The following is a 71,140-nucleotide window of genomic DNA, read 5'->3' as shown; positions in this document are numbered from 1 at the left end:
ACCCCAAAGAAGTAGCAAATCAATGGAAGCGACGATCAATTCAATCCAACTGCATTGCCAGCCTTGCCGAGTTAAAATTGTGTTGCTCCTACGGGAAATGGAAGCAAATTCCCTTTCATGTGAGTTGCAAACATATTTCGATTCTTTGAACACGGACTATTTGGACTCCGAAGGATTCATGTTTTCATTTTCAAACACGAACACACATCTTCAACGCATCATCTGCGAAAAAAATATTTTTGGGCTTACAGAAAGCTTTATGTGTGTTACTGATCTGCAGCCCATGGGCCAGGCTAAAAATACCCGAGAATTCGATATTAATGGGCAAAAGTTTGCGATCCATGTCAAACAGTTTAATTCGCTGCCGTAAACAGAATTGTTACCATCGTACTATATACGTAGTATTGGATAATGCCGAGTGGGCCATTTTTTTTGGCATGTTCAAAAAATCACCGTTTGACCGTTTAGCCAATTCTTTTTCGGTGTTTTCAAATCGTGACTACCCGTACATGGTTTCGGGCTTTTTTTTGTCGGTCCCGGGAATTCACCGTTTCAGCCGCCCACATTTTTGGGGTTTCGACCGATTTTTTGATATCGTTGCCCCGAGACACAGATTTGGACTGTTTTGTGGACCTTTCGAGAAGAATCACCATTTTTAGCAATATGGCTTGTGTAATATCATCTCCTAGCCAGAGTCAACCAAGCAGTAGGCTGCTACCGACTCCCCCGGAGTTGCCACCAGCCGAGGCGGCTTACACATGATCCCGTGCCCGGTGGTGAAGCACGCGGCGTACGTGTACCTGGAGCTTTCGACAAGCTCTGCCGCCCACTCTGCCGCCTCATCGCTGGATGCCTCGGCTTCATCACCGTGCTCTTCGCGGCAAGTTGAGAGGTGACAGACTTCGCTGGCGAGCCTCCAGTGGCACGGGCAGTTACTTACAAGTTCATTATCAATTGTCTTCTTTTACCTTTACTTGTCTTTTCCGGAGCTTCTGCTCACAGCGGAAAAAATTTCGTGTAAATATTTCGTAAGGATTTTAAAATTGTTTTTTTAGGAGATTGTAAGGATTTGGTTAGGAGCAAGAGACTGGTAGAAACAGTACATCCATGCATGGCAGCGACACATGAGTAATTGCATTCACTTGCTCAATGACTGGTCGCCATCATGTTTTTTTGTTGATTTCGATGTTTGAGTACGGAGAGCGAAAGAGGCTAGGCTGGTTGCACCATCTGCACTTGGGGAATTCCTTGTTAGGCACCATACAAACCAAACGCACCGATGGCACTCACAGAGGATACAAACATCGCGCGATTGACTACCATCCGATGACCCGCCGGTGCCCTTGCCTACATCTTCCTTCACTGCCTTTGCCGGTGGCGGCTCCATCAGAGGCCATAATATCAGCTCCACCGTAGGCTCCACCTTCCTCCCTCCATTTTGGCCACCTCCACCATTACCACCACCGTTGTTGCCGTTGATTGGGTTGTCCATAGTATGCACTATACAAGCACGATTGACAAAAAGAATCAGATTGAAATACATAGAAAGAAATATTTCAAGAAGAAGAACAATTAACAAAATATGTATATACCGATTTTACCTCTTGGTCACCTAAATTCAAGTAGATCAGAAGGAGAAAAGGATCGAGGGTTCTGTTTGGTTTGGCCTTGAGGTCGTGGGGAAGAGGGTGCTATATAGTGGATAGACGGAGGTTCCGGTCAAACCTTCTTAATGTCCATGACTCAACAGTATTAATAATTTGAAATCAAAAAAGATTTAGAGGCAATCTTCTGTAGTAAATGCACCTTTGACCAGCACCACCGTCCTCCCATTCATGCCGCCATCATTGCAGCCTTCTGTGTCAACATCCACCGTGCAACAGGCTCCACAACATTTACAACAGAATAATTGTGTCATAGCAAGAGAGATGATGGCGATGGCGATATCATGTATTGCCACCGATGACCATAGTCAAAGGAGGCATTACTACAGAAGACTGCTCTATTTTCTTTGATCTCGAATACATAATAGGGATTTTTATTTCTGTGCCCCTCCTTCCTTAGTTGTACTAAGGAATACCCGAGGCCAGAAACAGTGCTCGCTATTACACTTGTTCATTTCGCAATTCCTCGCAAATGCCCTCACGGAGCACCTGCTAACGGTCAAGCCCCTTTGACCGTTTGGTTCTGATGGGTGGGCCGCAGGGATTGATGTCAGGTGGGGCCAGAACCGTGTTTTTGGCGTGTGGGGCTGCGAAGAGACAGTGCAAGCGGGCAGGTCTTAACGGGTCAGGTTACCTTACTTGCGGGCCACGTCTTGACAGGTGCGGGCGGTCGACTTAACTTACATGTGGGGCGACGCAACGAATGACATGCAGGCCAAATAGGCCTCTATGCTCGTTGGCGATATTGAACGAATGGAATCACTGGCAACGTCGCCGCTAGATACGCCTCCGTGGGCTCGCCGGCAAGACTTACGAAGGGAAGCGGCGTCTACATAGATTAATCGAAGAAAGCAAAACACACCTCACATGCAAAATTATGGAAGTGATCACATCACAGGCTGTTCAATATAGCGGTTATTACTAACCACAACAATTCATCATCATAGAACATCCAGTGAAAATTCTAACAATTAAGGACATTCATATAAACTTTACAATCACAACGACGCCGACTGATCACTCCTGGCCGCCAGCTTCCTCCTCCGCTGCCACGCCAGGCTCGGCAGGCCCCTCCACAGGCGCCACCTCCGGCACGACGTACGGGAGGCCGTGCATCTAGCCGGCATGGGGAATGTGTTCGCCGTGTTGGTGTACACATTGTACAGCGTGAATGCGATAAACTTGCATCCACACCAGTACACGTGGCCAAGGAGGTACTCGGCGTCGTGGCTGTTGGTGAGGTGCACTAGGATGGCCGTGTCGACGCCATCCTCTCGGAGCTGCTCCATGCGGTACATTGGAGGGCCTACGGCCTCCCGGTGTACCAAAGATCCAAAGATCCATCGATATGGTGCGGTGGTCTGGGAACTCCTTCCAGTGCTCCTCCATTGAAGCGGAGAATAGGGAGCTCGACGGAGATGAAGTCCGTAGTTGGTGGCGCTGCAATGGTCGCCGTGGTCGTGGACGTTGCAGGTCTCCACCACGACGTCGAACTCCGATGCCGCCTCTGCCTCTGCCAACGTCTGGCGTCAAGCGAGGCTATCGTAAAAGGAAGGCAATGTCTTCAACGCCGGCCCAGCCTCCTCCTCCGCCGGTGGTATGTCAACCGGCCCCACCACCTGCACCACCGCCAACGCCTCCTTCACCGTCGGCGCCTCGTCTATCTCCGTCTCCAGCTCCTACGGCACCGCCCGCGTGCCGTCCGTCGCCGCCGAAGGTACAAGTCTCCATGGAAGTGCTCCGATCGTTGATCGGTACACTGGAGAAATGTACCAAGGCCTTGGAGAAGATCACCAGGAGCGTGGACAAATAATTTTCCATATGTATCTTTTATATATTTCTATATGTAATGCTGCAGAGATGAACTATATATATATATGTATGTATGTATGTATGTATGTATGTATGTATGTATGTATGTATGTATGTATTTTCAAGATCCATTTGAGTTTTCTTTGGTTACATTAATTTTCGTACAGAAATGACCCGCAAATAATAATGCAAGAAACACTAAAAATAATAATGGAAGAAACACTGAAAATAATAATGCAAGAAACACTGAAAAAGTGAGTTTGAAGAAAAGTCACTGTGGGTCCCGCTTTGGATAAAGGAAGGCAAAAGAACCGGAAAAAATGAGCAGTAGCTTGTTAGATAGGCCTAGAACTTGCCATAACTATCAGTGTCGGGCGCCTCGGGGCCGACAGCGATACCAAAAAATTTAAAATCAAAATTTCAACGATATATGTTTGTAAATTTTTTGAGTTCTTGCTTCGAGAGTTGTTTTGCCATCCTCTTTCTTCCAGAGTTCATGTGAGGGTATATTCGGTTCTTGATTGATGGGAAGGAAGGCAAGATATAATTTTCATGTATTTGTGGCCAAAACAAACTTTGTGGCGACATATCAGTAGCGGGCACCCGTGGCCCAACACTGATGACTAGCATCAGTGGCGGGCTTTGCTTCCCCTGCCACTGATAGAGTTTCATCCAAATTTCAAGTGTTGGGTCCAAAATGTTACTAAATAAAGGTTTAGAACATATAAGAATTCTTGTTTGGTAACCTTACATGTTACTAGTTCTTCTCAAAGAATTTTAGAATTTCTGGAGCAAATTTACTATATTTCGTACATATTTTGGATTTTCAAAAATGAAAATGAAATATTTATACCTTGATTACTGTGATTTACACTTAACTCAAAAGCATAATAATGTTAATAATATGAAATAGTTGTCAGAAAATTATGATTTTCTGCAAGTGTCATTTTTTAGTGATACATTCATCACATAAAAAAAATCAGAGCATTATCTAAATTTCACAATGTACATCATGTACATTGCACCACATCTCGCTGAGGTGTTTCTGAAACACTTCAGGGAGATGTTGGAGCAATGAACTCATTTTGACATTTGGATTTAAAACTTTGTCCAAATCTTGTAAAATTTGGCACACTAAGCACATTTGGTATGTATTGCATGTATGCAAAAGCATTTTCATTTTGGACAAGTTTTCATTTTTTTTTTCAAATTCAGTTATATTTGATGTGTTGGGGCCCAAATGATACAAAATACATGATTTGAAGTTGTGGAACAGCTATTGGAAGTATGCAAACATTGTTAGTACTTGACTCCTCCAAGAAAAGTTCAAAAAAAAACTCTTTACTTTGAATGGATTTGACTGGATTTAAATCATGGTCAACGCGAAGTCAACTTTCTCAAATAGGTTCGCAATTCACCAGTGTTCTTAACTTTTGATGTACTTTCTTTTGGTGCAATCAGAAATTAATTTGCATAAGGTCGAATTTTGGGGGTTTCTTCCAAATGCAGCCATTTTTGTGTGCTGAAATTCCCTTTTTTCATACACAAATAGGTTTGAAATTGGACTGAACCGGATGGAATCCAATTTTGCTCGACTTGTATGGTCCAGACATAACTTTTCTTCATTGGTTGTCTAATCATTTCTGTTGAATTCCATGGGTTTATCTCTTTTTCATAAATAAACCCAGAAATTCAAAGAATGTACGAAAATATAGGATCTCAAGTCCAGAAAATCTCATACTTCTGAGTCCACTTTTGGTGCACTCACAAAGATGCCTAAATCTTTTGGGATGAGTATTGCACACGTTTGACATCAGAAATGTGAAAAACAAGCAAATTTAAGTGAATTTAAAATTCAAAAATTAGCAAACCATCTTAGTGTAACATCCCAAAATTTCAAATTCTTACATGTGCATTGCATTCATGAGCATCATGTCACAATTGCATATTTGAATTCAAATTTGAATCTCAAAAGGCTTTAAAAAAGATGTTATTTCAATTTAAACCCTAGGGTTTTCACCCATTTGAGCTTTGGATCTTCAAACCAATAGGGTTTATTTATAAAAGGGGTTTATTGCATAAATGAGCTATCCCATAATTTTTGGAAAATTATTTGGAGTTGAAAAACTATTTTTATTTAAATAATTATATAGCCCTAAAGGCATTTATAGGGCAAATGTATTTTTATATATTTTATTTTGAGGGGAAATTACTCCCAAAAGTTGAATCATGATAAAACATGATTTGAAAAAAATTCTGGAATTTATTTGGACCAATTTGGAGTTCAAAATCAAAAGATATCAAAGAAATGAGAAAAGGAGAAAAAGAAAAGGCTAAAAGAAAAAAAGAAGAAGAAAACTGGACCGGCCCGGCCGTTTTGGGCCGAACCGGACCGAGCCGGCCCAACCGCACCGCGTGCGCCCGAGCCACTGACGCGTGGGACCCACGCGTCAGGTTCTTCGTCCCCGCCAGAAAGCGCCCGCGTCCGCCGCCGCCTGCCTTTTTCGCCGCCGCGCCCCTTCTCAGCCACAATCTCCTCGCCCCGTCCTGTTTTCACAGCCCTGACCACGTCCATATAAAGGCCACGGCCTCTTCTTCTTTTCCCCCCAAACACCCACGCGCGCATGCCCCCAGGCCGCTGGATTGCTCGCCGGAGAAGCTCCACTGCCGCCGTCGTTCTCGCGTCCCGCCGACGAGCTCGGTGAGCCATCCTCTAAGCCGCTTGCGTATCTCTCCTCCTCTCTCCCTCGCGCACCCCCTGACGCGCTTCTTCTCCTTTTTCATGCACCGCAACGCCTCGCCCGACGCCGACCGGAGCTCCGCCGCCCGCCACCGTCTTCCCATCGTCCTAGACGACGCCTCCGTCGCCCCCGCGTCATCGGAACCTCGTCCGCTTCCTTGCCACGCCAAGCCACGTCACCCGCACCCCTTCGCATGACCGAAACCTCACCGGAACCCCGCTCGCGCTACACCGCCGCTGGAGCCGCTCGCCGGAACCCTATGTTCCCGGAGGTGAGCCCGATCAATCCCCACCGTCGGATCTTGGCCAACGGCCAAGATTAGAACATGTCTATTCTTTTTAATGGAACCGGTATCGTCCAATAAGATTGTGACACGTGGCACTGCTTAAATAAAAATGAGAATAAATTTTTAATCCCGGAATTGATTTAAATGGCACTTTTGCAGAAAAGCCCCTGTAACTTCAAAAGCTTATAACTTTTAAACCCTTTGGCCAAATTTGACAAACCTTACCTTTTTGGAAAGTACTCAACCTGTGGAATCTTTTGGCACTGTTTAAATTTAAATTTGAATATTTTAATCATAGTCAAATTACAGAATAGTGTTTAATGCCTTTTAATTCATAACTAATTATTTAGAAGCCCTTTTTAATTGAAACCAGTGCCGAATTTTTTTTTTATTATCCTCTATCCATTGGGACAGAGAAATAAATTATTTGACTGATGCCAATAAAACTATAATTTAGGGTTTAAATCAATTGTTTTTGCCTTTTTGCTTTTAAACCTAATGCATTATTTTTAATTACTAATGCTTAGGATCAGTTGATCACCCAAATAAAATAAACCCAATCATGTCACATGTTGCATTGCATCATAGCATACATTTTTGTCGTGATGTGAATTGTGTGTTTATGTATGTGTATGTTTGTTTGTTTGTATAGTTTTCTCGGAGAGCGAACCTTGTGATTGTGACGAGTGTTTGAACTCCAACTACTACCAAGGCATGTTCACTTTGATCATATCCTATTATTATTGTTTTTAAAATATTTATGCATTAGAGTTGTTTGTAGAAATGCATTGATAGGACTATTACTCGTACTTATGCTAGCTATGATGGACCTACTAGCTATAGCGTTACCTTTGCCATGAATCCTCCACCAATAGCCATCGTGATTAGTATTGCTTAGCCATGCTATGTTAGTAAACGTGGGAGGGAATCTCAATCACTGTGAAATGATGATGTGGAGTATTTTGGAAACTTGGCAAAAACAACCCTAATGAACCATCCTGGGTGGACTGCTTTGAGATTTTGAGATGATATGCGATGTCAGGTCCATTTCTATGGGTCCCTCTGAGATTCGGAGATGGATCGTCCATGGACGTCTCTTCCGTGGATTCGGGGAGCGCTTGCGTCGCAAATGTGGAATGCCACCTGGGGTATCAGAGACTGGACTAGTTTCCTGTTTAGTAGCTTCCAGTACAACCACAAGCTAAATGGGCTCTGACTGGATGGAGTAAGAAATATGAACCCAGATCCGAGGGATTGTACTGAGGTAGTTGTGTAGGTGGGAGCGCGGGTCCCTCAGGTGGTCTGGAGGAATATGTTCTGAAAATTCTTGAAGTCGATGCCGTTGCTACTCTACTCTGAGGACAGCAAGGGATTAACACGTCGATTTCTTGTGAGGAATGTGTACAAGCTCTCGAGAGTGTCAAACTAAGTACTTAGCTGTGTCCCCGGTTACGGACAATTATGAGCAACTAGATATTGGGGCTGTAAGGAAAGTCTCACTCATTCCAATTTCTTAAATAAAATGAATGGTTTGAACAGGGTAGGGGCACTTGATGTTTCTACTCAATGTGCTCTAGGTTAATAGGAGAATGGGTGTTTCTACCTCGTGTTCATTAGTTAACAATAATGTAACACTTCTTTGTAGTAAGATAAACTATGTTTTGCTACCACGCCATAAAGCTTGAACCCCACTATACCTCAATTGCATATACTTGGTAGGATCTGTTATAACTTCCAGGTGAACTTGCCAATACATTCAATGTATTGACCATGTAGTGGTTGCAATCAATAATGCAGGTGAATCTGACGAAGAGTGAGGTTCGTCGATATTCTTTGAGTCATGTGCTTACATTCCGACATGCTCTCTCCTCTGGGAGTAGTAAGGCCCAGTTGCTCCACCTTTTCCACTGCCGTTTGTGAAACAATATTTGGTTATTTTGGAACTCTATTTGTTATGCTGACCCAAGGGGTTATGCAAGTTTGTAAGTACAATTAAGTTCTGGATGATACGATGTAATAAAGTACTTTTGACCTTTGTATCTTGGTATTACATCTTGAAACTGTGTGTGCTAGTGAGTCGATCCAGGGACTAGCACAAATAAGCACAGAGATCGAACCCTGTATGGGGGGGATCGCTTCAATTAACAATCTGTTGTGGTGTCATCGGACAAAATATCACCTCCTTACCATGCCGATGGAGACTAAGTGTTAGCTCTCCCATTGTGACGAACATCTCTATCGGATTGCCACGGGCGTCCCAATAGCAAATGACACGGTCATTGGAACCACATCACACTCAACGGTGTCCTTATATGGTCCAATCTGAAAATCAACACGCACCATGTGGCTAGTGAGTCGATCCAGGGACTAGCACAAATAAGCACAGAGATCGAACCTTGTAAGGGGGGGATCGCTTCACTTAGAAATGAAACAAATCTGAGATACTGGTTTCACAAGACATATGTGGCCAGTATACGAAGTTTCAGTTCATTTGGACATGGTATAGCTATGGAATTAATTCGAAAACTATGGTGATGGAATTCAAAAATAAAGTTCAAATCTACAAAACAAACGTGGCTATTTTTTCCCTGATCAACAAAAGTCAACCTTTGGGATGGCACAAGGATCACGCATCCATGCCCCGAGCTTCACGCATCGCGGATCAGTCCTAGGCAGAATTGCCACGAACTCACCTACTAGCTGATTAATCAAATTCTTCACAAATTCCAGCTCTTGCGCATCCTCCATCAGTCCATCCAAGCTAAGAACGCAGCTAAAAGACAGTTTTGACTCCTCTCCACGGAAGATGGAGGTCCAGCGGCGAAACGAGATGTGGCCGGCAGGGCACCTGATGCGCATCGATTGCATCACCGCTGCCGTGCAATCATCACTCGCATCAAAGCGGATCAGAAAGTTGGCGGGCCCAGGACATACTGTGATGCACACTCCCCTTTTGAAGTTGCAGCGCTGCTTGAGAGTTGCCATGACCTCTTCAGCCGAAGTGGCCAGCGGATTGAGCACTGATCCTGTATGGATGGTAGCAACAATGGCTTTACCTCGCATCCTTGCCGTCTTCTCTTCCATCCGGAGGTGCGGGAAATCACTATCTCGGCCACATCGGGCCGTATATCAGGCTTCCCGCAGCAAAATATCTCCTCCGTGAATCGGCGGCACCTACCGACATTGTGGTACGGAGGTGGGTTAGTGCTCGCCATCGCCGCCTCCCGTTCTTTTCTACACACCTACTAGCCGCTGCGCCGCCGCCGTCCTCCGCCGATTTAGGGTTCTGGTTGAGATTTGGGTGAGCTGGGGGTGAGAGTAAAGGAGAGAAAGTAAAGATGACACTGGCCCCGCCTGTCATCTGAAGCCTCGTCCCACCTGTCATCCTCTGTCTCGGCCCCAGCGGTCCGCCTTTCCTCGGCCCACCTATCAATAACGATGACCGCCCCACCTGTCAAGACACGCGTGCGTTGGCCCGCATGTAAGCTCAGTCGACCCGTTAAGCACTGCCCGTTTCCACTTTCTCCTCGTAGCTCCACATGCCAGAAACACGGGTCCAGCCCCACCTGTCAGCACTCCCGCGGCCCACCCATCGGAAGCAACAGTCAAAGGGGCTTGACCGTTAGCAGGCGCTCCGTGAGGGCATCTGCGAGGAAGCCGAAAGAGAACAAGTCTAGAAGCAAGCACAGTTATGAGGCTAGGGTATTCCTGGGTACAGCTAAGGGAGGAGGGGCACAAAAATAAAAAAACCCTACATAATATACTACTATGGAGTCGAGGACTGGCCGTCATCGCGATTTTTGCTGATTTCAGCATTTGGGATGAAGAGGCTAGGCTGATTCGAGTAGAAGCACTTGGGGAATTCTTTCTTAGGCACCACAAATAACATGAAGCACCAGTCGCACTAGAAGAGGATCAAATCATTACCCGACAAACTAGTCCAAATCATGGAGATCTGAATGGAGTCCCCCTTGCCGGCGTCGGGTCTATCGAGCATTCTCGCTAAGAGCGCCGACTGCCTTCGCAACATCGGCCTGGTCGCCTACCGCACCATGGGAACCACCGCCGAGTCCTCACCACAGGAATCATCAAGGTCCCACAATACATCACTGATCCTTGCTTCGTGCAGCGACACCACCACCCCCGTCCTGCCATTCAAGCCCCCTTCATCGCAATCTTCCGCGTCAACCGTCCACGGCGTAACGGGATTTACCGGATTTACTACAGAAGAGGTGTCATAGCAAGAGAGATAATGGCGATGATGATAGCATTGATTGCCAACAATGATCATGGTCAAATTAAAGCTGCATTTACAATAGATGATTGCTCTATTTTGTTTGGTTTTGAATACTTAATATATTTTGGAGTGGTGGACATGAAGAAGGTTTGACCGGAACGTCCTGATGTCCATTGAAACACACGATGTTGGTGATGACCCGCCTCTTCCCTCGCCTCCATGGCCCTCCTCAACTACTACTACTAGTGGCGCCACTACCATAGGCCCTAAGTGCACCTTTCACGGCATCACCTCCTGCCTCCCTCCATTCTGGCTGTCTCTGCCATTACCACTACCATCGTTGTCGTTGACTATGTTGTTCATAGTTCTGACTATACGAGCAAACTCGATCAATTACATAACTTTAGACCAAAATATATAGAAAGAATTTTTGCAAGAAGGAACAACAATTAACAAAATAAGATTCCTACCTATCGGCCACTTAATTAAATTCAGGGAGCTCAGGAGAAAAAGGATGGAGGATTGTGCACTCTTTGACCACGAGGCCGTGGTGGTATGTGGGTGTGGGTGGGGGGTGGATTATATAGTGGACATCAGGACGTTCCGGTCAAACCTTCTTCATGTCCACCACTCCAAAATATATTAAGTATTCAAAACCAAACAAAATAGAGCAATCATCTATTGTAAATGCAGCTTTAATTTGACCATGATCATTGTTGGCAATCAATGCTATCATCATCGCCATTATCTCTCTTGCTATGACACCTCTTCTGTAGTAAATCCGGTAAATCCCGTTACGCCGTGGACGGTTGACGCGGAAGATTGCGATGAAGGGGGCTTGAATGGCAGGACGGGGGTGGTGGTGTCGCTGCACGAAGCAAGGATCAGTGATGTATTGTGGGACCTTGATGATTCCTGTGGTGAGGACTCGGCGGTGGTTCCCATGGTGCGGTAGGCGACCAGGCCGATGTTGCGAAGGCAGTCGGCGCTCTTAGCGAGAATGCTCGATAGACCCGACGCCGGCAAGGGGGACTCCATTCAGATCTCCATGATTTGGACTAATTTGTCACCGCAAGCCTTATAGTCGTCAAATCCGAGCACGTGCTTTTCATTAACACCAACACGGTACATCCATGCATTGCAGAGAGACATGAGTAATCCCATTCATTTGCTCAACAATTGGTTGCTATCACGCCTTTTCTTGACTTCGATATTTGCATACGGACGGCAAAAGAGACTACGTTGGTTGCAGTATATGCACATGGTGAATTCCTTCTTAGTCACCATACAAATCCTAACGCACTGCTTGCACTCATAGAGGATAAAAACATCGCGCGATACGCTACCGTCCGAAGACACACACGATGTCGCGATTACCCACCGCTCCCCTCACCTCCATCCCCCTCAACTTTCGCCGCTTGTGGCCACTCCATCAGAGGCCAGAAGAAGTCCAGCTCCACCCGTGGCTTAACCTTCCCCCCCCCCCCCCTCTATTTTCGCCGCCTCTGCCATTGTCACCACCGTTGCTGCCGTTGATTGTGTTGCCCATAGTTCGCAATATATGAGCACATTGATGAACATAACATTAGATTGAAATATGTAGAAAGAAATTTTGCAAGGGACAAGTGCAACAATTGACAAAAGAAAATGCTAAATTCAAGGAGATTGAAAGGATCGAGGATGCTGTTTGTTTTTGCCTTGGGGTCATGGGGAAGGGGGAGAATTATAGATTGGACAGACTTAGGTTCTGGTGAAACATTATTAATATCCATGGCTCCACAGTATTAATGATTCCAATCAAAAAAGACATCGAGGCAGTCTTAATATATAGTAAATGCAGCTTTGACGACTCTATGGTCGTCGGTGGCAATCAATACGATTGCCATTATCTCTTATTTAATTGAACAAAGACTAGCAAAGTCATAACTAAAATATGTTGTTAGTCATGAACATGATGGTCCGCCCCGAAAGTTGAAATGTTTGACTTTTGTTGAAAGCTGAAGATGATATGTGCATAGGATAAACATTAGTCATTTCTCCTTTTCTGGTGGGAACACAAAAATCCCGATGAATAACATGCTTTGTAGGGATGAACGATAGAAACATTGGGTTGCATATGCACGCCAACTTCAAAAAACCCTTTCAAAGCTAGGAAATACTGCAATGTTTTATAAATTATTCAGAGGAACGTAACAAATAAAATGAAGTTGTTCACAATTACTGCCACCACATCCTCAACCAGGAGGTTAACAATTAAGAAGAACAGAGCATGATGACAACCACTAACCAACAGGAAGCTAATCAACTCAACATTTAATGCATGAACCATAAAAAGGCAAATAATACAAATAAGGTTCTTTGTCTAAGTAGACAACCCAACAATTGTCACCAGTCCCGCAGCCGGCGCCAACAGAGAACATCCATGCATGGCAGCGATGCATGAGTAATCTCCTTCATTTGCTCGAGGACTGGTCGCAATCGCACTTTTTATTGATTTAAGCATTTCGGATGAAGAGGCTAAGCTGATTGCGGTGGAGGCACCGGGCTAATTCCTCCCTTGCCAACAGACATAACCTGAGGCACGAGTTGCACTGATAGAGGATCAAATCACTGCCCTCGGACTCCTCAACTGCCACTGCTGGTGGCGCCGCCACCATAGGCCCTAAGTTCAGCGGTAGCGGCGGCACCACCTGCCTCCCTCCGTTATGGTCGCCTCTGCCATTACCACTACCATCGTTGTCGTTGACTATGTTGCTCATAGTTCACACTATATGAGCAAGATCAATCAACAGAACTTTAGACTGTATATAGAAAGAAATTTTGCAAGAAGAACAACAATTAACAAAACAAGATTTTTACCTCTTGGTCACCTAAAGTCAAGGAGATCATAAGGAGAAAGGGATGGAGGATTGTTTTTCCTTTGGCCTTGAGGCCGTGGTGGTGTTTGTGTGGGTGGAGGGGGAGGGGTGGGGGGTTATATAGTGAGCATAGGGACGTTCCGGTCAAACCTTCTTCATATCCACGGTCCATAATATATTAGGTATTAGAAATCAGACAAAATAGACTGCCTGTCATAAATGCACCTTTGCCTATGATCGTCGGTGGCGATCAATGCCATCGCCATCGCCAATCTTTTGTAGTAAATGCAGCAGAGTCCGTTATGCGGTGGATGTTTGACGCAGAAGCTGCGATGAGGGATGGGCTGGCGGTGCTGCAACAAGGATCGGTGATATTCTGCAGGACCTCGCTGATTCCCTTGGTGAGGACCCAGCGGCGGTTCCCATGGTGTGGTCGTCGCTTGCTACATGACCAGGCTGATGTTGTGAATGCGGTCGGCGTGCTTGACAGGAAGGCTCAACAACACAATGTCTTGTAATTTAAGTGTAATGTTTGTGGAATTTGCCCCCCAGGCAACTATTAAAGAGAACAATTTTATTCGCACCGAAGTAAAATTTGCATGCCGGTATAATGCCATCTATCGCTTAACAAATTTGGTGGCTCTAATATGTGTGAAACCTTATCCAAAAGAGAGGAATATACTATATGTATCCTACCCATAATATTTAACATTAGTGGCGGTGGCTCCTCTTCCACCGGCGGGGCGACGACCGGCAGCAGTTGGAGGGAGAGAGGGCGGAGGGGGTGGATCAGCGACGGCGGGTCCGCTTCGACCAGCGGAGGCGCCGGCCAGTAGTGGCAGCAGTTGTTGGGCTCACTTTGGCATTGTTGTACTGTGCTTTCATTGAACTTATTTTGTAATCTGCTTTGGAAAATTACACACAAAAATAGGAAAAAAGTAGTTAGGGAAACACAAAAGTAGTAAAAAGAAGGTGAAAAAAACCGGGATTATGATAATCCACTGCAATGCCAAACGGAACCTTGGAGGAATTGAGGGCGACGACAGGCGGATCGGCTTCCGTTCCACCGGCAGAGGCGGCCTGAGGACTGAGGAGGCAGGGAAGAGGCCGGCCTAGGCCCATGCATCGGAGTGCGGCCTGTTAGACTGAACAGTGCCCAGGGCCCAAATTTTTTTACTATGCAGTCCTACAGCCCATTAGGTAACCAGGATAAAATGACTTAACAGAGGCCAGGAGGCCGAGCGGCCCGCCGAGCGCCTAGACTTGTCGTTGACGCCCTCGTCATCCGATCCGTTCTGGCGATCCCAATCGCCGAGATGCCGACGGCACCAATTCATCAATTGAACCAGGTAGGTGACTCCATGAGTGCTGCAGTATTTGGCCACAATAGCACTTCAGAGTGCAGTGTTGGAGAAGATCGATTACGAGAATGTCATTCAAGATTTTATTTCAAATAAACTAAAATGTTTCCCTTCAAAAAATCTATCCGACCATAGAGGTGACTCCATGAGTGCTGCAATCGTTTCCCTTAAAAAACAAGATATTCACAAAGATTGTTGTCTTTTAGGTTAACTACGATATACTCTCTTCGTTCCATAATTCTTGTCGAAATATTACATGTATCTAGACGCTTTTTAGTAATAGATACATCCATTTTTTGGCAAATTTGAGACAAGAGTTATGAAACGGAGGGAGTATATTAATTATATTACTCCTTATTGCATAACTTTTTTCCTCGGAAGTTTCGTGAACTGAATTGGATTCTTATTGAGTTTCCATTTCCATATTCTTACTTTTGAGGTTTACTAGAAAAACCATCTACATATTGCAATTGCCATGCACAATGGTCTATGTATGCCCAAATTAATCAACTCATAACTTATTAATTCACTTAAATTTGTCACTTATTTAATTGAAGCAAGACTAGCAAAGTCATATCTAAAATATGTTTTTTTCATGAACATGATAGTCCGCACCGAAAACTAAATTGTTTAACTTTTTTTGATAGCTCATTGGGTTGCATGTGTACGCCGGATTGAAAAAACCCTTTCAAAGCTAGGAAATATTGCAACGTTTTATTAATCCTTTCAGAGGCACGAAACAAATAAAACGACTACAACAACCAAAGGGAACCGGTGTCATATGTGAAATAAAATTGTCCACACTTATTGCCACCACCTCCTCAACCAAGAGGTTTACAATTAACAAGAACACAACATCATTATAACCACTAATCAACACAACATTAGTACACAAACCATAAAAGGCAAATAATACATATAAGATAACATTGTCTAATTAAGTAGACGACCCGACAATAGTCACCAGTCCCTCACTCAGCGCCAACACAGAAAATACATACCTCTCCGAGACGCATGACTAATCTCCTTCATTTGCTCGAGGACTGGTCGCGATCGCCAACGTTCCGGATCAAGAGGCTAGGCCATTTGCAGTTGAGGCACCTAGGGAATTCCTTCTTAGTCACAATACATAGCGTGAAGCACCTGTTGCTTTGACAGAGGATCACATCTTCACGTGACGGGCTACCGTCTGATGACACACATGATGTCGGCCATGACATATTGCTTCCGTTGCCTCCATCGCCCTCCTCAACTGCCACTGCTGGTGGTGCCGCCACCATAGGCCCTAAGTTCAGCTGTAGAGGCTGCACCACCTGCCTCCCTCCGTTCTGGCCGCCACTGCCATTACCGCTTCCACAGTTGTCGTTGACTATGTTGCTCATAGTTCACACTATATGAGCAAGATCGATTAACATACCTTTTGACTGAAATATATATCTAAAGAAATTTTGCAATAGGAACAACAATTAACAAAGGAAGATGTTTACCTCTCGGTCACCTAAATTCAAGGAGATCGGAAGGAGAAAGGGATATTGAAGGATTGTGTTTTATTTGGTATTGAGGCCGTGGTGGTGGTGTGTGTGGGGGTTGGGGGGTTATATAGTGGACGGAAGGATGTTCCAGTCAAACCTTCTTCATGTCCATGGCTCCACAATGTATTAAGTATTCGAAATCAAACAAACAGAGCAGTCTTCTGTACTAAATGCACCTTTGAATATGGTCGTCGGTTCATCATCGCCATTATCTCTATTGCTATTACACCTCTTTTGTAGTAAATGCAGTGGAGTCCGTTGCGCGGTGGACGTTGACGTGGAAGGATGCGATGAGGGGGGCATGAATGGCAGGAAGGTGGTGATGGTGTCGCCGCAAGCAGCAAGGATCGGTGATATCCTGCATTTTTTTAGAAGAAGCTCTCTTTATTGATTAATTAAGTTTAGGGGAATACAGAAAGGACAAGGTGGCTCAAGTACTTAACTAGCCAGATTTTTTGTGTGTGTGAGTGAACTAGCCAGATAGACCTGGATGATTCCCGCGGTGAGGATCTGACGGTGGTTCCCATGGTGCAGTTGGCCCGGGCCCATGGGAGTGCAGCCTGTTCGACTAAACAGGCCCCGAATTTAGATGGGCCCAAAAAATTTCGTATGCAGTCCTAGAGCCCATTAGGTAACCAGGATAAAATTAATCCAGGAGGCCGAGCGCCTGAACTTGTCGATGCCCTCCTCACCCGATCCAATCGCCGAGACGCCGGCGGCCGACGCTGCTCAGCGAGACCTAAGGATTTGGCCACAATAGCACTTTTTTCTCCCTTCCTGTAAGAAAGTCATTTATCTTTTTCAGTTGCTTCTTTGTTGGGATGTAAACGGCGGTCCGCTTGGTGTCCGTTCAGGCCTGTTTATGACTTCTGCAGGCCAATGATCCTTTTTTTTTACGGAAAAAACACACTACGATATCTAGCAAACAGGCCTAGTGGCGCCATTTACATCCCTAATTCTTGGTCCATTAAGAAACGAAAAAATCATGTTCTTTGCTGCCTAATGCAATTCAAAATGGATCTTAATATAGTAGCAGTCTTCGGCGTACCCCCCCCCCCCCGCCCCCACACCCTACATAGGACGAACTCTCTACAGCTATGGCACCCAGCCGGCAGCTATTCCCCATCTGTCCCTCTCATTGTGGAACTCACCCAGCTCCACCTCTGTCCAACCGTCATCCCTTTTCTGAGGGAAAACAACATCCGTGATCTCCCAGAGGAACCACGAGAGGGTGGTGGGCCGGGGGCAATTAAGATGCATGTTGGCTTCCCGTACCTTTCCACACCACCCCCTTGCATAACCATAATTACTTGGCATTTTTTAAATATTCATAAAGATTGTCGCCTTTTAGGTTAAATAGGCTGCAGATATTTATTGTATTACTACATAACTATTCAGAAGTTTCTGAACTGGAGTGAATTCTTATTGAGTTTCCATTTCCAATTGTTCGGGTTTACCCAGAAAAACAGTCTACATATTGCATTGTTGTGCACCATGGTCTATGTATGCGCAAATTAATCAACTCATAACTTCATGATCCATTCAAATCAGTCTCTTATTTTATTGAACAAAGACTAGCAAAGTCATATCTAAAAAATGCTCTATTCTTGAACATGATATCCAACACCGAAGACTAAAATGTTTGATTTTTGTTGAAAGGTCAAGATTATCGGTGCATAGGAATTACAAGATTTATCTTACATTTTGCCACGTGAATCATCGCATCTTGCAAACTACTTCTAAAAATTGCAAGTCAAACCCAACACCGAAGACTAAATGTTCATTGCCCACCTTTATTTGCCTTAATTCTGGTTGCACTAGCGAAGACACATCCAACCGCTGCTGCATTTGAGAACAATCTTAGCTTGTGAAGAATTAGAAGACAACGTGCATAGAGGAAGATGGAAATTTGTGTGTTTTTTAAAAGGTTTTGATGGAGATCAGTCTCATCCCGCTATGCCCCATCCATCCACCTCTACACCGCAAAAGAATAGTCATATGATGGAGCTCAGTCTCATCCAGTTAATCTGGTGGAAACATCAAAATCCCGATGAACAACATGATTTGCACACAGACATTCGGGTGCACGTGCATGCCATCTTGAAAAAACCCTCTCAAAAGACAGAAATAAATTCAAGAAACAAACCAAATAAATTCAAGCAAAGAAAACGCTGACGCCATATGTGAAGTTAAAATTGTTCAACGAAACACAATTATTACGACCATCTCCTCAACGAGGAGGTTTACAATTAACAAGAACACCTCACCCAGCGACAACAAAATACATCCCATTCACTTGCTCGATGATTGGTCGGTATCACGTTTTTTCTTGATTTCGATGTTTGTGCACGGAGGGTGAAAGAGGTTAGGCTGTTTGCAGTACATGCACATGGGGAATACTTTCTTGGGGACTCCACAAAACCTGACGCACCGTCTACACTCATAGAGGATCACAACATCGCGCGACGGGCTACCGTCTGATGACACACATGATGTCGGCGAGGACCCGCCGCTCCCCTCACCTCCATCTCTCTCAACTGCCGCTGCTGGTATCAAGTCCATAAGACGCCACTAGTTTGGCTCTACTGGCGGCTCCACCTCTCCGTTTTGGCCGCCTCTTCCATTACCACCACCGTTGTTGCCGTTGAGTGTGTTTCCCATAGTTCGCACTATACAAGAAGACCGATCAACATAACATTAGATTGAAATATGTGGAAAGAAATTTGGCAACGAAGAAGAACAACAATTTACAAAAGAAGATGCTAGCTAGATAAATGTTTACCTCTTTCGTAGCCTAAATTCAAGGAGATTAGGACTATTGGGGATAGTGTTTGTTTTGGCCTCTGGGTCATGGGGGAGGGGGGTTATATAGTGGACAGATAGAGTTTCCGGTCAAACCTTCTTAATGTTGATGGCTCCACAGTATTAATAATTCCAATCAAAAAAGATATCGAGGCAGTCTTCTATAGTAAATGCACCTTTGACGACTCTGTGGTCGTCAGTGGCAATCAATGTGTCCTACCAGTGGCCCACGGGGTCTCACTGATACGGGACGCATGGGTCGCGAGTAACGAAGCCCCGCCAGGTTGGCCTCGCGGGAAGGATAGACCCGGGAAGCCCGCCCCAAAGAGACAGTCATTGGCGAAGACGAAGCCAAGAACCGGAACAGAAGAAGCACCCGCTTTGGTGGGTACCCGGGAACTCTGGTCTCGGGAAGTGGAAGGCACGCTGCCCCGGCAACTGGCTAGGTGCAGTTGCCGGGAAGGGGCTCCTAGCAACCCGTGCTCGAGCATGCGGATGGGGCCCTCAGAACAGTGAAGACAAGACGAGACAGCGGATGTAGTGCATTTAATGCACCGACAGGAGTCACATCGGTAGGGCTAGTTTTGCTCAGCAAGGCTAGAGCGGCTACCCTATAATTCATTTTATTTACCGTGCACAGTGGCCTAGGCACTGCATGGCGCTCAACGTGGATCAACAATAGTGTAAGTTTTGTGGCAATCACACGCGGATAGCTAACGTGTCCCATTGCATGCATTAGCACCTGTGGTATCCCCTTGTCTATAAAAGTAGGACCAATGCCACCGTTCCAACGCTAGTCAGTAACAGGCAAGATTGTGTTCACCGATAGCCGAGTTCCTTAGAGCAGGATGTAGGGTGTTACACCTTCGGGTGGTCTGAACCTGGGTAAATCTAGTTGTCCACACTACGTGTCTTTCGTCACGTCGGCAATCATCGGAGCGATCTCCTTGCCCTCCACCGAACAACAAGGGGGTGTCCAACATCCCCGGTGCCGGAGACCCGTGCTCCAACATCTGGTGCGCCAGGTAGGGGGGCGTGCAGAGAACTTCGGGTGACCGCCGGCGTCAACAGCTTCGTCACAAACGAGATCGTCCACATCAGGTCGCCATACCACCCAAGAAGGCAAACAAGCCCCGGGTCGACTTGCGCGACACGCTGACCATGCGCACTCGATCCCACGATGCTGCACGTGGGTCGCAAGGTCACGGGGACCAGGGGTCACCCCCACGCCACCAACCTCAACAGCCGCAGCAGCAACCGCAACTGCCACCGTCACCTCCTCGGGCATCGACAGACAACCGTCTGAGGGGACCTGTGGTGCCTAGCGCCCGAGCCAGTCGCACGGGCGACCTCAACATCGCACGTTAACTCGCGGGCTGAGGACGCGCCGCACCAGCCGCGCCACAACTATATACAGCGTGTCACGTACGACGCCAGTGGGATCTCGACCCTCTCAACCGAGGGCATCGGGTGACCGGGTGGACGGCAGCAGGTCTAAGAACCGGCAGCCTCCCGCCTAGACCCCGACAGAAGCTATCATCGCTGTGTGTGTCATGGTGCGCTACGAGCCACCGCAAGGCTTGCCGACGCCCGACGTGTGGAGTGCGGAGCTGGACGCGCTCCTCGCGCTCGCCGCCCAACAACCGCAAGGTGAGGGTGGCCCGGCCGGTTCGGGCCGAGGACAGAACCCGGGACGCGGGGACGCTCCCCGCGCCTCGGGACAAGGAGAGCATCCTCCACCCTCGGGAGGACAAGACGGCGAGGATCCCGAGGATTACTCGGACTCGTCACCGACCATCACGCCAGGTGATGCGCGAGGCGTCCTGGCGCGAGAGAGAGCGCCAGCGTCCAGAGAAGCAGGAAGATGCTCCCGTGGGCACCGATGACGGCGGTGCCACGTTCACCCGCGAGCTGCGAGGGTGACATGGCCCCGCAAGTTCCGAGCGCTAACGCTCGGGACGTACGACGGGACCGTAAATGCCAAGGATTTTCTCCTGGCCTACACGTTGGGCATGCATGCTATCGGTGCCGACGACAAGGTCAGGGCCAACTGGTTCGCGATGGTCCTGAAAGGATCAGCGAGAACTTGGTTGCTCAACATGCCCGTTGGGTCTAAGCCGGGGCAGACGTTGCGGGACTTTACAAACAGGTTCTCCAACATCTCCTACTCCATCCCAGAGGCGGAAGCGGCCGCCATGATTAACACGTACGCCATCAACGTCCGTGACCCGAAGATGCGTGAGAAGCTGAACACGCACCGGATCCAGACTACCAAGGATCTATACGCCCTCGCGCACAAATGCGCGATGGCCGAGGAAGAGAGCCTAGCGCCTAAGTTTGCCACCAAAACGGCGGCGAACCGACCCGAGGGCTCCCGGAAACACGGCGGGAAGCAAGTGCTTGCCGCGGAACCGGGGGCTCCCCAGAGGCCCACCAAGAAGGCGGCGTCGGTAGGAGCATCGGGTAGCAAGCCGGCGGCGGCCGCACGCTGCCCCATCCACACGAATGCCACCCACGGCGCACAGGACTGCCGCACTCTCCAGACCATCAAGGAGAAGCGCGAGCAGTGCCCTGAGGAGTGCCGCGCTGCCAAAGCTTGCTTCAACTGCGGGGACATTGGGCACCTCTCCCGCGATTGCCCCAACAACCCCCGCAACCAGCAGCGGCGACAAGGGAGAACCCGCGGGGGATCACAGTCAAGGCCGTGGCGGCAAGGATCGGCCTCCCCGGGGACGGGACAAGCCTCGTGCTGAACAATGCAAGTACGACTGCAGCCACGACATCGACGAGCCCGGCTTTAAGGAGCCCCACGACGTCGCCTGCATCCACGGGGGAGCATGCGCTCTCACGTCTCACACGGCTCACCCGTGAGGTGTGCGCCCTCCACCCCAGTGTGGAGGCCCAACCTCCGTTGAGGTGGTTGCGCGTGCCCATCACCTTCAACTCGGACGATCACCAGATCCGTCCCTTGGGATCAAGGGTACTACCCCTCGTGGTATCACCGATCATTAACAACGTGACGCTGACCAAGGTTCTGGTGGACAACGGAGCAAGCCTTAACCTCCTGTCCGGCAAGTGGGTGGAAAAGCTTCAGCTGCCCCTGGAGGAAAGGAAGCCCACCGACCCGTTCCGGGGGATCAACCCCGGAGTGGTACAGCCCATGGGGCGAATCATGCTCTCGGTGGCTTTCGGGTCCTAGGAAGCCTTCCGGACTGAGCACGTTGTCTTCGACGTGGTTCACACCGCATTGCCGTACAACGGGATCATTGGTCGGCTGACCCTGATCAACTTCATGGCGGCAACTCATGGCGCCTATGGCGTGATGAAGATGCCATCAACATGTGGTGTACTCTCCATCAAGTGCGACCTGAAGGACGCTACTTGGTGCGTGGGCGAGGTCGTGAAGACCTCTGTAGTGGCGGATTTTGGCGACTACGACGTTGCTGGGAACGAGGATCCACTTGCGGGCGAGCAGCCCGCACAGAAGAAGGCGCGAGCCCCTCCCGAGCAGGATGCCAGGGGCGGTACCAGCTCCAGCCCGCGCGTCAGCAAGGGCATGAAGCTGAAGGAGGAGGGTGCCAAGGTCAAGAAGGTACCCCTGCAAGCCGGCAAGGAGGCATGCACTATTTCCATCGGTGAGAGCCTCGGCGACAAATAGGAAAGCACCCTCATTGCCTTCCTCCGAGGAAATTCTGACGTGTTCGCTTGGGAGCCGTCAGACCTTCCCGGAGTCCCCAGAGAGGTGATCGAGCATCGGTTGGCGGTGCGGTCAGACGCGCGCCCCGTCAAGCAGAATGTTCGCCGGCAAGCACAAGAACGCAAGGACTTCATCCAGCAAGAAGTGGAGAAGCTCAAGAACACCGGGGCAATCAGGGAAGTGTTGTACCCTACTTGGTTAGCAAATCCTGTTGTAGTCCCTAAGGCTGGAAATAAATTATGCATGTGTGTGGATTTCACTGATCTTAATCATGCATGCCCTAAGGACCCCTTCCCTGTACCCCGTATTGAGCAAATAGTAGATTGCACAGCGGGTTGTGAGTCGTTGTGCTTTTTAGATGCCTTCTCTGGCTACCATCAGATCAAGATGGCAGTCGAAGATGAGGATAAAACAACATTTATCACCCCGATTGACTGCTACTGTTATACATGCATGCCTTTCGGGCTGAAGAATGCGGGCTCGACATTTCAGCGTGCTTTGCGCGAGTGTCTGGGACCCCAGCTAGGCCGTAATCTCTAGGCCTACATGGACAATATCGTTGTCAAGTCGCGGCGTGGGGACTCGCTCATCGGCGACCTGCAGGAGACATTCGATAATCTCCGCAGGATCAAGCTCAAGCTTAACCTCAAGAAATGAACGTTCAGCATGGACTCAGGGCACTTGCTGGGCTTCTTGGTATCTCACTGGGGAATCGAGGCCAACCCATAGAAGATCGAAGTGATTGAGAAAATGGAGACACCCCGCAAGGTCAGAGATGTCCAGCGCCTCAACGGTTGCGTTGCGGCGCTCGGGCGTTTCATCTCAAGGTTGGGCGAGTGAGCCTTGCCTTTCTTCAAGGTAATGAAGAAGAAGGGCCCAGTACCCTGGACCCCCGAGGCAAAAGCGGCGTTCCAGGACTTGAAATAGTACCTAAAGTTGCCGTCGATCCTCGTCGCTCCTAAGCCGGGCGAGCCGTTGCTGCTTTACCTACCAGCGATGGATCAGGTAGTGAGCCCTGTGCTCGTTGCCGAGAGAGAAGTGGAATTTCCGGGGGCTGAGACAGTGGGGCAGGGGGCTCCTGGAAATCCGGAAGAACCCCCGGCTACCGCCTCTACCCCGAGAGTCGAGGGGCAGGCCACTCAGACTTTTCCCCGCAAGCGGCTAGTGCAGCACCCCGTGTACTTCGTCAGCACGGTGTTGTGCGATGCCCGGGTATGGTACCCGCAGGTCCATAAGCTTTTGCTTGGGATCCTGCTCTCTTCACGGAAGCTGCGCCACTACTTTCAGGCGCACAGCATCACGGTGGTGTCGTGTTTCTGCCTGGAGCGGGCCCTCATCAACCGTGAAGCCACCCAAAGGGTGGCCGAATGGAGGATGGAGCTAGCGGAGTTTGGGCTACGTTTCGCGAACAGCAAGAGCATCAAGAGCGCTGCTCTCGCTGACTTCGTCACGGAGTGGACATCTATGGGAATAGAAGAAGGAGAGCCAGAAGCAAGCCTTCCCGGCAGGTTAGATGAAGGATACTGGGTCATGTACTTCGACGGCGCTATCAGTCTGCAGGGTGCCGGTGCCGGAGTAGTGATCGAGTCGCCCACTGGAGATCAACTCAAGTTCGTGATTCAGCTTGACTTCGCCAACTCCACCAACAACACAGTAGAGTACGAGGGGCTACTAGCCGGGCTGCGCGGCGATCGTCCTCGACATCAAGCGCCTGATTGTTCGCGAGGATTCTCAACTCGTGATCAATCAAGTCAACAAGGACTACGACTGCCCCCAGATGGCAACGTACGTGGAAGAAGTGCGAAAGCTGGAGTCCAAGTTCAAGGGACTCCAGTTTGAGCACGTGAAACGCAAGGATAACTTTGTTGCAGATGAACTGTCCAAGTGGGCAGTGGAATGAAGCAAGGTGCCTCCTGGGGTATTCGTACAGAGGCAGTCAAAGCCCTCTGTCGATCCCAAGACGGTTGCCGGGGAAGCCCCTCTGGCGACCCAAGGAGACCCCGCAGTTGCGGGGCACCATGCTACTGAACTTGTGGCATGCTTGAACGTTATCTCAAGTACGGAACCCTCCCGGAAGAAGACATTGCCGCGGAGCGAGTAGCTCGGCAAGCAAAGATGTACGTTCTGGTGGATGGGGATCTCTACCGGAGGCGTCCAAACGGAGTTATGCTCCTCTGCGTGCCCCAGGAGGAAGGGTGCATGCTGCTGGAGGATATCCATCGAGGCACATGTTCGCACCATGTGGCCTCCAGGGCGCTAGCTGGGAAAGCGTTCTGGCACGGCTTCTACGAGTCGACAGCCTTGGCCGATGCCGAGCAACTAGTCAAGACTTGTGAAGCATGCAAGTTTCACGCCAAGAAGAGCAATCAGCCAGCTCAAGCCCTGCAAGTCCTGTCCTCGTGGCCGTTCGCGGTCTGGGGGCTGGACATCGTCATCAAGATGCCGAGAGCTGTCGGCGGTTATGAGTATTTCCTTGTAGCCATTGACAAGTTCTCAAAATGGGTCGAGGTGGAGCCTGTGCGAGCTGTCACAGCGCAGGCGACCATCAAGTTCTTCAAGAGCATTGTGTGCCGGTTTGGTGTGCCTAACAGCTTCATCACAGATAATGGCACACAATTCACTAGTGCGGTGTTCCGAGCTTACTGCGAGGACATGAGCACTAAAATCCACTTCGCCTCTATCGCTCATCCAAGAGGCAACGGGCAACTGGAGCGCGCCAACGCAGAAGTGCGCGGGGGCTCAAGGCGAGAACCTTTGACAAGCTCAAGGGCCACAGGAAACACTAGGTCAAAGAACTCCAGCACGTGCTGTGGTCGATTCGGACCATACCAAGTCGAGCGACGGGCCAAACTCTGTTTGCCCTCGTCTACGGGGCAGAACCTGTGCTGCCCCTCAAGCTCAAGCATGGGTCCCCTTGGGTATGCGCGTACGGCGACGAGAGCCAACACGCGCAAAGGATTGATGACCTCAGCTTCATCGAGGAGATTCGATGCCGGGCTGTTGTGCGAGCTGCAGGCTACCAGCAGGGGCTCCGTCGTTATCACGACAGGAGAGTCCGTCCCCAGGGGCTCGAGGTTGGAGACCTCGTCTTGCGCCGAATACATGGAACGAAGGCCGGGAACAAGTTGACTCCAAACTAGGAAGGCCCTTTCCGGGTAGTGCAGGTGACCAGACCGGGGGCTGTCCGGCTGGAAACCGAAGAAGGTTGCCAGTGCCCAATAGTTGGAATATTGAGCACCTGCGCAAGTTCTACCAATGAAACGGTGGCGCCTTACCTACGGGTGACGTTGCGGCAGCGTGCCTCTTTAAGCTAGTGTAGCCGGGCAAGGCCCGATTGTAATCCGCTAGCACAAAGATGAATAAAGATAAGTGTTGTTTCAATAAATATTGTGTTTACTGTTAATGTTTGCTTCTGTCTCCAGCTCTAGGTGCATAGAATTGTCTCTTCATCCTTGGCTGTGAGCAGGGGGCTGCCGGAACCCTGAAAACCAAGCTCGTTCCCGGGACATCCCAAAACTAGGCCTAGCAGTTGCTGAACCCGTTCACAACATGCGACGTGCCTGTGAGGTACCACGGAATAATAAAGATGCTCACACCCAAGTCCGAGGTCGACTCCTCTGTGCCCGAGGGCTGGGAGGCAGGAGGTTATCCAGTTTGTGATATTTTTCGTGCATTTCGAAAACTTTTCTATGCACCATGGGCACTGCAAGAATCTGACATGCAGGGTAAAGATGGGGATGAAGTGAAAGGGAATTTCTCCCTAAGTAGTTTTGGTGGTGATGACAACACGTGTGATGATCTTCTCTTGTGCTAAGTATTTCAGGTTTATAAAGAACTCGACACAAGATGAGTTGTGGACCCCTAAAAAGGAAAGAAGCGTAGCGGTGTTTAGCGATTTTTTCAGTTGATTTGAGTCGTAGGACATCCATACTATTAAGGGGGGATCCACAAGGGAAGGTAACGGGTGAATCAATTTCACGTACACATCTACACCATATTGCACCCACTAAAAAGCCTACCCAAAAAGGTGTTTGTCGAAAACTTGTTTCAGGAAGTGTTTCAGGCTGTTCTGGATTCCACGCGGCGGAAGTTCTGGGTGTACTTCCGCCCGAACCTCTGGGTGCTGTTTGTTAGTCCCGAAGGAATATGCGGAACTTCCGGTCAGCCGGAAGTTCCGGCTACTTAGCGGAAGTTCCGGCCTACCCTAGCGCAGTGCATAACGGCTCGATTTTTCGGATCCCATATAAGTACCCCTTCGTCCCCAACGAGCCAATGGACCATTTCCACAGCCAAGAACACCCCAACCCCATTCAAGAACACCTCAAGCTTCAATCTTCAAGATCTCCCTCCCTAGCCACTCCCAACTCTTGATTCTTTGAGGATTGGAGGAGAAGATCTTGCCCTAGGGTTTCACCAAGTCAAAAAGTTGATTCTCCTTGTTTTCTTTGTGGATTTCGTTTCTCTTGGGTTGTTGGGAACCCTAGACGGAAGCGGTCACCTCGAGCTCTCCCTTGGTGTGAGGAGCTTGAGGCTTGGATTGGGAGCCTCCTATTGAAGTGTGGAGTTTGCCCCGGTCAAGTTTGTAAGGGTTCGGCGTTCGCCCTCAAGGAAGCCATTAGTGGAACTCACCTCACCTTTGTGGTGTTGTGAGAGCTCATCCCACCTTTGTGGTGTGGTGAGTTGGAGAATAGAGTGAGCCTTCGTGGCGTCTTTACCTTTGTGGTAGAGCACTCCTACAAACGGAGACGTACACCGATCCCAATAGGTGGAACTCCGGTGAAATCTTTGTCTGCACGTGTGGTATCATTTTCCCTTTACATTCTTGTTATATGTATCGTTGCTTCGGCTATTGCATTTCATTCTAGGGTTGCATTCACTTTAGAGAATTTAGATAACCCTAGGATTAAGTGTTTGTATCTTTCAAGAATTGAAAAAGAAAAGCTAAAATTTGTTAGTCTCCTATTCACCCCCCCCCCCTCTAGTCGACCATACCGATCTTTCAATTGGTGTCAGAGCCTCGTCTCTTAATTAGGGCTTTACCACTCTTAAGAGTATGGCCGGCGATGATGGGGCACCCACCGTGAAACCCCAAGAAACCGAAGTGATAGATGATAATGCTCCACTAACTTTTAAATCCATCAAATTGCTTTTGCATAGCATGCAAAAAATTATTCTAGATAGTGTGGACAAAAAGATTAGTGAGCACCTACCTAACAAAGCCTTTTCGTCTACTACCGAGCCTTCCTATGTCAAGCCACCAAGTGCGGTGGATTTGACTAAGGAAGATTCGGATGCCGAAGCCCGTAACAAGGCTAAGGCTAGCGAAGAGAGTGCTTCCAAATCCCAAGGTAGGGGTGGCTATGGGTTGTATAGTGAGGTGGCACCTCCACCTCAATATAATCTTCGCCGCCATAATTTGTCACCTATGTATAAACAAGGTGAACCCCCCATGCTAACCTCTACTAATTACGTTGATTGGTTTCATTCCATGAGGATTCACTTCAAGAGCACATCAACGGAATTGTGGAGAATTGTTGAAGAAGGTTACTTTGTTCATGATCCAAAGAACTTGTCACCAAGAGAGTATGTGAACAATCAACTCAATGAGCATGCCATTAGAATACTCCTCAAGGCTCTACCCTTGGAGTATAGAACATTTGTCCATGGTGTTGATTCCGCTAGAGATGCTTGGAAGCTCATTGGTGACCACTTTGACAACAATGAGAGTGTTAGAAAGTCAAAGTTTGAAGTGGTCATCAATGAGTGCAAAAATTTCTTCATGAAGGATGAAGAGGTTCCGGATGAGCTTTATAGGAGAGTCATCACCCTTGCAGCCAAGATGAAAGATCACGGAAGTCGTGACATCAATGATGAATGGCTCAAGCGTCTATTCATAGAAGCCATCTCCCCACACCGAGAGGTTCATGCCACAATGATAAGGCAAAGAACGGACTACTATAGTTTGACTCCAAGTCAAGTGATGGGAGAGTTTGTAGCTATGGATATTCTCAAGAAGACCTCCGAGGACAACCTCATTCGAGCCAAGTTCCTCTCACAAAGATCAAGCCTTGCATTGAAGGCCAACGTGACTCCCACCTCAACTCCATGTGAAGCACCCCAACAAGAAGAGGTTGAGATCACGAAAGAAAATTGCCACTATGAGTTTAGTGATCACATGGCTCTTGCGGCCCAAGCTTTTTGGAAAAACAAGAAGTTTGTCAAGACCAACACCTTCAACCCCAACAACTTCTACAACAACAAGGGAGCTTCAAGCTCCAAGCCCAAAGGTCAAAGATCTCGTAAATGTTATAATTGTGGTAACAATGATCATTTCGTTGTAGAGTGTATCTATGAGAAGAGGGAGGAGAATGGTGGACGCCTTATACTTAAGGGGAAGCCCAAGCCCTCCTTCCACAAGAAGCCAACGAAGAAGAGGCAACCAAGAATGCTTCTTGTTCAAGAAGAATATACTTCGGGTGAAGATGATGATGATGATGAAGAGTCCACGGAGAGGGCAAACATTGCCATTGCTCCTTCACTTCCATCTCTCTTCGACTCCCCCAATGAGAACAAGAACCGCTCACCCAAGTGCCTTAGGGCCAAGACCTCTTCGGTAATCCCTGCTCCCACCAAACATGTCATTCCTAAGAGTTTATCTCTATTTGATTGTGTGGAGGAGAGTAGTGTTGTTGAGCATAGCATGAATGAGTTCGAGATCTTCATGGCGACCTTAGAAGGTGAGACCAAAAAGAGGTTTGAGGACCTCTTGGAAAAACTAGGTGAAGCTCAAGCTATTATTGAAGAACATGATGAGCTCATGGATGAAAAGATAAGACTTGAGTGTGTTGCCGCTCATGAGATTGCGGAGCTTAATGAAGCTCTTGAGGAAGAACAAGCAAATAGGGAAGCAATTGAGGAGTCACTTTCTAAGGAACTTGCTAAAGTTAAAGATTCCTATGATAATGATATTTCCCTTGCTCATGAGTACTTAGGTAAAATATGTGAACTAGAGGATGGTCATAGGAACCTCCTTGAGGATTTTGCCAATCTTGGAAAGGATCACAAATCCTTGACAAGTGAGTACAAGTCTCTCAAAGAATCTTGTGATCATCTTCTATATTCTCTTGTGAAGGAACTAATCTCTAATGATAAAGATGCTTCAACTAACCCTTGTTGTAAGCATACATCTATGCTTGAGGAGAATGTTAGGTTGAAGGCCCAACTTGAAAAGGGCCTAGCCACTTGCTTCCAAGACGAGAAAAACCTCCATGATCTTTTGAATGATCATAAAAAAGTTTTTGAATTGGAGGGAATTGGGTACAACCCCAATGAGAAGAGCAACAACAAGAAGAAGGCCAAGTCACCTCCCCACACTAATGCTTATTTTGTGAAGGAAGGGGAGACGGCCAAGGAGAAGCCAAAGAACAAGAAGGTGGCAAGGCCACCTATGATAATAGTGCAGGGAATTTCAATCCCTCATATGTTCTTTGTCGTACTAATGATGGGCATATTTATGCCAAATTTGTTGGTTCTCCTTATGAATATGTTCATTGGTCTATTTGGGTTCCTAAGACCCTTGTTGCTAACGCTAAAAGACCCATTCAAAGATGGGTACCTAAAACCAAAGCTTAAACTTGTAGGAGGTTGCTTCCAGTGGATCTTCATGGATAGTGGATAGTGGATGCACTAATCATATGACCGGGAGCAAAGAATTGCTTGTGGACGCCAAAATGAGTACATCAAGGTCCAAGCAAGTTACATTTGGAGATTCTTCACAATCAACGGTATTGGGACTAGGCAAGGTTGTCATCTCTCCGGATACATCCATTGAGAATGTCATGCTTGTTGAGTCCCTTTCATACAATTTACTTTCAGTACTTCAACTTGCACATATGGGTTTCTATTCCTTCTTTGGCACAACTAGTGTGACCCTTTTGTGGAGCAAGACTCTTAAAGTAGCCTTTGTTGGATATGTGGAAAATGGTCTCTATGTGGTAGATTTCGGTAAGAAACCCACTAGAGAAGAAACATGTCTAATGGCTAAAGTTGATGTGGGTTGGCTATGGCATCGCCGTCTAGCCCATGTTAATATGAGATCTTTGTAAAGCCTTCTCAAAGGTGAGCATGTGTTAGGACTAACCAATGTTTCATTTAATAAAGACCGTGTGTGTAGTGCTTGTATTAAAGGAAAGTTACATGAGAAGGCACATCACCACAAGATAATTATCACATCAACGAGGCCCTTGGAGCTCCTTCATATGGATCTCTTTGGTCCTCCTACATATGATAGTCTTGGTGGTAAGAAATATTGTTTGGTTATTGTTGATGACTATTCTACGTACACTTGGGTATACTTCTTCAAGCATAAGAGTGAGACCCAGCAAACCGTCATCGACTTTGCCAATGAAGCTCAACGCCAATACAATGCAAAGATTATGGCTATTAGGAGTGAAAATGGCTCCGAGTTCAAGAATTACACCTTGATTGAGTTTTTGAGTGATGAGAGTATCAAAAGACAATATTCCGCTGCATATACCCCTCAACAAAATGGTGTAGCGGAGAGGAAGAATAGAGCTCTCATGGATGCGGCAAGGACAATGTTGGCGGAGTTCAAGTCTCCATACAACTTTTAGGCCGAAGCAATCAACACCGCATGTCATGCTACCAATCGCCTCTATCTCCGCAAGATATTGAACAAGACACCTTATGAAATTCTCATGGGATGCAAGCCTAACCTCAAGTATTTACGGGTATTCGGTTATAAGTGTTTCGTGCTTAAAAAAGGTGTTCGTTTATCTAAATTTGAGCCTAAAACTTATGAGGGCATATTTCTTGGCTATGCATCAAACTTCCACACTTATAGAGTTTACAACAAATCCACCGTATGTGTTGAAGAATCTTGTAGTGTGGAGTTTGATGAGAATAATGGTTCCCATGTGGGGCAAGTTGATGTTGTGGATGTAGATGATGAAATTCCTCCCCAAGCCATACGAAGAATGGGCATAGGTCAAATTATGCCCGTTGAGGATCCCCGTATGGAAGAAGGAGAAGGACAATGCTCTACTCAAGTGGAGCCCTCATCTCCACAAGATCCACAAGCTAGCCAAGAACAAGAACAAGTCCCTCATGTTGATGAACAAGTTGATCTAGGACAAGATCAAGAAAATGTTGATGTTGGTGATTCTTCACCAAATGATGTTCAAGATCAAGATCTTCAAAATGTTCATGCTTCCATTGAGCCTCAAGATCAATCTCAAGAAGGAACGTCGGGCCATGAAGATTGCCTCACGACTTCAACGTCAAGAACATACATTGAACAATGTCCTAGGAAGTGTGAGGAAAGGGGTAACTACTCGTAGACAATTAGCTAATTTTTGTGAATATCATGCTTTTGTCTCTTGTGTTGAGCCCCAAAAGGTACATGAAGCACTCGAGGATTCGGATTGGCTAAATGCCATGCATGAAGAGTTGAATAACTTCGAGCGCAATAGAGTTTGGTCATTGGTGGAGAGACCAAAAGATTGCAAGAATGTCATTGGCACTAAATGGATATTCAAGAACAAGCAAGATGCACTTGGACAAGTGACAAGGAACAAGGCAAGATTGGTGGCTCAAGGTTTCTCCCAAGTCGAGGGTATTGACTACGGTGAAACTTTCGCTCCCGTTGCTCGCCTTGAATCTATTAATATCTTTCTTGCATATGCATCGCATCATAAAATTACTTTGCAACAAATGGATGTGAAAAGTGCATTTCTAAATGGACCACTAAATGAGTTGGTATATATCAAACAACCACCGGGGTTTGAGGACCCTCAATTTCCTAACCACGTGTACAAACTTGATAAAGCCCTTTATGGACTCAAACAAGCACCTCGTTTTTGGTATGAGCACCTAAAGGAGCTACTAGTGGATCGTGGCTTTGAAATTGGGGTTATTGACCCCACTCTTTTTACTAAGATGGTTGGTGGTCATTTGTTTATATACTAACTATATGTTGATGACATCATATTTGGTTCTACTAATGGTGTGTCCAATGATCAATTTGCTAAGCTAATGACCGAAAAGTTTGAGATGTCTATGATGGGTAAATTGGAGTTCTTCCTTGGATTTGAAATCAAGCAATTGAGAGGAGGAATCTTTATTAATCAAGCCAAATACACCTAAGACATGCTAAAGAGATTCAAGATGCATGATGTCAAGAGTGCCAAGACCCCAATGCCTACATCAAGCTCTCTTGATCTAGATCCCAATGATAAAGATGTGGATCAAAAGGTATATCGTTCTATGATTGGTTCCTTGCTTTACCTTTGCGCATCTAGACCGGATATTATGTTAAGTGTGGGTATTTGTGCAAGATATCAATCCACACCAAAAGAAAGCCACTTAGTGGCGGTCAAAAGAATCTTTAGGTATTTGGTTCATACCACAAACTTTGGTTTATGGTATCCTAAAGGATCAAGCTTCAAGCTCATGGGATATTCGGATTCGGATTGGGCGGGAGACAAAGTGGATAGGAAGTCAACTTCCGGGACATGCCAATTTCTTGGTAGGTCCTTGGTGAGTTGGTCTTCTAAGAAGCAAAATTGTGTGTCTCTCTCTACGACGGAAGCCGAGTATATTGCCGCCGCAAGTTGTTGTGCTCAATTATTATGGATGAGGCAAACATTGTTGGACTATGGAATCACTTGTGAAAGTGTGCCTCTTTTATGTGACAACGAGAGTGCAATCAAGATAGCCCACAACCTCGTGCAACATATCAAGACGAAGCATATTGAGATTCGTCATCATTTCATTCGAGAGCACGTGTCCCGTGGTGATATTGATCTCTCTTATGTTGCCACCGGTATGCAACTAGCGGATATTTTCACGAAGCCACTTGATGAAGCAAGATTTCGGGAGTTAAGGCATGAGCTAAATATCCTAGATTCTAGTGTTGTGGTTTGATAAACTTGCACCCGTACCCACGGTTAACATTTGTCTAGTTTGGATGTGCGCATGGATGTAGGGGAGCATAGCTCAATTCATGGGCAAATGCTACTCTTACTATGCTAACATTAATTTCATACATTGAGCTTCAATGTGAGTTTTGAGTTTTGACCTCAAGAATCTATATTCGCGGTGTCAAGCTCATACATACTCAAATATGGTGGCCTAGGTCATCACCCTCACTTTTGTGAGGTTGGCTTTTTAATTCATTGCAAATCTTATATAATCAAATATAACATATTATGTATCTATGGAAATGCACTCATGATTGGTATTTTGAATTTGCATCTTGCAATTTGAGTGTATAATTCCATAATATAATTCCAACCTTGTGTGATCTACCCAAGCCATCTTATCTGAAAACCATCTATTCTATTTTGCTCAAAAGTTCCCCACTTTGAATCCATTGTCTGTGCCTGGGTGTACCAGAACTTCCGGCTTCCAGGCGGAACTTCCGATCAGCCGGATGTTCCGCCAGTTGCCTGGAACTTCAGGTGCGGAGTTTTTCCTGTTAAAAAGGGGGGCCGACCGGGTGGGGGTTCTTTTCCCCACTCCAGCCCGATCCTAGCCCCAAGGAAGCCTCTAGCTCTTTGGATTCAACCGGAAGATCCGGTTCCTCTCTTCAGATCTACAACAAGGACGCGTTTCTCTTCGATCTCCACCATGGTGAAATCAAGTAATTTCTCTTTTCTCTCATTCTAGGGTTTGTTTGAATCCTAGGATGAATGTGAGAAATTAGGACAAGCTTCTTGGTGGAATTCCCTTGTTGTGTAGAATGCAGGGACTAGACTAGTTGGATTTGAGATTGTATGGTTTAATTGTTGATGGATTGGAAGTTAGGGTTCGTCCCATTTCTGCGGACCCCGGAACTTCCGGGTGGTAGACGGAACTTCCGGTCCCTAGACAATTTTTCTGTACAGCCTCGGCTCCAATTAATCTATTCTTCACTTCTACAATCCTGAGCACTTATCCTTTGTCCCTCGTATCACTATTCTGTTCACAAGGAGCACTAGTTCTCGTCAAGATAGGGGAAAGGATCCAATAATCCCTCCTCCTCCCAAGAAGCTTACCACAAAGAAGCGAGCAGAGATAGTGATGAAAGAACGCGAGCGTGAGAAGCTTGACCTCGCCAAGTCCATGTCCTCTCGCCGAAAGTCTACTTCCAAAGCTCAGCCCAGCAAGTTTCCCATCAAGCATTGGCCCGAGCAAGTATTTGCGGAGGAGAGGTTCATTAACCCGTATTTGAAGGATCTGGATTCAGATCTCAAGGATTGCAACCATCACTTTCATACCAACTTTCAAGTTAGGATCTTTGAAGAAATATATTTTCCTCCCAAGACCAAGGTTGTTCCTTAATGCTCCATCAATGTTGAAGCTATGCAAGCCGACAAGAAGTACTTTGGAGAAGCTCTTTCTATTTGTGAGAAGCTCAACCTATTTCCTATCATGACGTTCAACCAAGCTTATGATGAGACTCTTGTGGCTCAGTTCTATGCCACGGTGTTCCAAGAAGAACTAGATAACCAGAACGTTCGCCGTGTGTCTTGGATGTCAAGGAGTCACTTTTGCACTGCCACTTGGGCCGAGTTTGCAAATCTCCTTGGATATGAGAATGCTGGACATTGCATTCCTTCAGGTTTTCACCCACATGACAATGATGCTGCTGTCAAGAAGGTGTTGAAGCCACTATACTTGGAAGGGAGAGTCACACCTGGAGGCACCAAATTCCTCAAGCCCACCTATGACATCTTGCAACGCATCTACCGAGAAACCATTGCTTGCAAGACCGGGAACTCAGATGAGATACATGGGTTTGGTGTCAATCTCATGTTGGAAACACATAGGAGAAAGAATGGAGATACATCCTTGGATGTGATGGACTACCTATGGCATGAGATTTACTTTGCTATCCTTCATCGGAGAGTGCCTCCCTATGCCCCATACATCATGAAACTTATCCTTGCCAAGGCACCCCTCATGCATGATGTTGACTTTGTGGTTCACCCCTCCAAGCAATTGAAGAAGAAGAGACACCTTCCACCACCTCCGAACAACTTCCAAGCCCCTTTTGACTATGAGGAGGATGAGGATATTCCTTCAGATTTGGGTTTGGGACCCTCCTCTCACACTCGTAGCTCTAGCAAGCAAGGTGGTTGGAAGGGCATGCTAAGGAAGATATTTTGCATGCAACAATCCAATGAAAGAAAGTTGTACAAGGTTGAGCAAGTTAATCATCGCATCCTTCATCGTCAAGAGCGCATCTTGAACCATTTTGACTTGCCTAGCTCTCCCGTGTCAGATGTTGAGAACTTTGAGAGTTGGAGGAGCACCCATGGAGATTGGAACCACAATGATGGTCATCTTCCTTCTCCGGTACGTGGTAATGAAGATGATGAGGATGATGATGAAGATGAAGTGCCCGCTGCCGAGGGTAGTGAGGATGAGGATGAGGAAGAGGACACCGATGATGATTTCTCCGGGTGATTTGTCTTGTTTCTCTCTTGGGACGATTCTTCCCTTTTTGGTGTCTTGATGCCAAAGGGGGAGAGTGTAGTTGTAAGGGAGAGTTAGGGCCTCGGGGATTTGCATGTTTTAGTCACAAGCTCGTTCTTATTTATGGAGTTTTTCGGTGCTTGTGCTACTTATCTAGCGTTGTTGAGCTATTCAAATTTGTGGTTTGTGTAAGACTTGTTAACTTTGTGTGGTGTAATAGCTAGATTTAAAGCTTTATGTGATGGATTATTTGTTCTAGATATATTCGTAATTTGTCTTGGATCAAGTCTTACTAATCTTATGTGGAGATGTGATAATTTTGTGCCCTTAGATATGTGCTCCATCACAAGATCTCATTGCAAAAGGTATATGTTCAATTGGTTTGACTTATCTAACCCTTTATGCTTTTTGAAAGCCTTGCTCGATATCTTGTTGGATAAGTCATTGTAGGTTTCATTCAAAATTGTTGCCTTGTGGAGGTATGATCTATCTTCTTTATGAATGAATCCTACATATCCTTGTAAAGCTTTTAGTGAGATATCTTTAATCCTTTGCAATTGAGTTGTTGGTTTATAAAATATAGGGGGAGTGTTGATCCTAGTGTATGTACTCTTTGCATGTCAAGCAAATCAAATTAGTGCATACACCTAGGGGGAGTCCGTTTATATTTTATATTCTTTGCATCTAGTGTTAATTGATTATCCTTATATGCAAATCTTTGTGTTGTCATCATTCACCAAAAAAGGGGAGATTGAAAGGGCATTTCTCTCTAAGTAGTTTTGGTGGTGATGACAACACGTGTGATGATCTTATCTTGTGCTAACTATTTCAGGTTTATAAAGAACACGACACAAGATGAGTTGTGGACCCCTAAAAAGGAAAGAAGCGTAGCGGTGTTTAGCGGCTTTTTCGATTGATTTGAGTCGGGCGGCAAAAGTTCCGGGTGAACTTCCGCCTGAACCTCCGGGTGCTCTCTGTTAGTCCCGGAGGAATATGCGGAACTTCCGGTCAGCCGGAAGTTCCGGCTATTTAGCAGAAGTTCCGGCCTACCCCAGCGCAGTGCATAACGGCTCGATTTTTCGGATCCCATATAAGTACCCCTGAGTCCCCAACGAGCCACTGGACCGTTTCCACAGCCAAGAACACCCCAACCCCATTCAAGAACACCTCAAGCTTCAATCTTGAAGATCTCCCTCCCTAGCCACTCCCAACTCTTGATTCTTTGAGGATTGGAGGAGAAGATCTTGTCCTAGGGTTTCACCAAGTCAAAAAGTTGATTCCCCTTGTTTTCTTTGTGGATTTCGTTTCTCTTGGGTTGTTGGGAACCCTAGACGGAAGCGGTCATCTCGAGCTCTCTCTTGGTGTGAGGAGCTTGAGGCTTGGATTGGGAGCCTCCTATTGAAGTGTGGAGTTTGCCCCGGTCAAGTTTGTAAGGGTTCGGCGTTCGCCCTGAAGGAAGCCATTAGTGGAACTCACCTCACCTTTGTGGTGTTGTGAGAGCTCATCTCACCTTTGTGGTGTGGTGAGTTGGAGAATAGAGTGAGCCTTCGTGGCGTCTTTACCTTTGTGGTAGAGCAGTCCTCCAACCGGAGACGTACACCGATCCTAATAGGTGGAACTCCGGTGAAATCTTCGTCTCCACGTGTGGTATCATTTTCCCTTTACATTCTTGTTATATGTATCATTGCTTCGGCTATTGCATTTCATTTTAGGGTTGCATTCACTTTAGAGAATTTAGATAACCCTAAGATTATGTGTTTGTATCTTTCAAGAATTGAAAACGCAAGTTAAAATTTGTTAGTCCCCTATTCACCCCCCCCCCTCTAGTCGACCATACCAATCTTTCACGAAGGCACACTGTGATGCTCGTGGGGTGGTCACGGGTGTCGTCGTCTTGCAAGTAACTTGTACATATATGGCAATTACTTCGAGGCTTGATGCAGGACACTGAGACAGGGCCAGTACCTCCACGCGTCTACCAGTGGTCCTCGTGCGTGACGGCAAGGGCAGCACTTCGGCTATTTAAAGACTGGAGCAAGCGCAATACCAACAATGAGCAAGAAGGCAAGTGATGTCGCAGAGAGGCGATGGTGGTGCATCCCTTTGCGCTTGTTGCCGAGGGTGTTCCCACCATCGTGGCCCTGCCACATCACTTAGAAGAGAATACCAGAGATGGAAATGCCAAAGGCGAGAGGCGTAGCGAAGACGCGGTGGTGGTGCATCCTTCCACGCGTGCCGCTGGAGGGTGCACTGTCACCGCGTCCTTGCCGCGACTCTCAACAGGGTGCTCAGAATGCTGAGAGAACAGAAAGCTAAGTACTTCATTTCGAGTCCTTAGTTCTTCCTTTAATCGCACTGGTTTGCCGAGGTAAGCTCAGTCCCCATGTAGCCGGAGTGTAGGAAGGACGCTTGCAGGGGGGGGGGGAGGACGCCCCCCACGCGTGGCTCGCGGGTCCCCCCCGGAGGCGTGTGCGCTGGGGTAGTTAACCCACAGGTGGAGTTACTGGCCTCTGTTGTCTGGCCCCAGGTCGGTACTGCATGTCCGTCCTGGGTCCCTGGTCTGGCTAAACACGCGGTTGGCGAGTCCCCGGGTACACAAGGTTTAACACGAGAAGGACAGTGCCCCTCCGCGGCAAGCCAATTGTAGGCAAAGAACAAGTAGATTAACATTGGATGAAACGGAATTGAAACAAACGAGTTCGTGATAAACATTTAAAATAACTGGGGCTAACACAAAGTAAGTTCTAAGGCCTTGCGCCACTTGCAGGAAAGTAAATAAAAAGGAACAAGCAGATAACTATGCAGGAGGTGCTCCCGGAGCAGCAGCGTCGGCATCAGGTGCCTCCTTGATTTTGGGGCCTCCTCCGGCGGCTTCTTCGTCAGCAGCTTCAGCTTCAACAGCCTTGTTTTGCATCCGTGCCACCATCTCGTCCACCACACCTTGTACCGCTTCCCTGTGGGTCTTGGTCTCTTCTTCGTCTGACAAGGCTCGAATGGGAAGTCGGGGTGGGCGGAGTGGACCCGGGTAAGGATATTCCCGATGACTTGCTCGACTGCGAAGCCGACCTGCCGATCCCCGAAAGCCGTGACGCAGTTCTGCAGGCCGTGCAGCCGGCCAACGGCCAACGAAATCTGCAAAGAAGGAGGTGAAGCTGCCGATGTTTGCCCCGTCGAAGGAAATCATCGGGATGTCGAACCCCTGCAGCGCCTCCACCGCCGAGTCCGCCAACTTCTTCAGCCTGGCTACCTCCTCCGTCCTGTGGGCCCGCAGCTCAGTGCACACACTACGAGCTTCCTGGGCCTGCAGCTTGTGCTCGCGGCATTCGGCCTTCAGTTTACCGATCTCGGATGCCTTCTTGGTGTTGTCCTCGTCGATAAGACGAAGCTCTTGACGCACCATGTCGAGCTCGCCCTGAAGGGACGAGCCCGCATCCTGGGCAGCCTTGAGCTGCCCCGCAAGCTCGCCCTCCCGAGAGCGGGGCTAGTCTTGTAGCTCCTTCTCTCGGCGCGCCGAGGCTTCAGCTGCCGTCGCAGCCGTCGTCTCCAGCTCTCCAACCTCGCGCCAGAGGCGCTGGATCTCCAGGGAATAGTTAGACAACAAGTCTGTCTTCTCCCGGTGACGCCCCTGAAACGAGTCCAGGGCCGCCTAGTGCTCCTCCTCACCCTTGGCGTACGTGGCCTTCACCATCTCGAGCTCCCGTTGGTGCTCTTGTTGCAAGTCCCACAGTTGCCGGAGGACTTCGGCCTCCGGAACTCCTTGCACGGCGGGCGCCACCCTAGCTTGCTATGCCTGCTGGAGCTCCCCCCGAAGCCGCTGCAGCTCTGTGCGCTGCTCCTCTGCCTCCCGGCGCACGGTGCCTAGTTCCGCCACCACGCGAGCATGGTGCTGCTGCGCGTCATTGAAGAAATCGACAAACATCCGTTGCTGCTGCTGGATGTTGTAGATTACCTGGTGCCCCTGCTGGAACATGCTGGGGTCGAAGGTGATCCGACCCCATGATCGCCCGGCGAGCTCCCCTGCTCCCGGGCTGAAGGCGGCTCCGGTGAAGGAGGAGGAGCCCGCTGCAACCGCCTGCGACCCCGAGGCCACGTCAGGGTTCGGTGACTCGCCTCCGGCTTGGCCGAGTCCCACCGCTCCTTGCCCGCCCAGAGGGGCAGGCTGGGGGCTTGGGGGCTTCTCCAGGGTGCCGCTGCTTGCCTCGGCTGGTTACTTTAAAGGAGGCATTACTACAGAAGACTGCTCTATTTTCTTTGATCTCGAATACATAATAGGGTCTTTTATTTTTGTGCCCCTCCTTCCTTAGCTGTACTCAGGAATACCCGAGGCCAGAAAAAGTGCTCGCTGCAACACTTGTTCGTTTCGTGATTCCTCGAAAATGCCCTCACGGACCACCTGCTAACGGTCAAGCCCCTTTGACCATTTGGTTCAAACGGGTGGGCCACGGGTAGTGCTATCAGGTGGGGCCGGAGCCACATTTCTGGCGTGTGGGGCTGCGAGGAGACAGTGCAAGTGGGCAGGTCTTAATTGGTATGGTTACTTTACATGCGGGCCACGTCCTGACAGGTGGGGGCGGTCGACTTAACTTACACGTGTGGGGACGCAACGAATGGAAGGTGGGTCCGTCGCCTATCTCTCTCATCCCTTTCCCTGCCGACCCCAAATAGTACCGATTTGGGTTGTCTATCAAATACGCCGCCGCCCCTGCCAAATACGCCTCCGTGCTCGCCGGCGATACTGAACGAATGGAATCGCTGGCAACGTCGCCGCCAGATACGCCTCCGTGGGCTCACCGGCAAGACTTACGAAGGGAAGCGGCATCTACATAGCTTAATCGAAGAAAGAAAAAAACACCCCACATGCAAAATTATGGAAGCGATCACATCACATGCAGTTCAATATAGCGGTTATTACTAACCACAACAACATCATCCTAGAACATCCGGTGCAAATTCTAACAATTAACGACGTTAATATAAAACTTTACAATCACAACGACGCCGCCGATCACTCCTGGCCGCCGGCTTCCTCCTCCGCTGCCATGCCAGGCTCGGCAGGCCCCTCCATAGGCGCTACCTCCGGCACGACGTACGAGAGGCCGTGCACCTGGCCGACGTGGGAGAACGTGTTCGCCGTGTTGGTGTACACGTTGTACAGCGTGAATGCGATAAACTCGCATCCACACCAGTACACACGGCCAAGGAGGTACTCGGCGTCGTGGCTGTTGGTGAGGTGCACTAGGATGGCCGTGTCGACGCCATCCTCTCGGAGCTGCTCCACGTGGTACATTGGAGGGCCTACGGCCTCCCGGTGTACCAAAGATCAAAAGATCCATCGATATGGCGCGATGGTCTGGGGACTCCTTCTAGTGCTCCTCCAATGAAGCGGAGAATAGGGAGCTCGACGGAGAAAATCCGTACCGAGGGATGGCATTCTTCACCTCATCGGACGAAGATGAAGTCCGTAGTAGGCAGCACTGCACTGGTCGCCGTGGTCGTGGACGCTGCCTGTCTCCACCACGGCGTCGAACTCCGTCGCCGCCTTTGCCTCCGCAAACGTCTGGCGTCAAGCGAGGCAGCCGTAAAAGGAAGGCCGTGTCTCCAGCGCCGGCCCAGCCTCCTCCTCCGCGGCTGGTATGTCAACCGGCCCCGCCACCTGCACCACCGCCACCACCTCCTCCGCCGCAGGAGCCTTGTCTATCTCCGTCTCCAGCTCCTACGGCACCGCCCGCGCGCCGTGCGTCGCCGCCACCGCCGTCGCCAATGCCACCGCTGCCTCCGCCTCCGCCGCCACCGACGGTACAAGTCTCTGTGGAAGTGCTCCGCTCTTTGATCGGTACACTGGAGAAATGTACCATGGCCTCGGAAAAGATCACCAGGAGCATGAACAAATAATTTTCCATATGTATTTTTTATATATTTCTATATGTAATATGTAATGCACCCCCACCCCCCATGCGCATGGCCAAGCCGAGCGCGCTTCGGCCCAGCCCTGACCCGCCCAGTTTCTCCGCATGTGACGTAACAAAGTTACGTTCGGGGCTTCGCCAGTGCGTTTTCTCCGCATGCAACGTAACAAAACTACGTCGAGGGGGCTGCAGCATAATTTGCAACCAGCGTCCGCCACCGTGCAGTTTTCGTTGCATGAGAAGTAAAAGAATTACGTTGGGGCTTCTGGCAACCTAATTTGCACGGAGTGTCCTGCAATATTATTTTGTATGTGTTGTACAGATATTTTGCAGTTGGAAATTGGACACCTGTCAAGAGTTGTAAGATTATGTTGCATTCCACGTAATGGTTCATATTTTTTGCGAGACCAAATATTATCCTGGACCAGCAATACAGCCAAAGCTTTTAGCCAATCAACGAAGTAAGAAATCTGGTGGCAACATAAAATAGAAAATCGATTGAAAAGGCAGTGGTACACTAATTAAACACAAAAAAAACACCCGTAAGAATTCACTGTGCCCAAAAAAATACAAATTCCAGATCAACATAAGAATTTAATGTGGCAAGATAAAAAATACAAATTCTCCGTACAGAAGGAAGACGATTAACAGTTAACCACTTAAACCATACTCCATTCGACTTGCTACCATGTAACATAATGCTTCTGGACCTCGGTTCTCATAAGGATCTGGCGAAAGCAAGCACCGAAGCATGAGGGATCGACAGTTTGATCTTATGGTGCCTCTTTATTTTAACTTCAAATGGCCACCACATTGTACCAAGCAGAGCTGTCAGTTAAGCAACCTGCATATACAGAGAAAAGCATAGGGCAATAAGCTAAACTTCCTGAACAATGGAATAGAAGAATTATGTAAGCACTGGAGCTATACAAACATAGACTTTTACCAAGAGGCAAGAATTATTGGCATGGTACATTAGGCCAGGTAATAAGAACTAAACAGATCTGAACTGCATTGCCTCGTCACCATCATGATCTTGGCAAGCAGGTACACTCCAGCTTCCAAATGAGTTTCACTGCAGAGTACAATCACCATCACGTGTAATTAATTAAAAAAACAGAAGTTGCACTGAAATAAAATTAAGTAAAAGAAGAAATTGAGCTAACTAAGTTTCTTATGTGATCAATCTATATTCTATCTCAGAGGCTTATATATCAGGTTAGCACTTCAAACGGCCCTGAGCCCAGAAAAGGGACAGCAATAAAACTGTAACCTGTAACATACTTCTAAAGCAACAAGCATCTAATTTGTATTCTTATTGCCACTTATCGTAACAAGCTGCAACTTGCTTTAACATAATAGCATCAGAAATTAGATTCTGATCAACTTACAGTAAAATTCTTTCAGCTATATTTACCAATTGATATAAACAAGTACATATGATTGGACAAGCAACCGAGCTATGGGATTTCGTACAAAAATATTTTTTCTTCAAGAGTTGGTTCAACCAAATATTTTTAGCAGGATTGACATCCAGGAATAGTGTTAGTGTCCACCCCATTGCAATCGAAATACATCTAACCCGAAAATGGTAGTAACAAAGCATTGCTCCGACAAGCACAAGCTATTGCCAAGGGAAACACAGCAGATCACCGGAGGAAGAGGAATAGACCTTTTGGGCATGACGAGGCGGCGATCTGTACAAATCGCAGCACAACAGTGATTTAGGCAGCAGCGTGATGTGCAAAATACATTACATGGAGATGGACACTAGAGAAGGAAATATGGGGCTATATACAGATGTGCAAATATTGTTTTAGGGAGAGCATTCACAAACGGAGCTTCAAAACAGGACATCTAATTAACTAATCATGCAAAAACAAGGTAAAAGGAGCACCATATCTTTCATTTTGATATGAACCGTTTGTGTATAAAAGACCAAGACATCTGATTAACTAATTATACACACCCAAGTTTTGTCTATTACAGTATCGTTTCGTTTCTTTGCTAATTCTCAGAAATTATTTTTCTGTACCAACAGAACTTCATTTCTTTGATCTATTATTTCAGTGCCATCCCAAGTTTTGTCTAATTAACTACACAGGTCGGTGCTTTCAAATTCCTTTTGTGAAGCTTTGGTTCCAACTGACATACTATTAGCTCAGAATTGCCACACAATTTGAGACGACCCAATTATTCCAATCAATCATCCTAGCTGGTAAATGGAGTTCTATGTGCAGGCAATAGAAATTTTAACAACTGTCAAAATTACTGAAGCTCATTGCAATCCAAGTACCGGATAATAATCTCTTCTTGACCTCCTTCGGATGAGGCACAAGTTTTCCTAGAGGTCATCAAGCAAACAAAATTAGCTATCTGAGTTGAAAATACTTGATATATATGCACCATGACACCAACTTGTCTCCATATATCTCAAAATAAAATCAAAATAATGATGAATCGGATCATCTTCCATAGGGATAAAATCATAAAATCTCAGTAAAGCACTAGAATATGATTTACATTTAGTAGTGATGGAGAAATCAATGATTAAAGGAGATATATATATATATATATATATATATATATATACACACATATACATATACATATACACATACACACACATACACATACACACACACATACACATACATAGACAACATAGACATATAGACATACACACACACACAGAGATATATATATATATATAGCGCTATTTGACTCCCAGGGGTCTGCACTCCGCCCGATCACACGCGCGCCTGACCCAACCTAGCGTCCGAGCGTGCTTCCACTCCTCAGTTTCCTTACATGTGACGTAACAAAGTTACATGGGGTTTCAGGCATCGAGCGCACGCCCGTGCGGTGAGCTCGTTTGCATGCAACATAAGTTTACGTCCAATGCAGCTTCTGACATTTGGAATTTTGATTTTTTTTACATTCGCATGTGACGTAATTTATGTTGCATGCACCTTCATAATTCATGTTACATGCACCTTCAGAATACTATACTCACGGCTAACTATACGATTTCGTTTGTCCGCCGCACGATCCGCCGTTGCTGCGCACGAAATCGAGCTGACCGGCGAACTGGGTAAATTATTGCCCGACGTAATTAACATTATACAACCAGATTGTACACATTATGGCTAGATTGTTAAAATCACATCAAATATTTCTTGTATCAAATATTTCTTATATCGTGGAAGTTTTTCCTACTGTATAAAAGAAAATGTGAATGAATTACAAGAGGTAAAATGTGGTGGGCTTGTGAGTACTTCACGAAGTTCAGAAAGCAAAACAAAACAAAGAGGTATATGCATCTTGAGACTAACTATGCAGAGTGCTCCTGAAGAAGATGCACATCACACTCGTGAACACACTGCCGGCAAGCTTGAAGTCTAACAATCCCCTTGGTGGCTGCTGGGGCGTGCCTTGGCGCGGCACATGGGTCGCTGCTGTTTGTACTGAAGCTGAACTGGGTTCTTGCAAAATTTTGCCTGGCTTTGAACCTTCTGTAAACCTTATGTAGTGCACACCTTGTGAGGCTAAAAGGAGAAATCAAGGTAAGTAAATTTAAACAATTTCGAAAGGTCAGTTCATCATGTACTACACGGACCATCCAGTACTATAGGCAATAAAAAAATGTTCCTGTACATTCAGTCAGTATGCATTCAGTAAACAAAACTTGCATGTACTAAAGACAAAACGAGGAATTCAATGTTTTACGGAAGCAAACTGCTGAATGTTCACAATACGTGTAATTATACTAATGACTTCATATTTCACACTAGCTGTTTAAAGATACAAACTACTACATTGATTAATTAGCTGTTTAAGAAGTAAAGAGAACCACCAAACTAATTATCATTGGCACTGCATCAATCTATGCTGCCTATACTTCTGCAACTAAGGATGAAGAAAGTACGATTAGTGAATAAAAAGGTTAATATGCATGGAGAAATGTACCAGGGCTCGGATTTTTCAAAGATTCTTCTTGAACCAATGACCATACTTTCTCCGAGCTTTGCACTTTGTCTTCCAATAATTTCTGTTCTGCGTAAGGGGAAATAGTCACCAACAATTGAATATGTGTTCTAGATCCACAAAAGATACTACGAAATGTCATACCAACTCTCCCTTCTTCTCTTCCAAGTCTTTCAACTTGAGATTAATAAAATGATTCAGCTTCTAGCAGAGCATTTCCAGTAGCTTCAGAAGTAGTTGCCGATGCTTTATGTTGAGTAGCCTGTTGCTCCTTGCTAACTCGTCAACCTTTGCATTTAAATCCATCTCTCTAATTTCCATTTCCTGCAAACACCACATTCTATTAAGGTTTTGTAAGAGTTCCTATTAGAAGGATTTTGGATGACCTTAAAAAAACAGAAGATCAAGAAACTTATGCTACAAAAGCAGAATGAGAAACTTGCTCTAAGTAGATGTAAAATAACAGAAAACAAAGAAAACAATACGGCATTATAAATATAGACCTGAGCACGAGCCTTGTAGAAGGCATCAATGACCTCAGCACACAGAACTACATTGGAGAGATGGAGGGAGTCAGGGAGATTTGGAGGGAGAGACCTAGCGAGCAATATACACAATTAAAGCATTTGTTGTTTCTACTTGTGAGACGACGATTAGATCATGGAGAAGCGAACTTCTCAGGGCGTCGTAGAACAACTTCGAAATCAGCAAATTTATACTAACAGTGAGTGCCATGGTCAGCAGAATAAGGGCTACATGAATCTACCACAAAGGAAGTTGGCTTTAGCAAAAAATTCTGCAGAAAAAATGGTAAGGAACGATGGCTGTTGCCATATTTATCCTGTTCTCTATGACATCTTCCTCATATTTACCAGGAATCCAAACGAATTAGTGGATACTAAAGAAAGCTAGATACTGTTCATACAACAACACCTTGGAATTAAGTGCATGCAAGAATTTATCCCTTTCAGACAGAATCATAAAACAAGTGGGAGATTAGTCTACAAATTTAGATACCTAGAAGATCTTTGACGAGCAACAACGAAAATCCGCTGAACTGGTGGATCCAATTTAAGAACCTGCAATGAAAGTATATGGTATCGTCAGAATAAAAACCTCTAGAAAAAACATCAGAGGGGTAAAAATTCAAGCTTATACGAGACTAAAGGCAGAAAGAAGAAGCATAACGAGTAAAGCAGGAGAAAATCTCATAGGCGTGTGAACGCCAGGCTCAACTGCCAACTATTTTTTTGACAGCAAGCTCATTTGTCAACTATTTTGTTTTACAGCAAGCTCATTTGCCAGCTAGATAACAAGTTCAGGTGCAATAGCTTTGCAAGGCGTCAATAGCCTGAATTTGTTTTTTCCCAGCAGAAGCAGCAAGAACAATGGATCCATTTGCACCTTGGTCATATCACCCCAGCCTCCTGATTTCCTAACGGCATGAAATGAAACTCCACTGCTCCCTTCTTCACCGAAACTGCACTGAATCCTGACAAGAAAAGAACTGCATATATCATCTTTCAAAATTGTAGATGTCTGGCACTTCTATTCTAGCCAAAACTGCACCGAATCCTGGTGATTTTGGGCGAAAAACAGTACTGCATTCAGATTTTACAAGCCCCTTTCAATGTAGAAACAGTCAAGAATGAACTGATAACATCAGAGGTGTAAAAATTAATAAACTCCAATGAAAGTATATGGTATGGTCAGAATTGAATCTCTAGAAAACATCTGAGGGGTAGACTTCTCTCTTTTGCTTGCACAAAGAAGATTATACTAATCTGATAAAGCTTAGTACTCTTCCTCATCTGGGTATTGCTTGCGCGAAGGTAATCAAATCGAAAATGAAAAGTGTAAATAAAATCAACTTCATTTTAATTTTTGCAAGAACTAAAGGAAACTTGCTTGATAAACACATCTCTCACAGGCATTCTGCCGAACAGGTAACATACATGAACAGGTGTTTCTCACCTTAACAGTAGATGAGAGCGGGCGGGCGTGCATCTCGTCGAACACGCGGTGGAGGGAAGATGAGGACCTGCGGCTGTGCAAATTGTTGCAAAGTTAGCTAGCAGTGCAGTAAAATTCGTCTCAGAAAATTAATCATGGAGCTCTTGATCGGCGGCAGGGCACCGGCTCAGGGAGGTCGGAGGTCGTGCTGTGCGGGAGGGCCCCTCGACGGTCGAGCCGTGCGAAGCCGCCGCCAACCGGGGTGAAGTGGAGGGAGAGTCGTCTTCGCTGGAGGTGGTTGAGAGAATCAGAACCGAATGGATATCAGGGGAGAGAGAGAGAGAGGAAGCATCTTCACCCGTATGCTCTTGGCCTGAGGGAGGGAGGGAGAGAGAGGGGCGGCCACTGCCGCCGGTGGATATCAAGGGCTCGGGGCTGCTGGTCCGTGTGGACGGTCATGCCGTCGAAATCAGAACCGACCTCGAGGTAAGCTGCTCCTCGCCCCTTCGGTCACTGACGAACGCCACAGCACAGCCGTCGCCACCTCGCCTCGCCGCAATTTCAGCAGAAATCCGACAGAAGCCGCTGCCGCCGCCTACGCTCGTCGCGGTCGCCACTCGCCAATGGGAACCCAAATCGACTGGAACCGCAAACGAGTGGAGAGGTGGGCACGCGGGAGCAGCTCGGGAGAAACCGTCCCCCGTCTCCCGTCATAATTTATTTAAAAAAATTACGTCGCTGGGGCTCCTCACTCGGGCGGGTGGCTAGGTTGGTTCGGTCGTCCGGCTCGTCAGAACGACCAGGGTGAAGAATAGTTAGTGTGTGTGTATATATATATGGTCACGCTAATATTCTGCACTCAGCCCGACTCCTGCCCGCACCTGACCGAGCCAAGCGCCCGAGCATACTTCCGCCCCGCCTGCATGCAACATAAGAAATTTATAACCGATCGGTTGATCCAGAGACGTGCGTGCGGATGCACGGGACCAGCCGCTTGATGCATGCAATGTAATATTACGTTCCGGATACAATGTAAAATTTATGTCACCCGTCATCAGCTCGTGCGGCAGGCATGCATGCAATGTAAATTATGTTGCATGTGACGTAAAATTATGGCTCCGATCATATCTGCTCATGTAGCAACGTAGGAAAGTTACGAGGACAGTGAGAGCTCGTCCTTTTTTAGTATACTCCGTGTCAAAGCTTTTAGCCAATCATCGAAGCTAACAATACCAAATATTATACTGGACCAGCTATACATTAATTTCTGAACACACTACCATCACAACGTAGTTTCAAGTAAGTCATTCTCTGAAAAATCTTCAAGATAGAACATGGCTGAATCAAGGAGTGTCAAGAAACTTCTAAGGAACTTCCTTTTTCATAGATGGCATAACAATACACTAATTCCCAAAATCTGATTAACGACATGTTTCCTTGAGGTCCCTTCAGCATCCTTCGAAAACGTTGCAGAGTTGAAACATGTCTCAGATGTCCTATCTTCTTGTTTGAACTCACTCCCCCGGCTTCTTTGTTTTCTGCAAATAAGATTCGGAGAACGGAGTAGTAAAATTCAGAGAGAGAGAGACAGACCTAGCGTGTTGTGCAGACTTTGAGTGAACTTTCATATGATAACTAAAACATGCCAACTATTAAAGTAATATGGACGACATAAGAAGGGAAAAGTGATCTTGCTTTGTTTCTTATAGTCAAACCATCGAAGTGTAAGAACAGTAATTGATAAACAACTTGAAGAGATCTCTATCTATAATAAATTACTGTACTGCATAAGTTTGCAAAGAAACCATTACAGTGACTTACTATTTAAAAATACATGGTGTTAGCATTAGAGATTTAGAGATATTAACCATGGGGCTTACAACTCGTGCAAGCTTGGTCATATCAAAAATGGGAAAAGTACGAGCAAAGCAGAAAGAGACTTGTTTTCTAATAAATATATGTGATCAAAGAATTAAGATTGCAAAGTAGACTGAACTAGAAACAAAGTAGATTGCTAGAAAGAAAGTAGACTGCTAGAAACAGAGAATTAGGATCATGAGTGGGATACATGCTTCAATGTAATAGTCGACCATAAACTTTTTTTCTTGTTTTTGTTCAGCTGTAACTGAAATTGAAAACCTGCACTGAACTGAAGACGAAAACCTGTACTGAATTGAATAAACAGCACGCGGACACATGAACTTAACTGAAACATAATTGCTCTGTACTCTAGTACTGAACTGAACACACATCATGCAAACACATACGAAATGAAACTGAAACCCTGTACTGAACTGAAAATTTCTGAGTTTCGAGTTGCAAAAGATCCGCATTTCTCACAGAAGAAAGTAACCCTGTTACCTTGCGAAATTTGATTTTTTGAGAGAGCATCTGGATTGTAACCCTGTTACCCTGTTTTGGCTTTTAAAAGTTGTAATTGCTGAAACATATCTCTGATTTGATTTTTTGAGAGAGCATCTGGATTGTAACCCTGTTACCTTGTTTTGGATTTTAATTGCTGAAACATATCTCTGATGCAACAGTGAGGACAGCTTGAGTTTATCAGATCTCAGGTTTGAGAAACCTGTGGTTTATATGCCAAGCTACATCATAAATGATATATTGGTTTGGATCTTTGAAGTATATAAGCAAAAATGTATGCATGCAGCGCAAGTTCATGCGTTCTGCAATGTAACCTGAAACTCACTTCGAAATTAATATTTTCAGGTCGTTCAATGACAAACCAGTGAATGAATCAGCTGTTGGGCCAATTGGAAAGGACTTGTTTGAGAAAGAGCAAGAGGATCTCCTTGCTGACCTGAAAGACATACCTAAGAAAGCCTGTGATCACCGGGTATGTTATCATGCATCGTCTGTCCGAATTTCTTTGCAAAGTGCAGAATTTTCAAATGAATGCCATCGTTCGATGTGCAGGTCAATGAGTTTGTGAACCGTGCTAGAGCTGCCAAGATCCATGCTTACATAATTGGCCATCTGAAGAACTTGATGCCTGCAGTGATGGGGAAAGCAAAGGCTCAACAGCGACTCATAGACAACCTACAAGATCAGTTTGCAAAGGTACTTAAAAGTTAAAAAAACAAGCAACCCAAGATAAAATGTTTTGAAATCTTCAATCTCTTCCACCACGAAGTGAAATCATCAAATCAAATGCATTGGACTGCATGATCTTCATGTACTCGCATCTGGCCTCAAACAGTTTCAGTTCCTCTTCTGCTTTCCCTGCAACGTTGTCACCTAAACTGACGCCCGCCCTGAATCTAGTGGAAACAGGTCCAGAGGGAATTACCAATCAACTTGTGAGGGCCTCAACCCAATCGACGGCGTCCTACCTAGAACATAAGGATGGAAAATATAAGCAGCAGCGACAGCACAATTCATCGCAGGATCAGATTTCAAACAACAAAAAGGTAGCATAAAACCAGTTTCTAACTTTCTATGCAAACTACCACCTAAGCGATGGCAAATTCTAGACACAACCAGTACAAGTTCATACTAGCATCTTGTGCAATGCATTGCGAACCAGATAGGTCACGCGCACATCTAAATATCTCAAAGAAACACACCAAATTGGCCGGATCTGCAAGCAGGCAGAAGGCCAGACGAAATCCCCTTAAAAAAACATGGCCAGGTGAAACGAACGAGCGGAGGATGAGGGGGAGGCGCACCTACCGGTGCTGATCTGACACCACGGCGCCGTTCCCGGGAGGAACGAGGGGGAGGGCGAGGAGGAGCGGGGGGCGAGGAGGTCGGCGCGGCGAAGAGCACGCCTCCCGCGACCGGGTCTCGCAGGGGAGGACGAGTCGAGGGGTGGAAGAGGCGGCGGTGGAGAGCACGCCTCCCGCGAACGGGTCTCGCAGCTCCGTTGCCGGTCGGACGCCCGCCAGTTGTGTCCCGGAAGATGTGATGCCCCACGCCGACGCCCACGGCCGAATCCCCACGCGAAGAGGCCCTGGTCGCCGGGGAGAAGGCCGATTGGGTAGCGGCGAGGTTGCGGGAGCGGTGGAAAAGAAGGCCATGCGCTCGGCGAGCTCGTGGTAGGCTTCCCGCTCGAGCTTGCCGAGCTGCTCCCCGCTCAGGCACCGGTCGTCGTCGATGAAGGCGGCGCCGCCACACCACGCCCAGCGTCTTCTCTCGTGCGCCACTCCTCTGAGCCGCCGCCGACTGCTCCTTCCCCAGCCGCAAGTGCCGGCGCCGCCTAGGCTCGCCGCAATTCGAGCCACTCGCCACGCACCACCTGCGGTACCGGAACCGCGCTCACGATGTGGTCTCCCGAGGGGAAAGGTGGGTTAGCTGGAGTATAGAAACCGCCGCTGTAAAAAAAAAGAAAACTTTCGAAGTGGATTAGGAAAATTACGTCACGTTTGCATCCGGGTGGAATCCGGCGGTCCGGCTCGGTGGAGTGATCCGGTCCGGTGGGTGCAGAATAAGTTATTCCAGGGGTATAACAGAGTATATATATGTATATATATATATGTATACACACACATTTTATTCACATATGTCCTGCTAGAGATTTAATCAAACACCTTGGTGGCATGCTAAAATTCAAAGTCAGCACATATACAAATCACATCGGTGTGCCATCCTGGACACTTGCAACATGAAAGGAGGAAAACCAAGCAAGAATTAACCATGCCATCCATACGAATCCTCTTGCAACAGATATTAGGGGGATTAAGTTGGTTAATGTTTAACTTGACAACTTGCCTTGCAGAGACCTGAGCATGAGCCTCGTAGAAGGCATCAATGACCTCACACAGAACTACATTGGGGTGATGGAGGGAGAGACCTGAAGGCATGGACGAGAGGAAGGGTGCAGGCCGGCTACCGAATCCCCTGCAGGCTCCAGCAGCAGAGCCACCGCCACCATCAACGCAGCCCATGGTGGCGTGGCATCGCTGGCTCGCCTCCCCCACCTGTCAGCAGCGGCTGGGCGGGGATAGCATTCGGAGGCCTGAACAGCATGCGAAAATTCTTTGGCATATGAAGCAGAACAATTCAGGCACAAATCCTTGCAAAATTGGGTACCATCAGTGGAGTAAAATTCGTCTGAGAAAGTTATTCGTCTAGATAAACTTACTCGCCATTGGGCTGTGGCTAAAGGAGGCCGCCGGTCCTGCTGCCAGTGCGGAAGGGCCACGCCTGACCCTGGACGATTGCGCTGCAGAGCCAAGGGGCGCCACAGACCGGCGAGAAGTGGAGGGAAAGGCGGGATCCGCCTTTGCGTCGTCGGGACGCACTTCTCTGGAGGAGAGAGAGCCGCCGGGAACCTCTTCGCCGGAGGGAGAGAAAGGCGGGCGCCGCCGCCGCCGGTGGAAGTGTGGGCTCCTCGCCCTGGACGGTCGCGATGTGGGCTCCTCGTCCTGCTCGAGCTTGTCGAGCTGCTGCTAGATGAGGCCCCAGTCGTCGTCGAAGCCGCCGCCGCCTAGGCTCGTCGCTCGCTGCCGACTCCGCCCGAACCGCACGCACGACAACGTGGGCCTATTTTTCGCGGGGAAGGTGGGAAGTGGGCTTCACGATTAGCTCCAGCGAAACCTATAGGTGCGAAACCGCCGTAGTAAAAAAATACGTCGGCCGGCTTTGTGGCTCTGGTCGACCGGGTGCACAATAGTTATTTTTCACACAATGATATAATAGATTCCGGTGTCTGACGGAACCGTCCATCTTCTTGGAATTCCAACGTTTTTTCTCCATTTAGTTCTTTGTGAAATGATTTGTTGCCCCATTTCTCTCTCGTGCCCCATGACAAAAGCTGCCCTATGGCACTTTTATTTGAATCCTTTGCAATTTAGAGACGGTCTAGTGTCCTTGCTCCTCTCAGAAATCGAAAACCCATTTCTCTTATAAATGGGCCAGGCCTTATGCTGTGACCACGCCAAATGCAGCAGGCAGGCTCGTGACCTGACCGTCCGTGGTACCGCTTTCTTCTCCAGCTAACAGCCCACCGTACGGTCCAGATATACCTTTTGTTATTTTTTCTCAGGCATACGCTGGATATGAGATGTATCCTCCGTTACCAAATAAATTCACATCAATCAAGAGATACTAACTACCGAACTAGTAAAATGGCATCATAGAGCTGCCAGACATTTCATCGAGCATGTACCGTGCAGCTCTAACGCTTGAACTAAGAAATATCACCAGAGAGGGAAAACCAGAACAACAACAAATCAATCAAGAAAAAGACGCCTTGAGCCAGAAATTGGAGATGCAGAACAGCAGAAGTATGTGGCATGCTGGTTGGCTTTGCCGCTGCTGCTCCACGCGAAACTACAAGCTCGTGTGCCCTCGTGGCGTCGCAGCTACCGGTGACCACACAGCCGCGGCCGGTGCCGCACGACGCGCCGGAGCCGGAGAGGACGTCGCACACGCAGCTCCTGGGCATGGTTTTGTTGAAGACGATGCAGCTCCTCCCGTCGTCGCACACGCAGCTCCCGGGCATGGTACGTCTTCCTCTTGCGCGACGTTCGTGGATTCCTTGGACGAAGAAGGGGGGGAAGAAGAGCAGAACCCCCGCCGCTGGCTCGTTCGCTACCGTCGCCGCGGCTCATCTGCGTGGGGGAGGGGTGGGTGGGTGGGGAATGGGAAGGGGTGGTCTGGTGGTGTGTGGAATCCCTGGTCGCCCCCGGCTGAGCCAAACAATGGAGGGTCACGGGCGGTTCCAACGATGACATGCTACGGCCTAGGCTGGGGTGCTCTGCACGGTGCAGAGGGGCAGGCGAGGCAGTCGCTTTATCGAACGATTAAAACAGTTGAGAAACCGGTGGAAAGTCAGAGGAGAGAGAAAATGGTCACAGCGTCAGGCATAGACGAACGGTGGAAGAGTTAGGCACCGGGAGGTTCGTCGTACCAGCACATATATATATAGGAAGCCTTTTATGTACTAACAGGAGTAATTACTCCCTCCCATCCGCCGTTCTACCAGCACGTTAACGGGTTAGGCGTGCTAGATTTAGTGGCCGGCGGATGAAACCCACTAACCCATCTTGTACTAGTAATTATCCATTCTTAAAATTAATTATCCTCCAAATCAGTCCTGATTTTTAGAAAAGATAATCCATCTTGATGGTTCTGGCTATAAATATCCGCCCCGATAAGGCAGAATCGATAGGAGCAGATGGTTTTTGATTGATTAGATTGAGCTGGTAGCTGCATGCAGAATACTATTTCCCGTCCGATGGATGGCTTGATCGATTAGCAGAAGACTGGGTAACTGGATGGAGAGAATACATCAATCTGCCTATTGGTAAGTTCTCATTCAAGATTTTTTAATTGCCAATGCACTTGATTCTTGTACACCGTAGGTACTATACTAGTAGTACTAATGTGTGTAGCATTAGTGCAAGCATGTACTCCGTAAAAAAATTCATTGAGATTGTTTGATTTTTTGTGTGTATTCATACAGATCTGTGTTTACGATGGACTGAAGGATATAGCTGAGATGAGCTGGTTCAGTTTCATGGATCAGAGGTTCATCGTGGATCAGTGGCCGCGCCGGAAGAACACACGCGCGGTGATCTTGAAGCAGTGAGGAAAGGGCGTTACTCAGTTTGCAACGAACCGTGACGACAACAGGACTGCCGCATATCTCGATCTACAAAGAATTAAATTTTTGTTACTGTGTTGTTTAGGTGAACTAGAAATTATAATTTGTATGGATGAACTGATGAACACATTCGCTATCTATGTTTTGTAAAGAAAATTCAGTTAAATTCAGGACGTATGATTCTCTTGGTTTATTAATAAAATTTTCTCACTGGAAATGAGATTGTAATTTGTAATTTCTACCGATGACTTCCATGTATTTTAGTAGTATGTAAAAACATAGGATGTAGTATGTCATCTAAGGAAAAAATTAGGTCGCAGATCACAGTATTAGAAAGTACACTGGAGAGAAGCTTTTTATCCCAAGTGCAATAGGTAGAAGGTAGTATGTAGATTGTAGAAGGTAGTATGTCGAAGGTAGTATGTAGTTTGTCGCAGGGAGTATGTTGAAGGTAGTACGTAGATGGTAGATTTTAAAATGTAGCATGTAGTCTGTAGAACGTGGTATATAGTACGAAGAAAGAAGTATATAGGAATAGAAGAAGTTTGAAAAATCAGTTGGAAGAACTCGACGATGAGCTCCAGCACAGTAACTTACTGCATGTCAGGTCATATGTCACTTTGACTTGTGGATCCATATGGACAAGCTTGGACGCGGTTCGACATCTCAGAGCATGGCTCAGCTGAGAAAAGTTAAGAAGCAGCTGGGCATGGCAACTCTAAATCCACATAGTCAAACGATTCTCAGATCTGAAGATTTATTTTATTAGTCCAAAGTGATCAAGCAAGAATACGTCAGAAGCGCTAGCTTTGATTTCTTGCCAGGCTCTTCGCATCCGTACATGCATGAAGATAACCCAGCTCTGGAGCGAAAAGAAGACAAAATGCATGCCGCCGTATTTTATTTTCAGACGTGAGAAAAAAATTGATCTACACAGGTAGTTGTTTCGTGCGTCAGGTCGCTCGCATGCAGCGGAAGAAAATTCCCAAATTCAAGACGTGATGTTGATACAAACAACAAAGTATATAGTCGTACTTGTGTTACTGAAGGAAAAAAATTCTATAATGATCCGTCAGTTGGTAGATAGGGTACACTAAACAAAGAGATAAGCCTCACGGCTCAAATTCCGAAAATTAGTTTGCAGCTGAACAAACCGAACGGGATAATGATGCACCGGATAATTAGGTACTCCTATTTAATTTAATCTTCTTAATAGTAATCGGGTGGGCATACCCACATCAGCTAGCCCGTTAGCACACGAGTAGAGACCCATAGCAACGATCAGACGGTGGATTAGGAGTGGGTAACTACACCCGGAGTACATTGTAATTTTCCAGGAAACTATTAGGTACTGCCAGGATTTCCAGGAGACTATTAGGTACTGCCAGGATTTCCAGGAGACTATTAGGTACTACCAGGAGTAACTACACTCCTACCGGGTTAACGGGCGCACCAGTAATCACCCTACGACAGAAAATCAATTTGTATGTTGTTTCAAAAGGCTGGTAATTATCTCAAAAAATAGGCGTGCTTATCCCTATCGAAGCTGGTTTTTAAGAGCTTCTAGTACGCTGGATGACTACGTTGCCGTGGCTATAAATACACTTTCGTGGTCAGCTTTTTTGGCAGAAGCATCGCTGCAAATCTGGTTGGTAAATATCGATCGTACTATCGGCCGGGGTCAGCTTTTTTTGGCAGAAGCATCGCTGCGCCTTGTTTCATCCATGGGTACGCACTAGTACTACTAGTACGGGCAGGGGCAGGGCAGAGGCAGTTGACGCATCGGCTGTTGAGTAAGTAAAGATTAATTAGATTGCTTGTTTAATTGCGTACGTACATAGTAGTAGTAGTACTACTGTCTGTTGAGTTTGATCTGCCTTTTCCTCTCACATTACAGACATACGTATGATGAATTGTAGAAGTTGCTTGAGAGGATTGTCAAACTTGCTGAGATCGTTGAGTTCCATGGTAAAATATCGAAGCTTCTTGAAGAAATACGTGTCGGAGGCGACGTGCCGAGAAGAAGAAATTGCTAAATCTGCGGCTAGCCATGCCACAACAGGCTAACTTGGGTGGACGCAACTCCGGATAGACCGGTAGATGATAAGGAGACTTTTCTCTTGTAGTTTGATTTTACGTGAACTAGTTGTTGTGATTTGTATGACCGGAGAATCGGTGATATATCTAGAATATCTAAATGTTCAATTTATTTCCAGTGTTGTCAAACCAGTGTTCTCCCAATTTATGAATGAAACCATTGTGTTTGATTTAGCCATGACATTGCGAATTATGCAGTAACTGTAACCATATGTTTATATTCATCGTGAAGTATGAGTTACGTGACGAGCAGGGAGAACCTATGATATAGTATAGAAAATCGAAATCATAAATTTTCAAGAAGTCCAAAAGGAATATCAGGGATGCAGTATATCAAAGGTTACTGTTGTAGTGGTAGCTAGAATAGAATGTAGGTCTTAGAATGCAGAATATGGAACATTGATTGTGTATATAGAAGGAAGGATATGTTATTAGGAAGAAGAATGTAGTACGTATAAGGTAAAATGTAGTGTCAGGCATGCGTGTTAAGCGGTGGCATTCAAAATTCGATTGTTTTCAGCCAAAAAGTATGCAGCTAGTGGCATGCTATTTTACGTCCTGGGTACTACTACTAGCGTGTGTCACTGCATGCATCGATCACCTTGAATGAATTCATATGATCGATGCTGGTCTTTGTTGTGCAATGAACATCACCGTACATCAAATGAGGACATCTGTTATGGTGCGTAGTCCGTCGAAGGTAGATTGTACTGCGTAGAAGGTAGAATCTAGAACGTACTACGTAGAAGGTAGAATGAAGAAAATAGAAGATAGAATCTAGAATGTAGTGCGTAGAAGGTAGAATGAAGTAAGTAGAAGATAGAATCTACTCTCTCCATTCCAAAATACAACTCATATAGATTTGTGCACTTAGACTAAGACAGCTCTCGTTTTTAGTGCCCGACCACTCATATTGGATTAATAGTAAATGGACGTGAGTAGTTATTGGTTGGGTGCGGGTACCAAGAGAAAAACGAGATGTGTTGTGGAACAAATGAGAAAAATCTATATAAGTTGTGTTTTGGAACGGAGTGAGTAGAATGTAGTGCGTGGAAGGTAGAATGAAGTAAGCAGAAGATAGAATCTAGAATATACTCCCTCCGATTCTAAATTATTATCGAAATATTACATGTATTTAGACGTTTTTTAAGAATAAATACATTCATATTTGGACAAACTTGACCCAAGAATTTAGGATCGGAGGAAGTAGTATGTACTAGTACGTTAGTAGAAGGTAGAATATAGTATCATATGGTACCTTTTTAGCCGTAGGAATACTGAAGGTATACAGCATGTAGAATGTTTTTAATTCTTTTTCAAAAAGGAAGGTATTTTCCGGTCTCTGCATCCATCCATGCACACAAACATGACATGTACCATGTAGAAGCTCAATACAATGGTTTGATTTTGCAAACATAGATAAGCCGGAATTAATTAAAATTATGAACGAGGGCATATCTTTCACTAGCTAGTGTGGGATTGAACCCTACATCTGGCATTACATTATTTATTACACGTTGAAATCAAATGGAAGTTTATTTATTGTAGCCCTAAGCTGAAACATGGTAATATACTATGAAAGCCCCTGTAGCTGGTGGATGCTTCCGCTTGGCTGTAAGACGGTCCGGCCAATTTCTCCTGAGCACTCTTGGAGGTAGCGCGTGACAACATTGCTTCATTATTCCCGAATGACAGATGATTAATTCTCGCGAATCCTGCAGGTTTTTATGTTTTAATAAATCCACAATAATATTGTGATGACATGCATGATTGCAGTAGATTGATGCTATTGTTTAATGATTACTCACATTGCAAGCTTGCTTTACCAAGCGATTTCCGTTCTAATTCTTCATGAAGTGAACATGGAAAGCAGAGTACATCCTAAGATGACAATCTTATATGAGAATTCAAATTTATTTACTAGAAATTATAGGGACGTGTATATGAACAAGGTATAAACCTGTTATCAGTAGCTGGGATATTTGTGGGAGTTGATGCCGTGCTTTTTTGTGCGAGCTCCAGAAAGGATCTTTAACCTTTTGAAAACTTATTCGGAGCTGCTTCCACCCTCCTGTGAATATCATATGCTGCTGCGATGAAAGTTACAATTATAGATTAGCAGCATGTGTGAGAACTCAGAACTAGTACTGCATGATTACTACTAGTACACGCATGGTCTAATTAATCCAATTCCAAATAGATATCTAGTACGGGTACCTCACCTGCTCACCATGCAAAGAGGCAAGCGAGATCAGATTTAATCTGATGCGGCCGAGCAGCAAAGCGATGGCAAATCATGGAGTATTCTCCCTTCCGCAGGTTGAACCAATCTCCTGAGATGTCTACCACCTTGGTGCCGGTTGTATGAGAGAGAGAGAGAGAGATGGACTTCCTCGAAAGAAAAAAGATCAGAACACGGATGGATCAGAACGGCCTGTTAGTTCGTTAGCAGATGATAACTCTCTCGGCAAAACTAAAATCTGCGTTGGTTGAGGACGGAAGAAACGAGATAACGGTCCGGCATTAGTTGATTAATTAAATATCCCGATTGAATTATCCTCTCTCCGGGTTGGGTATTCTCTGCCCGTTAGCAGGAGATTGATTGTTCGGGGAACATGCTGATAGCTAGGCGCACAATAGGATCGATCAACGGCAGATGGGGAGGGGATAACTACACATATACATAGACACACGGCTGCAAGCTAAACAGGAATCGGTCCTGTTTACCTAATCAGGGAACGATCTGAACTTCCTCGCCTGCACGACTGAACTTCCTCGCTGCGCTATACTCTGCACGCGCACGCAGTACGGGTGGTCTGTGCGGACGGTAATTTAAAATCTGTTCTTAAACCGTACAGAATTAGCAAAAACGTTATATACGAAAAAGGTGCGCCTGGTTCATAGCTTTCGAACGCCGTATTACTTGCATCCTTCCAACAAACAGTTCAAACACAATCGTAATAATACCGTCCGGCCTTTTTAGATTGATCCGATTTCGGTATTTTTTAAATTATTCCTAAACCGTGGGGAATTTGGAAAAACATTACATATGAAAAAGCTGAGGATTTTCAGTAGCTTTCCAACGGTATATCGTTTGTGCAAATCCAAAAAAGTTTGAGAAAGGCGAAGAAAAATTAGTACATCCTACATGGCAACACGGCGTGCATGTTCTGAACTTCCATTGATACACGAGTGAACTTCCATTTTATAGACTATGAACTTCATGACGGTCTCTAAACCTCCGTTGGCTGTAATATTTTGCCCGCGCCGGAGAAGAAGGAGGTGTCTGGCGTGAATGTACTGAACTTCCCTATATACAAGAGTGAACTTCTTATTTTATAGATCGTGAAGTTCCCTGATACAAGATTTTTGGCGAGGAAGTTTTGCCAATCCATATTAACAAGGCTACTACACCGCTGTTTTGCAGCATGACAGCTAGTGAACTTCCCAAATAAAACTTGCAAACTCACATGAAACTAACTAGTGAACTTCTCAGTCTAAACAAACGAAACTTCCATGAAAGGGCATCTGAACTTCTCAGTCTAAACAAGTGAACTATCATTAAAACTATCTAGTGAACTTCTCAGTCTGTACAAGCGAACTCCCATGAAAGGGCATCTGAACTTCTGTACAAGTAAACTCTCATGAAAATTAGCTAGTGAACTTCTCAATCTGCATACGTGAACTTCCCTAAAAGCACATGTGAACTTCCCAGCGTACCACACCTATAACTGTGGTCTACAGGCGTGAACGTTCTGAACTTCAAATCGACCACACGAGTGAACTTCCGTTTTATAAACTGTGAACTTCCTGACAGTCTCTGAAGCTCCGCCGACTGTAACTTTTGCCCGCGTTAGAGAACAAGGAGGTCTACGGGCATGAACGTTCTGAACTTCCATCGATACACGAGTGAACTTCCGTTTTATAGAGTGTGAACTTCCTGGCGGTCTCTAAACCTCCGCCGCTTATATCTTCCTCGTTTATACCGTGTGAACTTCCTGACGGTTTCGAACAGCGGACGGTAATTCGAAATCTTCTCTTAAACCGTAAGGAATTAGCAAAACCTTTATACACGAAAACGTTGCGCCTAGTTCATAGCTTTCCAACACCATATCATTTGCATCATTCTGACAAGTGCTTCAAAATATATCGTAGAAATACCGTCTGCTGGTTTTTGTTTGGTCGTAATCCGGTGGACGGTAATTTGCAAACTGCTCTTAAACCATTAAGAATTTGCAAAAACGTTATAAACAAAAAAGTTGCGCCTGGTTCATAGTTTTCCAACGCCGTATAATTTGCATCGTTCCGACAAGGGGTTCAAAATATATCGTAGAACTACCGATTGCATCCGCCGCCGCTCGCTTGCCCACGACGGAGAAGAAGGTCCGCTCGCCCGCGACGGGAGGTAGCTCGCCGGTTCCGTCGCGGGCTCTCTCGCGTCGGCTTCCGCTGCCGCTCGCTCGCCCGGGCAGGGGGAAGAATGTGGTAGCCGGGGGGCGCGTCGGGAGGAGGTGCGCCGCCACGGGCTCCCTTGTGTCGGACTCCGCCGCCGCTCGCTCGCCCACGCCTGGGGAAGAAGGTGGTAGCCGGGGGCGCATCGGGAGGAGGGTGCCGCGGGCTCCCTCGAGTTGGCCTCCACCGCCGCTTGCTCGCCCGCATCGGTGGTAGGAGGTGGTAGTTGGGAATAATTCCTGTTTAGGGTAAACGGGAACTCTTAGGGTAGGTTCCTGTTTAGTCCTGCTCTAAACAGGAACCTACCTTAAGAGTTCCAACTTAACCTTAAGTAGGAACTATTCATGTTTTAGGCAGCCACGCACAGTCTGAGAACCTTCACTCCCGAACTCAGCGAGGGCGAGCGAGCAGCGGCGGAAGTGGACACGATGGAGCCCGTGACGGCACCGGCGAGCTCCTCCTGATGCGGGCGAGGAGACGTTCTTCTCCGGCGCGGGCGAGCGAGCTGTGGCGGAGGCCGAGGCGCTGGAGCCCGCGATGGAACCGGCGAGCTCCTCCAGACGCGGCCGAGCGGACCTTCTTCTCCGGCGCGGGCGAGCGAGCTGCGGCAGAGGCCGAGGCACGGGAGCCCACGACGGAACCGGCGAGCTCCTCTAGACGCGGCCGAGCGGACCTTCTTCCCCGGCGCGGGCGAGCGAGCTGCGGCGGAGGGCGAGGCGCGGGAGCCTGCGACGGAACCGGCGAGCTCCTCCAGACGTGTCCGAGCGGACCTTCTTCTCGGGCGCGGGCAAGCGAGCGGCGGCGGAGGCCGACGCGAGAGAGCCCGCGACGGAACCGGTGAGCTACCTCCCGTCGCGGGCGAGCGGACCTTCTTCTCCGACGTGGGCGAGCGAGTGGCGGCGGAGGCAATCGGTAGTTCTAAGATATATTTTGAACCGCTTGTCGGAATGATGCAAATTATACGGCGTTGGAAAGTTATGAACCAGGCGCAACTTTTTTGTTTATAACATTTTTGCTAATTCTTAACGGTTTAAGAGCAGTTTGCAAATTACCGTCCGTCGGATTACGACCAAACAAAAAACTGCGGACGGTATTTCTACGATATATTTTGAAGCACTTGTTGGAATGATGCAAATGATATGTCGTCGCTTGGTGCTCCGGCACCGGGGGCGTGCGGCCACGTCCCCCTTTTAGGTTCGGTAGGGGCGTCTGGGGCGGAGACCCGATGATCGCCGGCACCGGCGGCGAGGCCCTACAGGACCGGCGAGACGAAGAGCTAGGGGTACGCGCTAGCCCAAGAACAGATGCACGCACATTTTTTACCCAGGTTCGGGCCACCCGGGGGCGTAAAACCCTACGTCCTGCCTGTCTGAACTGATATTGATTACGGATTTACAGGTTGCCGGGCAAGCTCCCGGGCTTTCTCTCAGTGGCTAGGCGCTCCTCACCGCTCACCGTTTGCTGCCTACTGGAGCCAGTAAGCATCTATCGAGTGAGCCTCGTCCAAACCAACTAACGGACCAACTGACTAACTTCCCAACTGTCTGACCCGTCAACCTTCTAACCCCCAGACCTTTGGCATGGGTCCTCCTTTTATACACAAGGGGAAGCCACATGTGCCACGGTGCATGTACTACAAGTGTCCAACGGGGAGGCACACAACCCTCCCTGGTGAGCTGGTGGCATGCATGGGTGCCACCTCCGCTGCTAGGGGCCTAGGACCCTAGGGTAGGATTGGACAACCACTGTTCCTTGGATCGGACGGGTAACTACCCATCGATCGGCTCGTTTACTGAGCCGCGCGCCTTACTCCTTGCCTCGGTGGGACCGTGCGTTCCGTGCCCGTCACGCGCCCGCGCAGCGCTGTCCAGTGGGCCCCGCGACCCGAGGCGGGGGCACGCGTCTGGGAACCCCCATTCCCCGCAAGTCGGCCCGGGAAGCGCCGGGCCCAGCGCACCCGAGAACCTCCTCCCGGGAAGCAGCTTCCCGGGAGGAGCCTAAGCGGGAATATTCCCGTAAGCCCCGCTAGCCCCTTTCGGGCTGGTAGCTTGCCGGGAAGCTCGTCGGCGCTCCCCGGGATGAGACCTTCCCGGGAACCCGGGGGAGGGGGCCACGCGTCACGCAGCGGTGGTACCCCGGGTGCCACTGGTGCAACAGTAGCCCCCGGGCGTGGGCCGGCATCACCTGTCCCCGGAAGGGTCTCTTCCTAGCCGGTTGCCGGGCTACGCCCTTAACCGACGCGTGGGCCCCCGATCAGTTGCGGGCCCGCGTCCCTTCGCTTCCCCGTGTACGGCGCCGCCAAAAGCGGAGTAATGCGCGCGAGATTTCCGCCCTAATCCCCCCCCCCCTAAATAGGGTAGTTAAGGCCACTCCGCGCATAACTCCCAGTGATTAGGAGTTATCCCCGCGCACCCGTAGGGTACGGAACCGGCCGTTACCAAATGACCAGGTGCCATAAAGCTTCCACTGTTGGCAACGGGGAGCAACACTTTGCCCTTTCGCCTCCATCCTCTTCCGCATCTCGCATCCCTGCGCTCTTGCCAGCTTCCGCCCTCGCTCCCCATGGCGCCCCCCACGACCAGAAAGGGGAAGGAGGTCCAGTCTTCGAAGAAGCCCGCGACCAGCAAGACCGAGGCGGCACTCAAAGCGGCCGCCGCCAAGGACCAGAAGAGGCGGGAGATGCGCGCGAAAGTAGCCTTCTTCCGCCCCGGCTACAACGGCGAGGCGCTGGGGAAGCTCCGGCACGCCGTCGCCTCCAACTTCAACGAGCACGGGGAGACGCGGATCTTTCCGGCGGGCGTCGAACACCAGGATAACGACTTCCGGGTGTTCGCGCGCTTCGTCCTCTGCGGCATGGTGCCGCCCTTCTCTCTGTTCCTCCACGCGCTGATGGAGTCCTATCAGCTGCGGGTGGCGCAGCTCCACCCCACCTCGCTCTTCCTCCTCGCCACCTTCCAGTTCCTCTGCGAGGCGTTCGTGGGGGTGATGCCGTCGGTGGGGCTCTTCCGGCATTACTTTTACCTGCGCATCGACAATGCAAAGGCGATGTCGTCGGGGGTGGTTTTCCGCACCCGCGACCAGATGAAGTCGGAGTTCATCGTCCGGTCGGGGAAGAAGATCGAAAAAGAGTGGCGGGGCGACTGGTGCTGGGTCCGAGTGGAAGACCCCCAGGAGTTCATCCAGCCGCCGACGGAGCTGCCGGTGCCCCAGATCGGCTGGCAGGATAGGTACCACCGCGACGCCGACCTCCTCCCCATCGTGGAGAAGATCAAGGCACTGCGGCTAGCGGGGCTCACAGATGTCGACGTGGCGCGCACCTTCGTCCACCGGCGCATAGCCCCACTGCAGCTGCGTTCTCGGCCCGCGTGGATGTACACGGGCTCCGGGGACAGGACACGACTCCAGGCCGACGGCATGGACTTGGAGTCCCTCAAGACGTGGGTGAAGGGGATCTCCGGCGAGGTCTTCCAGTCTATAGAGTTCCCGCCGGGGGTCTCCGCTCTCCATGCCGGCGTCAAGGCGCTCAGCGACATCGTCGGCGCCTTACCACCCTGAAACGAGTGGGTGTTGATGGACGACACCCCCACCCGCGTCCCGCACGCTTCCCCGCAAGCACCCCGCGGGAAGCAGGTGTTCGAGGAGAGCGAGGGCGGGTCCGAGCCCAGCTGGCCCTCCTTCCGGTCAATGGACGATGAGGCTGGCTAGGTGGCTGCGTCCCTGGAAGTCGTCACCGTGGAGGACGACGACGAGGAAAGCCGCGACAGCGCGCCCCTGATCCTGAAAAGGTCGAGGGCGCTCGCGGCGGCCGCAGCCACTTCCTCAACAGCGATGTCCGCCCCGGCAGCGGCCCCCAACCTGGTGGCGGCCGCCGCTCCTGGGGTGCCTGTTGGTACCACGACGGCATCCGCGGCAACAGGGGCCGCGAGTGCCTCGACGGCGGCGGCCCCTGTCTTGCCGGCGGCCGCCAACTCCGTGGCGGGACCCGGCCCCGGGGTGCTTGCCGGTACCTCGGCAACGTCAGCACCTGCGGGGGCCATCGGCGCCCCGACGACGGCCTTCGCTCCGGTAGCGGGGGCCTCCGCGAGCTTGGCGCCCGGCGTCACGGCGGCATCGCCACCGACACTTGGAGCTCTCCGGGTCACCATGACAACGCGGGCGCCCACGGCGCCGCCCGCTCGGGGGCTCTTCCGGGGCTTCGCGCTCCGACGCAACCCTTCGAAGTCCTCCTCGCCGGCGGGCGCCAGCAAGAGGGTGCGGAGTGATTCCCTGCCCGGCTCGCCGAGCAAGAAGACGCGCGGGGACGCTGGCGGTGCCACCGACCCCGCTGCCTCGGAGGCCGGCGTCGGCGCGGGCGCGCCCCTTGGCGACCCAGACCAAGCGGAGATAGAGCCGGTGCCAGGTATGTCTTCGTCGATTCCCTGCAACTGCAATTCCCGCTGGCCAAACTCACAAACATACCTTCTCTTTTTGCAGCGAGCGGCAGCTCGCCCGCGGCAAGACCCTTGGACGCTCCCGCTGGCGCAGGCGAGGTAGTGGAGGCTGCACCGGCAAGCCCGATGGCTGCACAAGGTAATCGCCCCGGTCGCCCTTATTTGCCTTCGATCGCACCAACCATCGCCGACCCTCATGCTTTTCCACGGGTGCAGGCACAAGTGCGCCTGTGGTAGGAACAGGCGCGGCCGTGGTCGACCGCGACACGGTCGTCGGGACCATGGGGGCGGAGGTGGAATCGGAAACGGCTCCCGTGTCCGCCCCCGCCACGACGGCCACACAGCGGCCGCCGTGGGGATCACCGCCGCCGCGGCGGCACCCGGCGACGCGCCCGAGGCCGTGGACGTGGCCGGCTCGGGCTCACCCGCCGCCCGGCAGGGGACGACCCCCGCCGGAAGCAGGGAGCCTTCTCCGACCCCGGTGTCCCGGAGCCTGGGCGCGGGGGGAGTTGTCGGGGAAGGACGGCAAGACCCGCGGGAGCAAGTGGGCGACCCCGCGCCCAGCTCCACTTCGGCAGCTGGGGATTCATCCTCCTCTGGGGCCCTCCCTGGCACCGACCTCGGCACCCTCGCCGGGGTCGCTTGGAATCCTCTTACCTGGGATCCGAGCGTCTTCGAGCGGGGGCACCGGTTCCTGGACGCCGTCCGGGACCAGCAGTTTGCCTTCGTCACCTCCTACAACGAGGTGAGGGAGCGCCACACCGCCGCCAAGAATCAACTCGGCGAGGTGCGGGAGGCTGTCGAGAGAGAGCGGCGCGAACTCTCCCGGCTGCGCGAGGAGGCGCGCCTCGCCGAAGAGGAGGCGCGGCTGGCCCGGTAAGCCCTGGAGGCTGCTCCGGAGCCGGTAGTCCCGGAGACCGAGCTCCGTCGGCAACTGGAGGTCCAGCGCACGGAGCTCCAAGGAAGGCTCGACGCGATGGCGTCGACCCTAGAAGCTTCCCGAAAGGAGCATGCCGAGGTGCTCGTGACGGCCCAGGCGCGAGAAGAGCGAGCTAGTCGCCAACTACTGCGGCGAAATCGAAGGCCTTCGTGTCCTGCTGAAGGTGCAGGTCAAGGCCGCCGAGGATGCGGCGAGAGCGGCGACTCAGCACGAGGCCGAGCTCAACTCGGTCAAAGGCAAAGCGGCCGGGCTTGAGGACGAGTTGGCCGCCGTCCGGGAAGAGCTCGCCAAGGCCGGCGTGGCCAACGCGGCCCAGGCCTTAGAACTTGCGAGGCTGGAGGGCCGCGTCAGCAAGGCTAAGAAGGCCGCGCACGACGCCCGACTCCATCACAGCACGCTGATCGGGCAGCGGCAGCTCGAGACGGAGAAGCTGGCGAAGATCGCCGGGTCGCTGCGCGACCTGCTGCCCAAGTTCGAGCTGCAGGCGGCAGAGGTGGACGGCACGGACGTCACGACGCTGATCCCCTTCTTCTCCGACTTGTTGGGAAAGCTCGGGGCGCTCGACGTTTGGATCACCAAGTACGGGGCCAACGAAGTCGCCAACTACGCCCGGGAGGTTGCCGGGACAATCCTCCCGCGGATTCATCTCCGGGACCCAGAATTTCCCTTCGAGTCCCTGCTGGACGCTTGGTCCGACAGCGAGGACGAGCCCACGCACACTCAAGCAGTGCGCGAGTTCGTCGAGCGGATGCAGATGAAGCCGGAGCCTGAACCCCCCGTCGACCCGCCGCCCGAAGACGGCGACAGCTAGCTGCCGCAGCCCCCCGCTGGACTCGTTGCTTCCCTTGTACCTCCTTCTTGTTTGCTTTACCTGCAAGTATGGCGCTTAGCGCCGTTTGGACAATGACCTTTTGATTAGTCCATGTAACCACTCGACACCTAGTCAATCAAGCTTGTTAGTTTGCTTAATTTCTGTCCTTTATTCCCGAGGCCGCCTCGCGGGGTGGTTCCCTTAGCCTTCGCGTGTCTTGCCTTGTGTTGCGGGGGAACTCACGCACGCCACACCCTTGACCAGACCAGGGACCCGGGACGGACCCGCAGTGCCGACCTGGGGCCAAGCGGTAGCGGGGAGCCACTCCGCTTGCGGGGTAACCACTCCAAGCCGTGTCCTCCCAGAGCGGACCCGGGAGCCACACGGGGAGCGCACTCTCCCCGCAAGCGTCCCTTTTTACACTACGGCTGCGCGCGGGATCCGGGGCCGCACCCAACGGGGCAGTGCTCGGTTTCGTTCAGCTCTTAGCGAATTCAGCGTTCATGTTCAGATACTTAGCTTTTTCGTGCGGTCCAATGTTTCGAGATGCTCTGCGGTAGAGTGCAGACGGAGCACTACCTCGGTAGGAAACCATCGGGGGTACCTGTTCAAGGGAAACGATCTCGGAGGGATGCTGCAGGAACGCGGGGGCAGGATCGCCGCTGGCGGCAACCGCCGCCGCCGACGCTCCCACCACGCTCGCGCGGCAACCCTCGACCTCAGGGGCGGACCCTGGCCCTTTAGGTTAGACTCTTACCAGATCCGAGGTGCTGAAATTTTTTCGAAACTTACGAAAACAAGTAACGCAGGTAAATTAGATAAATCTCATCTCTCCAACAAGTAACGCAGGTAAATTAGATAAATCTCATCTCTCCTGCTTCCCAGCCCCCGGCACAAAGGGGTCGATGCCAAACTTGGATGTGAGCGTTTCCTTTCCCGGGCGCAGCGACTGCGCGGTGCAGGCAGCGGGAGGCCGAGCAACCGCACGCCTAATGGTGCACGTTGCGGGAAGCCCACCAGCGGCACGACCTGTGCCGGAACGATCCGACAACGGGTTTTCGTGCTCACAACCAAGTAGGGAAAGACACCTTTGTGCATCTAAGGCAGGAGGCAAGAGGGGGAAAACACGCAAATGTACAGGGCAAGAACAAAGCTCAGGGGTGAAATACTTATCTTTATTCACACTTAACTAGCGGTTTACACACGGGGGCTGCCCGGTTACACTAGTTCGAGAGGTATGCATCGGAGGCATCACCTGAGGGTCGGGTTCCGCCGCTTCACGGGTAGAACTTGCGCAAGTGTTCAATATTCCAGCTATTGGGCACCGGCGAGCCGTCTTCGGTTTCCAGGCGGACAGCCCCCGGCCTGGTCACCTGCACTACCCGGAAGGGGCCCTCCCATTTCGGAGTCAACTTGTTCCCGGCCTTCGTTCCTTGTATCCGGCGCAGGACAAGGTCTCCGTTCTCGAGCCCCCGGGGACGGACTCGTCTGTCGTGATAACGACGGAGTCCCTGCTGGTAGCGCGCGGCTCGCACAGCAGCCCGGCACCGAAGCTCTTCGATGAAGTTTAGATCGTCGACCCTTTGCTCGTGTTGGCTGGTGTCGCCGTACTCGCGTACTCGGGGAGATCCGTGCTTGAGCTCGAGGGGCAGCACCGCTTCTGCCCCATAGACAAGGGCGAAAGGAGTTTCGCCCGTTGCCCGACTAGGTGTGGTCCGGATGGACCACAGCACGGGCTGGAGTTCTTCGATCCAGTGCTTCCCGTGGCCTTTGAGCTTGTCAAAGGTTCTCGTCTTGAGCCCCCGCAGAACCTCTGCGTTGGCTCGCTCCGCCTGTCCGTTGCTCCTCGGGTGAGCGACGGACGCGAAGCGCAGCTTAGTGCCCATGTCTTCGCAGTAGGCATGAAACACCGCGCTCGTGAATTGCGGGCCGTTATCGGTGATGATGCTGTTAGGAACACCAAACCGGCACACAATGCCCTTAAGGAACTTGATGGCCGCATGGGCGGTCGCCTTGCGTACTGGTTCGACCTCCACCCATTTGGAGAACTTGTCGATGGCCACAAACAAGTATTCGTAACCACCAACCGCCCTTGGTAGCTTGCCGACGATGTCCAGTCCCCAGACCGCGAACGGCCACGAGGACGGGATGGCATGCAGGGCCTGGGCCGGTTGGTTGCTCTTCTTCTAATGGAACTGGCACGCTTCGCACGTCCTCACCAGCCGCTCTGCGTCGGCCAGGGCCGTGGGCCAGTAAAAGCCATGACGGAAAGCCTTGCCGGCTAAAGCCCGGGAGGCCACATGGTGTGAACATGTGCCTCGATGTATGTCCTCCAATAGTGCGCACCCTTCTTCCTGCGGTACGTAGAGGAGTTTGACACCATTTGCACGCCTGCGGTAGATGCTGCCGTCTATCACAGTGTACATCTTGGCTCGCCGCGCTACGCGCTCCGCGGCGACGTCATCCCCCGGGAGAGTCTCCCCTTTCAAATAGCGGGCGATCTCTTCCACCCAGGGAGGAATTTCTCT

At 48.7% G+C, this 71,140-nt stretch overlaps 1 protein-coding gene and 5 long non-coding RNA genes across 14 annotated transcripts; 3 read left to right on the top strand and 3 right to left on the bottom strand.

The window, feature by feature from the left end:
• The first annotated feature begins 28,478 nt into the window (after positions 1-28,478).
• Positions 28,479-32,349, top strand: LOC104582180. Its single transcript, XM_010231538.1, has 5 exons — positions 28,479-29,289; positions 29,473-30,377; positions 30,631-30,994; positions 31,178-31,495; positions 31,775-32,349. The coding sequence occupies exons 1-5, from the start codon at positions 28,479-28,481 to the stop codon at positions 32,347-32,349; spliced, it is 2,973 nt and encodes a 990-aa protein (XP_010229840.1).
• A 13,212-nt stretch (positions 32,350-45,561) lies between these two features.
• Positions 45,562-49,024, bottom strand: LOC104581560. 5 transcript variants are annotated; one of them, XR_002965502.1, is made up of 8 exons: positions 48,674-49,024; positions 48,499-48,603; positions 48,337-48,409; positions 47,767-47,854; positions 47,380-47,441; positions 46,866-46,912; positions 46,507-46,686; positions 45,562-46,431 (listed from the first exon to the last, which is right to left on the bottom strand). It is a non-coding gene; the product is annotated as an uncharacterized LOC104581560 (long non-coding RNA). The 5 variants fall into 5 exon arrangements; XR_002965501.1 differs by lacking the exon at positions 48,499-48,603 and having other exon boundaries at positions 45,563-46,431; positions 48,674-49,023; XR_729567.3 differs by lacking the exons at positions 48,499-48,603; positions 48,674-49,024 and having other exon boundaries at positions 45,566-45,923; positions 46,345-46,431; positions 48,337-48,490.
• A 507-nt stretch (positions 49,025-49,531) lies between these two features.
• LOC104581559 lies at positions 49,532-53,851 on the bottom strand. Of its 5 annotated transcripts, none has more exons than XR_002961875.1 (5): positions 53,417-53,851; positions 53,126-53,347; positions 52,006-52,646; positions 51,147-51,665; positions 49,532-49,853 (listed from the first exon to the last, which is right to left on the bottom strand). It is a non-coding gene; the product is annotated as an uncharacterized LOC104581559 (long non-coding RNA). The 5 variants fall into 5 exon arrangements; XR_002961876.1 differs by having other exon boundaries at positions 53,126-53,310; XR_729564.3 differs by having other exon boundaries at positions 52,002-52,646; positions 53,126-53,290.
• Positions 53,852-54,931: 1,080 nt separating this feature from the next.
• On the top strand, positions 54,932-56,110 carry LOC112269790. Its single transcript, XR_002961878.1, has 2 exons — positions 54,932-55,582; positions 55,742-56,110. It is a non-coding gene; the product is annotated as an uncharacterized LOC112269790 (long non-coding RNA).
• Positions 56,111-57,525: 1,415 nt separating this feature from the next.
• Positions 57,526-58,149, top strand: LOC112270122. The gene is made up of 2 exons (XR_002962458.1): positions 57,526-57,675; positions 57,780-58,149. It is a non-coding gene; the product is annotated as an uncharacterized LOC112270122 (long non-coding RNA).
• A 1,264-nt stretch (positions 58,150-59,413) lies between these two features.
• On the bottom strand, positions 59,414-60,507 carry LOC112270049. The gene is made up of 4 exons (XR_002962353.1): positions 60,202-60,507; positions 59,940-60,066; positions 59,788-59,860; positions 59,414-59,694 (listed from the first exon to the last, which is right to left on the bottom strand). It is a non-coding gene; the product is annotated as an uncharacterized LOC112270049 (long non-coding RNA).
• Between the last annotated feature and the right edge of the window lie 10,633 nt (positions 60,508-71,140).

This window comes from Brachypodium distachyon, chromosome 1, assembly GCF_000005505.3.
Source record: "Brachypodium distachyon strain Bd21 chromosome 1, Brachypodium_distachyon_v3.0, whole genome shotgun sequence".
Taxonomy (NCBI): domain Eukaryota; kingdom Viridiplantae; phylum Streptophyta; class Magnoliopsida; order Poales; family Poaceae; genus Brachypodium; species Brachypodium distachyon.
This window is presented reverse-complemented; position numbering and strand designations above follow the sequence as displayed.

What these genes read in the sequence shown, in the direction of transcription:
- LOC104582180 (XM_010231538.1), top strand. Translation starts at nt 28,479, where the DNA reads ATGAGGATTCACTTCAAGAGCACATCAACGGAATTGTGGAGAATTGTT. An exon ending in GCCCAAAGGTCAAAGATCTC is followed by an intron (nt 29,290 to 29,472) that starts GTAAATGTTATA and finishes CTTCGGGTGAAG; the next exon opens with ATGATGATGATGATGAAGAG. An exon ending in TCTCTATGTGGTAGATTTCG is followed by an intron (nt 30,995 to 31,177) that starts GTAAGAAACCCA and finishes CTTGTATTAAAG; the next exon opens with GAAAGTTACATGAGAAGGCA.